We start from the raw sequence: 72,089 nt of genomic DNA, 5'->3' as shown, positions 1-72,089 counted from the left end.
ACAGTAAAACAACTAGAATAACACAATAAGAAATAAAACTAGCGTGAAAAGTTAAAACTAATATTCCTATTCAGACAATACAATATAAAAACAGGCTATATAGATCACCAACAACTGAAGGTAGATCACCATACTAGGGGCCATGGGGACTTACAGTACTTCTGCTACCTGCATGGTCCCTAGCTGGATTTACATCATCCCCTCAGCTGCTGGTGATTGTATGCAAGATTAGCCACAAATTAAAATGACACATATTCTACGGCTAAGACAAAATGGAAGACCAAATTTGACTTCAAATGTTTTGGGACTTACGTACCCTCTCAGGAGGACAAAAATTTTACAGTGCGTTTAACCCCCCTCGAGGATACAGCCACTAACACTCTAAGTTACTAATTCAAACTTCCAAGCATAAAATATTTATATATTTACAATTCATTTAGCAAATCTAATTCTTTTAAAAATGCAATAATTAAATGAGAGCTAACAGAATTAAAAAGATCCTTCAAAGTTCGTGAATTAAAATATTTATCCCTTGTGATGGAATATTCAACACAGTCAAGCAGGACATGCTTGACTGTGATTCTTTCAGCACAAGGGATACAAAACGGAGGATCTTCACCTTTTAATAGATACTCGTGAGTATACCTCGTATGGCCAATGCGACATCGTCGCATAATGACCTCCTCAAATCTGGACTGACAACCCAAGTAAGTATAACCGATATAAGGTTTTATCTCATGTAATTTATTGATACCTACTTGAGTGTCCAACTTCTTCTGCATCAGATCACGGATATACGTTCTAATGCAAGCTTTGTAATCTGAATATGGAAGAAGAAGTGGTGTCACAGATTTGGTGAGTGCTGCCTTCGCAGCAAGATCGGCCATCACATTCCCAGAAATACCTACGTGACTGGGTAACCAACAAAAGACGATGTCGTATTGGCCAGTAGCAAGAGTATTATACAGTTCCATAATTTCAATTAAAAGTGGATGTTTACAGGAAATATTTTTAATAGCCTGAAGGCAAGAAAGAGAGTCGGAATATATTATATACTGTTTACGTTTCGGGTGTCTGTGAATATATTTAAGAGCTGTTAATATGGCGTTAGCTTCTGCTGTAAAAATAGAACTATTATCGGGTAATCTAGAAGATATTGTTCTGGATCCAATGACAGTGACACAAGCAACTGCACCACCGTCCTTGGACCCATCTGTAAATAAGGATTTGTAATTGTTATATGTATGTTTCAACTGATTATATTCTTGTTTATACTGTAATTCATTGGTTTCTGATTTTTTAAATGTAGTTAATGTTTGGTCAACCTGTGGCCTAACCAATTGCCAAGGGGGTATATTGTTCAGCTCAATACCAGCAGCAGCAATAAACGGCTTTATTCTGAGCCCAAGAGGTGGAACAAGAGAAGACTTTTTGCTGTACAAATCCTCATAAAGAGGATTGAAGACACAGTTATATGCAGGGTTAGATTCGTTAGAGTATAGTTTTGTGATATATTGTAAAGATAATTTGATACGGCGTTGTGCAAGGGATGGTTCATCGGCCTCAACGTAAAGACTGTCAATAGGTGAAGTTCTGAAGGACCCAAGACAAAGTCTTAGACCTTGGTGATGGACAGGATCAAGAAGTTTAAGATTGCTTTTGCAGGCTCCACCATAGACGATGGAGCCATAATCAAGTTTAGAACGAACGAGTGATCGATACAGATGGAGAAGAGTAGCTTGATCCCCTCCCCATTGTGAATTTGAAACCACTTTCAACAGGTCAAGAGCTTTCAGGCATTTAGTTTTAAGTGATTTAATATGTGGTGAAAACGTTAAATGTGAATCAAAGATTAGACCCAACTTTAATCGGCATCAGATCTAGAGACAGTTCAGGATCTTTATGGGGTTTGTATTTACGACAAAAATGTATGCAGTTAGTTTTCAATTTAGAAAATTTAAAGCCGTTTTCAAGACACCATTTATTAATCTTGTTTAAACACAACTGCAACTGCCGTTCAATGGTATGCATATTTTTACCACGACAAGAAATATTAAAATCATCCACAAATAACGATCCATCAATTGAATCATTTAAAACTTTAGATAAACTGTTGATCTTGATGCTAAAAAGAGTGACAGACAAAATACTGCCTTGTGGAACACCCTGATCCTGACTGTAATGATCAGAAAGGGTAGAACCCACACGGACCTGGAATTGTCTGTTATTTAAAAACTTGGCAATAAATTCAGGCAAACGACCTCGCAAGCCGAAGTCATGTAAATCTCTTAAAATTCCATATTTCCAGGTTGTGTCATATGCTTTTTCAAGATCAAAACAGATAGACACAGCGTGTTGTGTATTAATTAGTGCGTTTTTAACAAATGATTCCAAACGCACTAAGTGATCAACGGTACTCCTGTTTTTACGGAAACCACACTGAATATCTGTAATGAGGTCATTGGTTTCCAAGTACCAAACGAGTCGATTATTAATCATGCGCTCCATGGTTTTACAAACACAGCTTGTTAGCGATATAGGCCGATAGTTCGAAGGATCCGTATGATCACGTCCAGGTTTAGGGATAGGGATAACTATAGCATCATGCCATGAAGAAGGAAACTTTCCAGATGTCCAGATATCATCAAATATATGTAAAAGGGTCTCTAAACATGATTCCGGTAAATGGAATGGATGTTATCAGCTCCTGTAGCAGTACCATGGGCCTGGTCAAGAGCTGTATGGAGCTCATGAATCGAAAATACCTCGTTGTAATCTTCCCCGTTATCTGAAGTAAAATTAATAGCTTTCTTTTCTTGCTGTTTTTGATACTTTTGGAATTGAGGTGCATAATTCGAGGAAGAAGAATGTTGTGCCAGTGTTTCTCCAAGTTTATTGGCTATATCTGCTTTATTAGTTAATAACTGGTTTCCATCTTTGAGATGGTGAACACAAGATCTAGATCCCTTACCTTTGATTTTCTGGATCATATTCCATACCTTAGATATAGGTGTGCGCGAATTGATATTAGATACATAGTTTTGCCAAGATTTACGTTTACTTTGCTTGAAAGTACGCCGAGCTTTAGCATTTTGGATTTTAAATTTGTTCAAATTATGAACCATAGGATGATGACGGAAATAATTTTCGGCCTTTTTCCGTGCCTTCCTAGCTTGTTTGCAATCAGAGTTATACCATGGTTTCCTTATGTGTGAAATTGTAGAGGACTGTGGGATACACTCATCAGCAATGGTGTTTAGTATGTCAGAGAAATCTTTTATAGCATCGGGAACATTAAGAAAACAGTCAGGTCTAAGTTTGTCAGCACACAGGGTTTCATATAAAGCCCAGTTGGCCTTTTTAAAATTCCATCGTAATGATGGCGGAATATCAGATGGGTTGACAGGTTTTAATATTGTTGGGAAGTGGTCACTTCCACACAGGTCATCATACACTGACCACTCAAATTCACTAAATAGGGTGGAATCAGTCACTGATAAATCGAGAGCTGAATATGTTCCCGTGCCAGGATGTAAATATGTCTTTGAACCATCATTATAAATGCATAGATCATTATTTGAGATGAAATCCTCCAGTAATTTACCTTTGGTGTTTGTATTAGTACCACCCCAGAGTGGGTTGTGGCCGTTTAAATCACCCATGATCAAACAGGGTTTAGGTAGTTGACCATAAAGAGCTTGCAAATCACTTAACTGAACAGCAGAAGATGGTGGAAGATACAATGAACAGACAGTAAATGCAACATGTAATGTAAGTCGCACCGCCACGGCTTGGAGATTTGTTTTGAGCGTGACTTGACTATGAATAACATTATTCCTCACCAGGATAGATGATCCACCAGTAGCCCTGTCGCCCGGGGGAGAAAAATAATGGTATGCATTAAAATGACGTAGATCAAAATTATCCGTCTGCTTTAGATAGGTTTCTTGAATGCAAAATATTGACGGATTAAGATCTTGGACCAACAGTTGTAAGTCATTAAAATTAGTTCTGAGTCCTCTACAATTCCACTGAATTATAGACGAAGACATTATTTCTTCCGAGGAGGATGTACAGGAGATCTACCCCTCGCCTTCGGTGATGGTGACAAGCTATGTGTCCTACCAGTGCTATGGTCGGACACATCCATGTCCTCGAGGGATCCAAACTTGTTGTATAGCTGAATCTCATCATTTGAACCCTTAGCGAATCTATCGCATTGGTTAAGTCTAGTTAGTTTTGGGTTTCCTTTCACAATTTGTTTAACATGAGGTTCTTGTACAGGTTTTGATGAACATGAATCTGGTCTAGATTTGGGACTGGAGGATCTTCTTTTGTCTGGTTGTGTCTTTGGATATGTTGGACCTTTTGGGGAAGAAGGCATATGTTGAGAGGACGTCACTGTAGCTGGTAAAACGTCAGCCGTCTGCGTAGCAGATTCTCCTCGTATTAACAGTTCTGGATTTGAGACAAGTACAGGAGCAGTAGACTTTGTCCATGTCAGTTCTGTCTGACATTCGATAGATCCTGTGGTTGTAGAATGTTTTCTGGTAACAGAAGCATAAGATTCACCTGGGAGGACAGATGGCACAAGTTTCTTAGCTTCAGCATAACTGATATTTTGAGTATTCTTTATTTTGTTTAATTCCATTTCCCTTTTCCAAACCGGGCAATCTTTGGACGATGAAGAATGCATGCCTGAGCAGTTGACACATTTTCTAAAGTTGTTTGTACGATCTTCTGTTACGTGTGATTGTTCCCCACAATGTGCACAAGTTATTGAGTTTGAACATGAACTCATCCCATGACCAAATTTTTGGCATTTAAAACACCTCAACGGATTGGGAATATACATTTCAACCTGAAGGCTACAATATCCAGCTTTTATTGATCTCGGTGGCGATGGTGATACAAATGAAAACAGATACGTGTTAGTTGGAACCACTTCTGAATTCTGACGTCTCGTAAATCGCTTCACGAACGTGACACCTTGATCTTTAAGTTCTAGCATGATGTCAAGTTCGGTCATGTCCGCTAAAAGATGATCCCTATCTCTGACTATACCTTTACTAGAATTGAGGGTCCGATGAACTGACACTGAAACAGGTATTCCAGCCAATGTATCAATTGACATCAGGTTAGATGCTTGTTGTCGTTTGCTACATTCTATGAGTAAAGACCCAGATCTCATTCTCTTGATATTTTTTACGTCCCCTGCTATACCGTACACTGCTTTAGAAACCACAAACGGGTTGAGTTTAAGTGGTTTTTTATCCGGTGTTTCTATCACTAAAAATCTTGGCCAGTAGTCTACTTGCTTAGATGGTCTACAACTATCAGGTGTACTTTGATCAGTTTCAAGTTGACGTTGCTTTTTCAAGGGGGTTTCAGGATCCATGGTAATATATTTAGATTCGTCATTCCAGCTCCCCACCCACCACGGAGTATCACAAGGACAATGCTATAAGCAAGTGGACCTCCTACTTGCAGCACCAAGGATACTGGAAAGATATACTCAAGCAGAATAATAGAAAGTAATTATTCTACCAGATTGGCCCATGAGCCACCGCCTTCTGGGCATATCACTCTAGGCAAAATACAAAATTGAAGATGTTTTCTCTTTTCGTTTTAAACATATACGCAGAAACCAATGCATCTGACAAGACGTGTAAATAGTTTGTTTTCTTGCAGACGTGCATCAAAAATATACATGCCACAGGGCTCGGCATGACCAGCCGATTGGTCGAACCGGGCCCATTCGACCACCCGTCCAGGCGAAGTCAGGGCCAAAGTGGTGTGTTGAGCAACAGGAACACGATTGCAGGCCCCTATTGCCCTCAACCACCAGGATCCCCTCCTCCGCAGACACAGGGCCGCAACCCACTGCAAACGGGTTGGTGAACCAAATATCCCCCGGGTCCACAACGGGGGTGTCGGCGAGCTCTTCGCGTTACCCAGCACCCACCACGAGGAGGTGGCTCGCCACGGGTGCCATTTGGAAATGACAAAGCTGGCAAATTGGCAAAAGCTGCATTAGACATCGATGGATCAGAACAGGATGAGTCGATATTGCCCTCTCCTGCAGAAAGTGGCACTGTTGTTACGAGCTCTTACTTGCATGGGAGCCGCATACTAAAACAACACGTGCTCCGCTGTGGGAATGTATGAAAACACCACCACACGCATGGAAACTTGCTAAAGCGTCATTGATCAATTAACGTATTTAACATGAACATAAAATAATATAATAATAGTCTATGGTAATCTAAACGTAACTTAATCTTTATGACAATTACAAACCTGATCACTTTCTTCTCTGTCATACCGACACCATGTAGCAAAGTGTTCGCAGTTCTTGAAAAATAAGTTATATCCAACTTCTCCAACTTTGGATAATGTCCTGTTTAGTATCTCAGATGAATTCAGCGGCCTGTAAACAGCAAAAACAACATTATAAATGACCACTTTGAATTTAATTTGTTGGCAATAATGGAGAAGATGAATAAGGCAACAAGGTTAATCCCGTAACAGTTTTTAACACCCACTCTGCAGGTGTGCTTGTGCCCTTGTGTGGTTTTTGGTGTTTCAGAATAAAATATTTTTGGCGTTTTGATGGCATACAGCTTGATTTTGACTGGAATTGGTGGTAGTGCTGTTTCCTGGAGCAGAACTTAAAACCGTTCACTATCTCTTCACCAACCATAGCACATTGGTAGATCTGGTGGTGTATTGGTGCCTTTGGATGCTTTGGGAATAAAATATTTTGGCATTTCCATGGCAGCACGTTTGACTTAGACTGAAATTGGTAGCTGTGCTTTCTTCAGGAACAGAACTTCTAAAACCTTCCACATACAGACGAAAACACCTGGCATAAGAACAACACATTCATGAAGGATAAATTGCCTTTGAGGGGAATGGTGATGACTTTGTTTTCTTGTGACTTTAAAGATCTATAGCCTGTTTTGGGGTTTTTTAAAATATTTTTGTCCTTTCCACGCTAGTTTTAATGACAGTTGCAGTATTCGAGTTGTCTTACTGCCCTTCGTTGACAGGTTTTTATAGTTGACATATATTTCGATTCAGTGTTAAATGTTCTCGTCATGATATGGCTGAAATATTGCCGATGTGACGTTAAATATTAACTCATTCACTCACTCTTGTTGCTTTACAACTGTAAACTTGGAAGTTTGAATAAATAACTTACAGTGTCAGTGGCTGTGTCCTCGAGGGGGGTTAAAGCACTGTAAAATTATTGTCCTCCTGAGAGGGTACGCAAGTCCCAAAACATTTGAAATCAAATTTAATCTTCCTTTTTTAGGAGTAGTATTTCTGTCATTTTATTTGTGGCTAATCTTGCATACAATCACCAGCAGCTGAGGGGATGGTGTAAATCCAACTAGGGACCATGCAGGTAGCAGAAGCACTATAAGTCCCCATGGCCCCTAGTATGGTGATCTACCTGTAGTTGTTGGGGATATATATAGCCTGTTTTTATATTGCATTGTCTGAATAGGGATATTAGTTCTAACTTTCCACGCTAGTTTTATTACTTATTGTGATATTCTAGTTGTTTTACTGTCCTTCGTCGACAGGTGTTTATCATATACATAGATTCCTTGTTTAAGAATGGTCTCGTCACGATATCGCTGCAATACTGCCGATGTGACGTTAAATATTAACTCACTCACTAACTACAACTGTAAAACTTAACATGGACTTTCAATGATGTCTGATGTAACGTTTTTTAATTTGTTTTGGAGACAAATGTTGCTAAACTTGTGTCCCTGCTGCGTTGGTCTGACGATCAAACGTTCTGAGTGGAAATGAATGTTTGAGCATGAATCGAAGTTACTTTGTGTTTCATCAGCATGACCACAGTCAATACAACTCACATCATCATACAATGGTTTAGAAATACTACTATTATCAACAACACTTACTGTAAATAAGAGTCTTTCACATTTATCATGACTCCAGCAACGTGCCAAACATTATCTCTGCGAACGATTCCTTTATTACAGACTACTCCACTCAATGTGGATACGTGACACGGGCCACTTTCCATTGAACCATTGACTCCAGACAAGTGCACCAATTCACCGGCACCTATATATATATAACATTGACAGTGTTTACCACAAGCTAATAAAAGTCTTCTGTGCGTAGCATACAACTTTCTTATCAGATCATGTGAGTATAATATATAGCATTTATTTATAACAACAGAATGCCAAATTCATAGCTTTGTTCTTAACATGAACTTAGATGATTTTCTTGGTCACATAAAGTCAAGCATATGTATTTTCCCTTTGCATAACAAATACGAAATTGGTCGATGCTAATCGATAACTGGATATCCTTAGTGGTACGTGATTAATGTAAATTGCTAATGTCCTTCGAACACTTATGAGAACAGCACAAAACGATAGCAAGCATGCAAACTCAAAACGTTCTTCCAATAATTTGTTACAATAAACTTACCGACATATATGCCAAAGTGAGAGTACAGTCCTCGACAAAAACGCAACATGTCGCCTAGTTTGAAACTGTGGTTACTGGACGATGGTGCGGATGCGGTATTCAGTTGGCTTTCAATGGTAGCATCGTCTCCGGATAACTGACTGAGTGTACTGTTCCCTGGAAGATATATGACGAGTATTATCATTAGAAACATGTACAGTCCTGTTAAAACAACGGAATACCAGATATCAATCAGCCGTGCTATGATATGAAGCTGAAGTAATGGTAAATATTTCTCCATCTACCAGTACTTGTATCTACGTGGAAGTGTAGGATGTAAAAACTTGATGGCGGCCTTCAACGTTTCAGAATTGTTTCAGTGTTTCACAGACATAGGCCGTTTATGACTCGTAGATATATTGTATATTAGTTACACTGCTCTCAGCAACGTTCTAGCTATGTCACTGTTTGTAAACAATCGTGTCTGGGACTGACAACCTAGCGTTTGGCAATAATGGATCCTACGATGTGGCTCGTAGGCACTGACACCCGTCCACTAGGTCAGTTGACCATTGGACGATGTTATTCGCATATTTTGACAATTGTAGATTGCTCACGTGAAATTATGTCCTGGATATGACATATGAGATTATAAATAGCATTCACTTCAATAACGGAATGCCGTATTCACAAGTTAATTATGTAACACCACCCCAAAATACAAGTATTGTACGAATCACACGCCTTCGGGCATGAGTTAAAGCATGTGAACCGTAATATTTACCATGAATACTCAACATGCTGCCTGGTAACTGAGGCATAACTTCATTATGAAACGTCTTGTTGTGGTGCAGAAGGACACAGGGACTGTAGGACACAGCTGAAATCGAGTGATTCAGGTCACTTTCCATTGAACCATTGACCAGATACAAGTACACGAATTCATCTGCACCAGTATAAACACTGACAATTTTTACACATGCCAGAGATGTTAACAATAACTATAACTAAATACTTCTGCAGTCTTTTACAAAATAGCAGAATGCCCAGTATACATTCTCTTCATTTACTTCATTATTTGATGTGACGAGTTCAATTTTTTCGATCTCCCAGGAAATATATTTTTCAAACTATTTGACGCCCAAGTACAACCCATTTTATTACATGGCTAGGAGGTATGGGGATTTCAACCTTACGATTACTTGGAGAGATTACATCTTGCAAAAAGGCTTGCGAAAAGTTTTTATGTGTCTGACCCGCTACTCCAAATTGTATGCTTTACGGTGAATGCGGGAGACACCCCATGTATATTAATTCACAAATACGATGCATTAAATACTGGTTTAATATTCTGATAATGCCTGAAAGTTGTCTACCAAAAATATTGTATGTTCCTCCAGATAATATTGGTAAAACATCTGGATATAAGATATCTTTTGTTTTCTCATGGGTATGGATTAAACAGGGTGGTGGGGATGTCTTTATATTTTTAAAACAATTTCGTGATTCGAGCGGTAAATATCTTTTAACAGGCATGGCATTTCACTCAGGAAAGTAGCTATCGTTATGAAATATGTGGAACATTTAAAACTGTAATACAACCTGCATTGCATGTATCTGAACTAACTTTTAACTGTAATAGAAACATATTTGCCAAATACAGGACAGGCATGTTGGACTTAATGGTAAATAGAGGCAGAATCCTAAAGTGTACATCCCAAAATCTGAAAGAATTTGTCCGTTATGCAATTCCCCTGTTGAAGATGAAGTACATCTTACCCTTGACTGTCCGTTTTATGAAGACTTACGCTACAAGTATATCTCAGAATATTATCTATCGAAACTATCATTGATATCTCTTACTACTATATTTAGAATTAATAATGAATCCACCCTTCGTAACCAAGCTCTCTATGTTAAGTATGCATTTATTCGTCATAACGAGCTCTTACAATTAGTCATGTCCTAACGTATATCCCTACAACATATTCACACCGTTGTATGTAACTCTCTTGTATAAGGACTGGTGGCCTAAAATACAATAAAAGATTGTCTTGTCTTGTAGTGAATCCTCATAATTTTACCTTGCCAATTTAACATATAAACCTCAAATTTAGTTCAGTCTCGCTCAGTGGACATATGGATTGTCTGTTGGAATACTATATTCACAAGTTAATTATGTAACCTCACCCCAAAATACAAACATTGTAGGAATCACACGCCTTCAGGCATGAGATCCTGAGAACCGTAATATTTACCTTGAATACTCAACATGTTGTTTGGTAACTGGGTTTCAGAACATGACGTCTTGTTGTGGTGCAAAGGAACACGGGGACTGTAGGACACAGCTGAAATCGAGTAATTCAGGTCACTTTCCATTGAACCATTGACCACAGACAAGTGCACGAATTCATCTGCACCAGTATAAACACTGACAATTTTTACACATGCCAGAGATGTTAACAATAACTATAACTAAATACTTCTGCAGTCTTTTACAAAATAGCAGAATGCCCAGTATACATTCTCTTCATTTACTTCATTATTTGATGTGACGAGTTCAATTTTTTCGATCTCCCAGGAAATATATTTTTCAAACTATTTGACGCCCAAGTACAACCCATTTTATTACATGGCTAGGAGGTATGGGGATTTCAACCTTACGATTACTTGGAGAGATTACATCTTGCAAAAAGGCTTGCGAAAAGTTTTTATGTGTCTGACCCGCTACTCCAAATTGTATGCTTTACGGTGAATGCGGGAGACACCCCATGTATATTAATTCACAAATACGATGCATTAAATACTGGTTTAATATTCTGATAATGCCTGAAAGTTGTCTACCAAAAATATTGTATGTTCCTCCAGATAATATTGGTAAAACATCTGGATATAAGATATCTTTTGTTTTCTCATGGGTATGGATTAAACAGGGTGGTGGGGATGTCTTTATATTTTTAAAACAATTTCGTGATTCGAGCGGTAAATATCTTTTAACAGGCATGGCATTTCACTCAGGAAAGTAGCTATCGTTATGAAATATGTGGAACATTTAAAACTGTAATACAACCTGCATTGCATGTATCTGAACTAACTTTTAACTGTAATAGAAACATATTTGCCAAATACAGGACAGGCATGTTGGACTTAATGGTAAATAGAGGCAGAATCCTAAAGTGTACATCCCAAAATCTGAAAGAATTTGTCCGTTATGCAATTCCCCTGTTGAAGATGAAGTACATCTTACCCTTGACTGTCCGTTTTATGAAGACTTACGCTACAAGTATATCTCAGAATATTATCTATCGAAACTATCATTGATATCTCTTACTACTATATTTAGAATTAATAATGAATCCACCCTTCGTAACCAAGCTCTCTATGTTAAGTATGCATTTATTCGTCATAACGAGCTCTTACAATTAGTCATGTCCTAACGTATATCCCTACAACATATTCACACCGTTGTATGTAACTCTCTTGTATAAGGACTGGTGGCCTAAAATACAATAAAAGATTGTCTTGTCTTGTAGTGAATCCTCATAATTTTACCTTGCCAATTTAACATATAAATCTCAAATTTAGTTCAGTCTCGCTCAGTGGACATATGGATTGTCTGTTGGAATACTATATTCACAAGTTAATTATGTAACCTCACCCCAAAATACAAACATTGTAGGAATCACACGCCTTCAGGCATGAGATCCTGTGAACCGTAATATTTACCTTGAATACTCAACATGTTGTTTGGTAACTGGGTTTCAGAACATGACGTCTTGTTGTGGTGCAAAGGAACACTGGGACTGTAGGACACAGCTGAAATCGAGTAATTCAGGTCACTTTCCATTGAACCATTGACCACAGACAAGTGCACGAATTCATCTGCACCAGTATAAACACTGACAATTTTTACACATGCCAGAGATGTTAACAATAACTATAACTAAATACTTCTGCAGTCTTTTACAAAATAGCAGAATGCCCAGTATACATTCTCTTCATTTACTTCATTATTTGATGTGACGAGTTCAATTTTTTCGATCTCCCAGGAAATATATTTTTCAAACTATTTGACGCCCAAGTACAACCCATTTTATTACATGGCTAGGAGGTATGGGGATTTCAACCTTACGATTACTTGGAGAGATTACATCTTGCAAAAAGGCTTGCGAAAAGTTTTTATGTGTCTGACCCGCTACTCCAAATTGTATGCTTTACGGTGAATGCGGGAGACACCCCATGTATATTAATTCACAAATACGATGCATTAAATACTGGTTTAATATTCTGATAATGCCTGAAAGTTGTCTACCAAAAATATTGTATGTTCCTCCAGATAATATTGGTAAAACATCTGGATATAAGATATCTTTTGTTTTCTCATGGGTATGGATTAAACAGGGTGGTGGGGATGTCTTTATATTTTTAAAACAATTTCGTGATTCGAGCGGTAAATATCTTTTAACAGGCATGGCATTTCACTCAGGAAAGTAGCTATCGTTATGAAATATGTGGAACATTTAAAACTGTAATACAACCTGCATTGCATGTATCTGAACTAACTTTTAACTGTAATAGAAACATATTTGCCAAATACAGGACAGGCATGTTGGACTTAATGGTAAATAGAGGCAGAATCCTAAAGTGTACATCCCAAAATCTGAAAGAATTTGTCCGTTATGCAATTCCCCTGTTGAAGATGAAGTACATCTTACCCTTGACTGTCCGTTTTATGAAGACTTACGCTACAAGTATATCTCAGAATATTATCTATCGAAACTATCATTGATATCTCTTACTACTATATTTAGAATTAATAATGAATCCACCCTTCGTAACCAAGCTCTCTATGTTAAGTATGCATTTATTCGTCATAACGAGCTCTTACAATTAGTCATGTCCTAACGTATATCCCTACAACATATTCACACCGTTGTATGTAACTCTCTTGTATAAGGACTGGTGGCCTAAAATACAATAAAAGATTGTCTTGTCTTGTAGTGAATCCTCATAATTTTACCTTGCCAATTTAACATATAAATCTCAAATTTAGTTCAGTCTCGCTCAGTGGACATATGGATTGTCTGTTGGAATACTATATTCACAAGTTAATTATGTAACCTCACCCCAAAATACAAACATTGTAGGAATCACACGCCTTCAGGCATGAGATCCTGTGAACCGTAATATTTACCTTGAATACTCAACATGTTGTTTGGTAACTGGGTTTCAGAACATGACGTCTTGTTGTGGTGCAAAGGAACACGGGGACTGTAGGACACAGCTGAAATCGAGTAATTCAGGTCACTTTCCATTGAACCATTGACCACAGACAAGTGCACGAATTCATCTGCACCAGTATAAACACTGACAATTTTTACACATGCCAGAGATGTTAACAATAACTATAACTAAATACTTCTGCAGTCTTTTACAAAATAGCAGAATGCCCAGTATACATTCTCTTCATTTACTTCATTATTTGATGTGACGAGTTCAATTTTTTCGATCTCCCAGGAAATATATTTTTCAAACTATTTGACGCCCAAGTACAACCCATTTTATTACATGGCTAGGAGGTATGGGGATTTCAACCTTACGATTACTTGGAGAGATTACATCTTGCAAAAAGGCTTGCGAAAAGTTTTTATGTGTCTGACCCGCTACTCCAAATTGTATGCTTTACGGTGAATGCGGGAGACACCCCATGTATATTAATTCACAAATACGATGCATTAAATACTGGTTTAATATTCTGATAATGCCTGAAAGTTGTCTACCAAAAATATTGTATGTTCCTCCAGATAATATTGGTAAAACATCTGGATATAAGATATCTTTTGTTTTCTCATGGGTATGGATTAAACAGGGTGGTGGGGATGTCTTTATATTTTTAAAACAATTTCGTGATTCGAGCGGTAAATATCTTTTAACAGGCATGGCATTTCACTCAGGAAAGTAGCTATCGTTATGAAATATGTGGAACATTTAAAACTGTAATACAACCTGCATTGCATGTATCTGAACTAACTTTTAACTGTAATAGAAACATATTTGCCAAATACAGGACAGGCATGTTGGACTTAATGGTAAATAGAGGCAGAATCCTAAAGTGTACATCCCAAAATCTGAAAGAATTTGTCCGTTATGCAATTCCCCTGTTGAAGATGAAGTACATCTTACCCTTGACTGTCCGTTTTATGAAGACTTACGCTACAAGTATATCTCAGAATATTATCTATCGAAACTATCATTGATATCTCTTACTACTATATTTAGAATTAATAATGAATCCACCCTTCGTAACCAAGCTCTCTATGTTAAGTATGCATTTATTCGTCATAACGAGCTCTTACAATTAGTCATGTCCTAACGTATATCCCTACAACATATTCACACCGTTGTATGTAACTCTCTTGTATAAGGACTGGTGGCCTAAAATACAATAAAAGATTGTCTTGTCTTGTAGTGAATCCTCATAATTTTACCTTGCCAATTTAACATATAAATCTCAAATTTAGTTCAGTCTCGCTCAGTGGACATATGGATTGTCTGTTGGAATACTATATTCACAAGTTAATTATGTAACCTCACCCCAAAATACAAACATTGTAGGAATCACACGCCTTCAGGCATGAGATCCTGTGAACCGTAATATTTACCTTGAATACTCAACATGTTGTTTGGTAACTGGGTTTCAGAACATGACGTCTTGTTGTGGTGCAAAGGAACACGGGGACTGTAGGACACAGCTGAAATCGAGTAATTCAGGTCACTTTCCATTGAACCATTGACCACAGACAAGTGCACGAATTCATCTGCACCAGTATAAACACTGACAATTTGTACACATGCCAGAGATGTTAACAATAACTATAACTAAATACTTCTGCAGTCTTTTACAAAATAGCAGAATGCCCAGTATACATTCTCTTCATTTACTTCATTATTTGATGTGACGAGTTCAATTTTTTCGATCTCCCAGGAAATATATTTTTCAAACTATTTGACGCCCAAGTACAACCCATTTTATTACATGGCTAGGAGGTATGGGGATTTCAACCTTACGATTACTTGGAGAGATTACATCTTGCAAAAAGGCTTGCGAAAAGTTTTTATGTGTCTGACCCGCTACTCCAAATTGTATGCTTTACGGTGAATGCGGGAGACACCCCATGTATATTAATTCACAAATACGATGCATTAAATACTGGTTTAATATTCTGATAATGCCTGAAAGTTGTCTACCAAAAATATTGTATGTTCCTCCAGATAATATTGGTAAAACATCTGGATATAAGATATCTTTTGTTTTCTCATGGGTATGGATTAAACAGGGTGGTGGGGATGTCTTTATATTTTTAAAACAATTTCGTGATTCGAGCGGTAAATATCTTTTAACAGGCATGGCATTTCACTCAGGAAAGTAGCTATCGTTATGAAATATGTGGAACATTTAAAACTGTAATACAACCTGCATTGCATGTATCTGAACTAACTTTTAACTGTAATAGAAACATATTTGCCAAATACAGGACAGGCATGTTGGACTTAATGGTAAATAGAGGCAGAATCCTAAAGTGTACATCCCAAAATCTGAAAGAATTTGTCCGTTATGCAATTCCCCTGTTGAAGATGAAGTACATCTTACCCTTGACTGTCCGTTTGATGAAGACTTACGCTACAAGTATATCTCAGAATATTATCTATCGAAACTATCATTGATATCTCTTACTACTATATTTAGAATTAATAATGAATCCACCCTTCGTAACCAAGCTCTCTATGTTAAGTATGCATTTATTCGTCATAACGAGCTCTTACAATTAGTCATGTCCTAACGTATATCCCTACAACATATTCACACCGTTGTATGTAACTCTCTTGTATAAGGACTGGTGGCCTAAAATACAATAAAAGATTGTCTTGTCTTGTAGTGAATCCTCATAATTTTACCTTGCCAATTTAACATATAAATCTCAAATTTAGTTCAGTCTCGCTCAGTGGACATATGGATTGTCTGTTGGAATACTATATTCACAAGTTAATTATGTAACCTCACCCCAAAATACAAACATTGTAGGAATCACACGCCTTCAGGCATGAGATCCTGTGAACCGTAATATTTACCTTGAATACTCAACATGTTGTTTGGTAACTGGGTTTCAGAACATGACGTCTTGTTGTGGTGCAAAGGAACACGGGGACTGTAGGACACAGCTGAAATCGAGTAATTCAGGTCACTTTCCATTGAACCATTGACCACAGACAAGTGCACGAATTCATCTGCACCAGTATAAACACTGACAATTTTTACACATGCCAGAGATGTTAACAATAACTATAACTAAATACTTCTGCAGTCTTTTACAAAATAGCAGAATGCCCAGTATACATTCTCTTCATTTACTTCATTATTTGATGTGACGAGTTCAATTTTTTCGATCTCCCAGGAAATATATTTTTCAAACTATTTGAGGCCCAAGTACAACCCATTTTATTACATGGCTAGGAGGTATGGGGATTTCAACCTTACGATTACTTGGAGAGATTACATCTTGCAAAAAGGCTTGCGAAAAGTTTTTATGTGTCTGACCCGCTACTCCAAATTGTATGCTTTACGGTGAATGCGGGAGACACCCCATGTATATTAATTCACAAATACGATGTATTAAATACTGGTTTAATATTCTGATAATGCCTGAAAGTTGTCTACCAAAAATATTGTATGTTCCTCCAGATAATATTGGTAAAACATCTGGATATAAGATATCTTTTGTTTTCTCATGGGTATGGATTAAACAGGGTGGTGGGGATGTCTTTATATTTTTAAAACAATTTCGTGATTCGAGCGGTAAATATCTTTTAACAGGCATGGCATTTCACTCAGGAAAGTAGCTATCGTTATGAAATATGTGGAACATTTAAAACTGTAATACAACCTGCATTGCATGTATCTGAACCAACTTTTAACTGTAATAGAAACATATTTGCCAAATACAGGACAGGCATGTTGGACTTAATGGTAAATAGAGGCAGAATCCTAAAGTGTACATCCCAAAATCTGAAAGAATTTGTCCGTTATGCAATTCCCCTGTTGAAGATGAAGTACATCTTACCCTTGACTGTCCGTTTTATGAAGACTTACGCTACAAGTATATCTCAGAATATTATCTATCGAAACTATCATTGATATCTCTTACTACTATATTTAGAATTAATAATGAATCCACCCTTCGTAACCAAGCTCTCTATGTTAAGTATGCATTTATTCGTCATAACGAGCTCTTACAATTAGTCATGTCCTAACGTATATCCCTACAACATATTCACACCGTTGTATGTAACTCTCTTGTATAAGGACTGGTGGCCTAAAATACAATAAAAGATTGTCTTGTCTTGTAGTGAATCCTCATAATTTTACCTTGCCAATTTAACATATAAATCTCAAATTTAGTTCAGTCTCGCTCAGTGGACATATGGATTGTCTGTTGGAATACTATATTCACAAGTTAATTATGTAACCTCACCCCAAAATACAAACATTGTAGGAATCACACGCCTTCAGGCATGAGATCCTGTGAACCGTAATATTTACCTTGAATACTCAACATGTTGTTTGGTAACTGGGTTTCAGAACATGACGTCTTGTTGTGGTGCAAAGGAACACGGGGACTGTAGGACACAGCTGAAATCGAGTAATTCAGGTCACTTTCCATTGAACCATTGACCACAGACAAGTGCACGAATTCATCTGCACCAGTATAAACACTGACAATTTGTACACATGCCAGAGATGTTAACAATAACTATAACTAAATACTTCTGCAGTCTTTTACAAAATAGCAGAATGCCCAGTATACATTCTCTTCATTTACTTCATTATTTGATGTGACGAGTTCAATTTTTTCGATCTCCCAGGAAATATATTTTTCAAACTATTTGACGCCCAAGTACAACCCATTTTATTACATGGCTAGGAGGTATGGGGATTTCAACCTTACGATTACTTGGAGAGATTACATCTTGCAAAAAGGCTTGCGAAAAGTTTTTATGTGTCTGACCCGCTACTCCAAATTGTATGCTTTACGGTGAATGCGGGAGACACCCCATGTATATTAATTCACAAATACGATGCATTAAATACTGGTTTAATATTCTGATAATGCCTGAAAGTTGTCTACCAAAAATATTGTATGTTCCTCCAGATAATATTGGTAAAACATCTGGATATAAGATATCTTTTGTTTTCTCATGGGTATGGATTAAACAGGGTGGTGGGGATGTCTTTATATTTTTAAAACAATTTCGTGATTCGAGCGGTAAATATCTTTTAACAGGCATGGCATTTCACTCAGGAAAGTAGCTATCGTTATGAAATATGTGGAACATTTAAAACTGTAATACAACCTGCATTGCATGTATCTGAACTAACTTTTAACTGTAATAGAAACATATTTGCCAAATACAGGACAGGCATGTTGGACTTAATGGTAAATAGAGGCAGAATCCTAAAGTGTACATCCCAAAATCTGAAAGAATTTGTCCGTTATGCAATTCCCCTGTTGAAGATGAAGTACATCTTACCCTTGACTGTCCGTTTGATGAAGACTTACGCTACAAGTATATCTCAGAATATTATCTATCGAAACTATCATTGATATCTCTTACTACTATATTTAGAATTAATAATGAATCCACCCTTCGTAACCAAGCTCTCTATGTTAAGTATGCATTTATTCGTCATAACGAGCTCTTACAATTAGTCATGTCCTAACGTATATCCCTACAACATATTCACACCGTTGTATGTAACTCTCTTGTATAAGGACTGGTGGCCTAAAATACAATAAAAGATTGTCTTGTCTTGTAGTGAATCCTCATAATTTTACCTTGCCAATTTAACATATAAATCTCAAATTTAGTTCAGTCTCGCTCAGTGGACATATGGATTGTCTGTTGGAATACTATATTCACAAGTTAATTATGTAACCTCACCCCAAAATACAAACATTGTAGGAATCACACGCCTTCAGGCATGAGATCCTGTGAACCGTAATATTTACCTTGAATACTCAACATGTTGTTTGGTAACTGGGTTTCAGAACATGACGTCTTGTTGTGGTGCAAAGGAACACGGGGACTGTAGGACACAGCTGAAATCGAGTAATTCAGGTCACTTTCCATTGAACCATTGACCACAGACAAGTGCACGAATTCATCTGCACCAGTATAAACACTGACAATTTTTACACATGCCAGAGATGTTAACAATAACTATAACTAAATACTTCTGCAGTCTTTTACAAAATAGCAGAATGCCCAGTATACATTCTCTTCATTTACTTCATTATTTGATGTGACGAGTTCAATTTTTTCGATCTCCCAGGAAATATATTTTTCAAACTATTTGAGGCCCAAGTACAACCCATTTTATTACATGGCTAGGAGGTATGGGGATTTCAACCTTACGATTACTTGGAGAGATTACATCTTGCAAAAAGGCTTGCGAAAAGTTTTTATGTGTCTGACCCGCTACTCCAAATTGTATGCTTTACGGTGAATGCGGGAGACACCCCATGTATATTAATTCACAAATACGATGTATTAAATACTGGTTTAATATTCTGATAATGCCTGAAAGTTGTCTACCAAAAATATTGTATGTTCCTCCAGATAATATTGGTAAAACATCTGGATATAAGATATCTTTTGTTTTCTCATGGGTATGGATTAAACAGGGTGGTGGGGATGTCTTTATATTTTTAAAACAATTTCGTGATTCGAGCGGTAAATATCTTTTAACAGGCATGGCATTTCACTCAGGAAAGTAGCTATCGTTATGAAATATGTGGAACATTTAAAACTGTAATACAACCTGCATTGCATGTATCTGAACCAACTTTTAACTGTAATAGAAACATATTTGCCAAATACAGGACAGGCATGTTGGACTTAATGGTAAATAGAGGCAGAATCCTAAAGTGTACATCCCAAAATCTGAAAGAATTTGTCCGTTATGCAATTCCCCTGTTGAAGATGAAGTACATCTTACCCTTGACTGTCCGTTTTATGAAGACTTACGCTACAAGTATATCTCAGAATATTATCTATCGAAACTATCATTGATATCTCTTACTACTATATTTAGAATTAATAATGAATCCACCCTTCGTAACCAAGCTCTCTATGTTAAGTATGCATTTATTCGTCATAACGAGCTCTTACAATTAGTCATGTCCTAACGTATATCCCTACAACATATTCACACCGTTGTATGTAACTCTCTTGTATAAGGACTGGTGGCCTAAAATACAATAAAAGATTGTCTTGTCTTGTAGTGAATCCTCATAATTTTACCTTGCCAATTTAACATATAAATCTCAAATTTAGTTCAGTCTCGCTCAGTGGACATATGGATTGTCTGTTGGAATACTATATTCACAAGTTAATTATGTAACCTCACCCCAAAATACAAACATTGTAGGAATCACACGCCTTCAGGCATGAGATCCTGTGAACCGTAATATTTACCTTGAATACTCAACATGTTGTTTGGTAACTGGGTTTCAGAACATGACGTCTTGTTGTGGTGCAAAGGAACACGGGGACTGTAGGACACAGCTGAAATCGAGTAATTCAGGTCACTTTCCATTGAACCATTGACCACAGACAAGTGCACGAATTCATCTGCACCAGTATAAACACTGACAATTTTTACACATGCCAGAGATGTTAACAATAACTATAACTAAATACTTCTGCAGTCTTTTACAAAATAGCAGAATGCCCAGTATACATTCTCTTCATTTACTTCATTATTTGATGTGACGAGTTCAATTTTTTCGATCTCCCAGGAAATATATTTTTCAAACTATTTGAGGCCCAAGTACAACCCATTTTATTACATGGCTAGGAGGTATGGGGATTTCAACCTTACGATTACTTGGAGAGATTACATCTTGCAAAAAGGCTTGCGAAAAGTTTTTATGTGTCTGACCCGCTACTCCAAATTGTATGCTTTACGGTGAATGCGGGAGACACCCCATGTATATTAATTCACAAATACGATGTATTAAATACTGGTTTAATATTCTGATAATGCCTGAAAGTTGTCTACCAAAAATATTGTATGTTCCTCCAGATAATATTGGTAAAACATCTGGATATAAGATATCTTTTGTTTTCTCATGGGTATGGATTAAACAGGGTGGTGGGGATGTCTTTATATTTTTAAAACAATTTCGTGATTCGAGCGGTAAATATCTTTTAACAGGCATGGCATTTCACTCAGGAAAGTAGCTATCGTTATGAAATATGTGGAACATTTAAAACTGTAATACAACCTGCATTGCATGTATCTGAACCAACTTTTAACTGTAATAGAAACATATTTGCCAAATACAGGACAGGCATGTTGGACTTAATGGTAAATAGAGGCAGAATCCTAAAGTGTACATCCCAAAATCTGAAAGAATTTGTCCGTTATGCAATTCCCCTGTTGAAGATGAAGTACATCTTACCCTTGACTGTCCGTTTTATGAAGACTTACGCTACAAGTATATCTCAGAATATTATCTATCGAAACTATCATTGATATCTCTTACTACTATATTTAGAATTAATAATGAATCCACCCTTCGTAACCAAGCTCTCTATGTTAAGTATGCATTTATTCGTCATAACGAGCTCTTACAATTAGTCATGTCCTAACGTATATCCCTACAACATATTCACACCGTTGTATGTAACTCTCTTGTATAAGGACTGGTGGCCTAAAATACAATAAAAGATTGTCTTGTCTTGTAGTGAATCCTCATAATTTTACCTTGCCAATTTAACATATAAATCTCAAATTTAGTTCAGTCTCGCTCAGTGGACATATGGATTGTCTGTTGGAATACTATATTCACAAGTTAATTATGTAACCTCACCCCAAAATACAAACATTGTAGGAATCACACGCCTTCAGGCATGAGATCCTGTGAACCGTAATATTTACCTTGAATACTCAACATGTTGTTTGGTAACTGGGTTTCAGAACATGACGTCTTGTTGTGGTGCAAAGGAACACGGGGACTGTAGGACACAGCTGAAATCGAGTAATTCAGGTCACTTTCCATTGAACCATTGACCACAGACAAGTGCACGAATTCATCTGCACCAGTATAAACACTGACAATTTGTACACATGCCAGAGATGTTAACAATAACTATAACTAAATACTTCTGCAGTCTTTTACAAAATAGCAGAATGCCCAGTATACATTCTCTTCATTTACTTCATTATTTGATGTGACGAGTTCAATTTTTTCGATCTCCCAGGAAATATATTTTTCAAACTATTTGACGCCCAAGTACAACCCATTTTATTACATGGCTAGGAGGTATGGGGATTTCAACCTTACGATTACTTGGAGAGATTACATCTTGCAAAAAGGCTTGCGAAAAGTTTTTATGTGTCTGACCCGCTACTCCAAATTGTATGCTTTACGGTGAATGCGGGAGACACCCCATGTATATTAATTCACAAATACGATGCATTAAATACTGGTTTAATATTCTGATAATGCCTGAAAGTTGTCTACCAAAAATATTGTATGTTCCTCCAGATAATATTGGTAAAACATCTGGATATACGATATCTTTTGTTTTCTCATGGGTATGGATTAAACAGGGTGGTGGGGATGTCTTTATATTTTTAAAACAATTTCGTGATTCGAGCGGTAAATATCTTTTAACAGGCATGGCATTTCACTCAGGAAAGTAGCTATCGTTATGAAATATGTGGAACATTTAAAACTGTAATACAACCTGCATTGCATGTATCTGAACTAACTTTTAACTGTAATAGAAACATATTTGCCAAATACAGGACAGGCATGTTGGACTTAATGGTAAATAGAGGCAGAATCCTAAAGTGTACATCCCAAAATCTGAAAGAATTTGTCCGTTATGCAATTCCCCTGTTGAAGATGAAGTACATCTTACCCTTGACTGTCCGTTTTATGAAGACTTACGCTACAAGTATATCTCAGAATATTATCTATCGAAACTATCATTGATATCTCTTACTACTATATTTAGAATTAATAATGAATCCACCCTTCGTAACCAAGCTCTCTATGTTAAGTATGCATTTATTCGTCATAACGAGCTCTTACAATTAGTCATGTCCTAACGTATATCCCTACAACATATTCACACCGTTGTATGTAACTCTCTTGTATGAGGACTGGTGGCCTAAAATACAATAAAAGATTGTCTTGTCTTGTAGTGAATCCTCATAATTTTACCTTGCCAATTTAACATATAAATCTCAAATTTAGTTCAGTCTCGCTCAGTGGACATATGGATTGTCTGTTGGAATACTATATTCACAAGTTAATTATGTAACCTCACCCCAAAATACAAACATTGTAGGAATCACACGCCTTCAGGCATGAGATCCTGTGAACCGTAATATTTACCTTGAATACTCAACATGTTGTTTGGTAACTGGGTTTCAGAACATGACGTCTTGTTGTGGTGCAAAGGAACACGGGGACTGTAGGACACAGCTGAAATCGAGTAATTCAGGTCACTTTCCATTGAACCATTGACCACAGACAAGTGCACGAATTCATCTGCACCAGTATAAACACTGACAGTTTTTACCACGTTTTCCAAACAGATCAGCAAGTTTGCTTACCCAATCTTGTCAGTCAGTTGATAGGTTGCTATAATTAAATTCTATCCCAGGTCTTGACTGATGGGACGTGTACAGACGGCATGAACTTTAATAAGGGAATACTAGACTTACAACTTCATAATCAACCTCGGCAGAGATGATAAGCATTGTGGGCATGACACCACACCAATCGTGGGTTTCTATGCTCCTCTACCTTTCGTTTCAGTACTAACACCCAAACATTACTTGGGTCGATGCTAATGATTTCAGTCACCGGATTATCACATTAAGATGTGATTATTTATAGACCACTAACATCCCTTATAGTTGTGTACTGTCGTTCATCAAGCAACAATCGCAAGGTTTGCTCCAATATTTGTTACATTACACCAACCTACGTGTATTTCACAGTAATTGTGCATTTTTTTACCAAAGGCCATTACCTTACCTGGTTCCAGGCATTGACTGAGGAGCCATTTGTCAGTGGCCGATATGTTCAATGGTTGAATCATGCTACTTCCATCCGCACCACCAAATGTAGAATAGTAACCAATATCTAAATAACACATGACACAGGTATTAACTAACTATAACTAAATATTAACTAAATATAACTAAATATTTCGGCAGTCTTTTTACAAAAATAGCAGAATGCCCAGTATACATTCTCTTCATTTACTTCATTATCTGATGTGACGATAAGGCATTAGTATTCGTTGATTTATCTCTTAGTAAAGATATTTACAGGTAAATAGTGAATCTACATCTTTGAATACAACGTTCAGCATTGCGGTATGTCAGAATTTTTATTCATTCAGAGATGGATTATTCCGACTCCTTAAAATGTACGGTCCGCACAGTCAGTATTTTCCAGTTATCAAGTGTATGTCTGTAACAGTAACTCCAAATTGTATGCTTTACGGTGAATGCGGGAGACACCCCATGTATATTAATTCACAAATACGATGCATTAAATACTGGTTTAATATTCTGATAATGCCTGAAAGTTGTCTACCAAAAATATTGTATGTTCCTCCAGATAATATTGGTAAAACATCTGGATATAAGATATCTTTTGTTTTCTCATGGGTATGGATTAAACAGGGTGGTGGGGATGTCTTTATATTTTTAAAACAATTTCGTGATTCGAGCGGTAAATATCTTTTAACAGGCATGGCATTTCACTCAGGAAAGTAGCTATCGTTATGAAATATGTGGAACATTTAAAACTGTAATACAACCTGCATTGCATGTATCTGAACTAACTTTTAACTGTAATAGAAACATATTTGCCAAATACAGGACAGGCATGTTGGACTTAATGGTAAATAGAGGCAGAATCCTAAAGTGTACATCCCAAAATCTGAAAGAATTTGTCCGTTATGCAATTCCCCTGTTGAAGATGAAGTACATCTTACCCTTGACTGTCCGTTTTATGAAGACTTACGCTACAAGTATATCTCAGAATATTATCTATCGAAACTATCATTGATATCTCTTACTACTATATTTAGAATTAATAATGAATCCACCCTTCGTAACCAAGCTCTCTATGTTAAGTATGCATTTATTCGTCATAACGAGCTCTTACAATTAGTCATGTCCTAACGTATATCCCTACAACATATTCACACCGTTGTATGTAACTCTCTTGTATAAGGACTGGTGGCCTAAAATACAATAAAAGATTGTCTTGTCTTGTAGTGAATCCTCATAATTTTACCTTGCCAATTTAACATATAAATCTCAAATTTAGTTCAGTCTCGCTCAGTGGACATATGGATTGTCTGTTGGAATACTATATTCACAAGTTAATTATGTAACCTCACCCCAAAATACAAACATTGTAGGAATCACACGCCTTCAGGCATGAGATCCTGTGAACCGTAATATTTACCTTGAATACTCAACATGTTGTTTGGTAACTGGGTTTCAGAACATGACGTCTTGTTGTGGTGCAAAGGAACACGGGGACTGTAGGACACAGCTGAATTCGAGTAATTCAGGTCACTTTCCATTGAACCATTGACCACAGACAAGTGCACGAATTCATCTGCACCAGTATAAACACTGACAGTTTTTACCACGTTTTCCAAACAGATCAGCAAGTTTGCTTACCCAATCTCGTCAGTCAGTTGATAGGTTGCTATAATTAAATTCTATCCCAGGTCTTGACTGATGGGACGTGTACAGACGGCATGAACTTTAATAAGGGAATACTAGACTTACAACTTCATAATCAACCTCGGCAGAGATGATAAGCATTGTGGGCATGACACCACACCAATCGTGGGTTTCTATGCTCCTCTACCTTTCGTTTCAGTACTAACACCCAAACATTACTTGGGTCGATGCTAATGATTTCAGTCACCGGATTATCACATTAAGATGTGATTATTTATAGACCACTAACATCCCTTATAGTTGTGTACTGTCGTTCATCAAGCAACAATCGCAAGGTTTGCTCCAATATTTGTTACATTACACCAACCTACGTGTATTTCACAGTAATTGTGCATTTTTTTACCAAAGGCCATTACCTTACCTGGTTCCAGGCATTGACTGAGGAGCCATTTGTCAGTGGCCGATATGTTCAATGGTTGAATCATGCTACTTCCATCCGCACCACCAAATGTAGAATAGTAACCAATATCTAAATAACACATGACACAGGTATTAACTAACTATAACTAAATATTAACTAAATATAACTAAATATTTCGGCAGTCTTTTTACAAAAATAGCAGAATGCCCAGTATACATTCTCTTCATTTACTTCATTATCTGATGTGACGATAAGGCATTAGTATTCGTTGATTTATCTCTTAGTAAAGATATTTACAGGTAAATAGTGAATCTACATCTTTGAATACAACGTTCAGCATTGCGGTATGTCAGAATTTTTATTCATTCAGAGATGGATTATTCCGACTCCTTAAAATGTACGGTCCGCACAGTCAGTATTTTCCAGCTATCAAGTGTATGTCTGTAACAGTAATTGCCATCATGAGGATCAGTCTCGGATTTAATTCGGATACACTGATTTATACCAACAAGGTGATCTAGACCGACCTCCCGATACCATTAGTCGCACCCTCCGACATTGATAAGTTGAAAAATAAAAATTCCATTTCGGATCTTCACATGTACGAATATCGCCAAAAATACAACGATCATTATAATACCTGCATACTAGGCTCACAACTTCATTTTCAACTTCAACCAAGACGATACGCTTTGTTCAGAACACATAATTTCAGACATGAGTTACCGTGAATTTTACCTAGAATACCCAAACAACACAAATACAATAGTTGCGGCTAGGTGTGACTAATCATGTCGGATGCCTCGAATGAAACATGAAATATCAAAACAAGGAAGCAAAAACGATACTTTGCATAAATATTCTGTGCACTGTACTTACCTTCCCCTACTTTGAATGATGGCAAACTGTCCAATTCCGTCTTGTTGGAAAGCTCTCGGTAGTACGGAAAGGACATGACTTAGCCTTTCTTTAAACACACCCCTGGCGAATTGTGTGGTAGCTCTCCTATTATTTTTCTCTGAAATGACAAAGACAAAATGGAGAAAAAATATTGTTTTCTTCAAACTCAAATTAAATGATAATTGAAAATCCTAAAAATCAACCACGAGTATTTGAGACAGATGTTTCAGATAAATGAACCACGATGCAGAGTAAAATGCCAAAAAACACAAACGTCTTATACAATCATTCACTGGAAGTAGCCATGACAAGCAGACTATTTTGGTACATATACTTTCGACGCATTTTCCTTTGTTCGAAGTATAACAACTATCAATCAATCACACCATCACTGTGCAGAATTTCGCATTGTACTGTCGTGTCACCTACATGGACTGTCGCTGTGAAATCATAGTAGTATACTTTCGTGTACTGAACGAGAGCTCGTTACAACAGGTCAAAACCAAATGCACTCATCAGGTATTATAATGACCAAAATTTACCAAAATATTCTCGCATGTACAAATTACGTTCAGAGACAAAATATACCAACACTTACCTTCTCCGCTTTGAGATCCCTGTTAAAATCTCCCACTACAGATCTCACAATTCACCTCTGTACACAGTGTTAGGTCGTCTTGATATTAAATTTCTGAGGAGTCGACTGGGGTTGGAGCGACCTGTGCCTAAATTGGGAACACGAACAAAGCGGACTAAATACTGGATCGGTTTACGGTGTTAACTCTGAATTCAGCCCTTGACTGTCTCTTTTGGATTACACTTGTAATACTGTGTTACAAAAGTGCATTTATTTGACACTTGCTGGCACTTGTTTGGAAGATGTTTGCTCAAAAAATGTAGACATCCCATTTCTCGCTCTATCATTCGTAAATTTGGATGATGCTGTAATATATTAATATTATTAATATAGCGCCAAATGATATAAAACACAAGTAAAAAGGTTTGTAAGTAACATTAGAACTGAGAGAATCATCATGTATGTGTTAACAAACGTTACACGTCGTGACATACAGACAGAAGGTTCAAAGAGCACTAGCAAACATCAGTTGTATAGACCAACCCACCAAAGTGAAAAAGAAAAACATGGACCTCGGTCATTTAATATAATGTGTACCATCCTCCTGCATCCGAGACACAAGTGCACTTCTTTTTGGGTTCTTTATCAAGTTGGCACCCGTGGCGAGCCACCTCCTCGTGGTGGGTCTTGGGTAAAGCCAAGAGCTCGCCAACACCCCCATAGTGGACCCGGGGGCATATTTGGTCCACCAACCTGTTGGCCGTGGGTTGCGGCCCTATGTCGCTGGAGGAGGGGATCCTGGTGGTTGAGGGCAATAGGAACCTGCAACCGTGTTCCTGTTGCTCAACACACCACTCTAACTTGGCCCTCACTTCACCTGGACGGGAGGTAGAATTGGCCCGATTCTATCCATCGGCTGGTCATGCCACGGCCTGTGCATGGGCAACTTTTATTTGGAATCATCACAGCATGGAAATGTTGATTAAAGATTGTGACAACTTGATTAAATAGAACTTATATTTTGCCTAGAGTCTTGTGCTAGAAGGCGGTGGCTCATGGGCCAATCTTGTGATATACACCTCTGAATTCTAAGTTTCTTAGGAAGAATATCATGGGCCGGGTCAGCCGGCCGATATTTCTTCTTTTTGATTTCTTAGCTATGTATGTCTGTATTTCTGGAGCATAGCATCTCTGTAGCTCTGATCTTGCAGTTTGGTTTCTACTGCAGGATCGTCCTTATTGACACTCGATGGCGGGTGGAGATCAGGATTGCTGAACATCATTATAATATCATAGCTAAACACATTCCCCCTGGTTCAAAATTCCAACATCTTCTGATGATAAAGTCTCTTCAACAGTAGTGGATTCATGGCCAAGATTCTTGGTCATTGAAACAGCAGATGGAGGTCCACTGAAATTAAATCCCTTTGCTATATCTATGAGTATCAAAGGTATATGCGGAGAGGTAGCCAACGTTACACGCCTTCGTTCTGGCTCACTTCTTGTTGAATGTGCCCAGAGGCAGCAATCTGTAAACTTGCTAGGATTACAAAATTATGTTGATACACGGGTTGTTGTCTCTGTGCACAGGACATTGAACTCTTGCAGAGGTATTGTTCGTGACCGATCTCGTTGTCTGGCGTACATGACAGAAGAAGAAATTGTTGATGCATTAAAACACCAAGGAGTAACTGCTGTTAAACGGTTTACCAGGAAGCAGGATGCAGATATCATTAAAACTAATACTTACATGTTTACGTTTGGACTGTCTTCTCTACCAAAAGCCATTAAAGCTGGCTACTTTAACATCCCAGTTCATGTATACATCCCAAATCCGCTGCGATGTTTTAAGTGCCAAAAATTTGGACACGGTGCCAAGTCATGCACTCGAAAAACAGTATGCTCCCGTTGCAGTGGGTCTTATGACAACACTGACTGCACAAGAGATATCAGATGTGCTCGTTGTAACGGTGACCACATGGCATCGTCAAAATCATGTCCTATTTTTGAAATCGAATCAAGGATTCTTAAAGTCAAAATCACTAACAACCTCTCCTACCAAGACGCCAAAAAGCTGATACCCGCAGAGTCTCAAATTACTACACTTCGAACATATTCAGTCACTGTTTCTTCCCCCGTTCATCCTCCTGTAACCAAAGTTTCAACTTCATGCCAGACAGACATATCTTGGGTAAACGACAAACAAATTACAGTCAATGAATTCACTCAGTCCTCTCAAAATGATCAAAGGTCGTCGACATCTGCCTCACACACCGAACAAGCACAAGAGACACAATCTAATTGAGGAAAGGTTAGTCAGTTGTCAAATAAAGAAAAGAAACAGCTGCGAAGGGCAAAGGCTCTTCAGCATTTAGAAGTACCATCAACATCAACAACATCAGTGACGGTTCATAATCCGTTTGGACCTCTTGATATGGAGGTCACTCCTTCACAGCCAGAACGAGGGAGCAGACGTTCCTCGCGTTCAAGATCCCCGGTTGAACCGCCATGAACATAATTTATTACTCGTACAATGGAATTGCAGAGGCCTTCGGAATAATTTTCATGATCTACCATTATTAGCTCAAGATTTTAATCCATCGGTTTTTAGTTTACAAGAGACACGCTTGAAAAGTACTGTTGACTTTGAATTGCGTCGGTACAATTCATTCCATTCCTTCTCAGCTCCAGGTGATAGAGCCACCGGTGGCGCTTCTATTATCGTGGGGCAGAATGTTATCCACAGCCCAGGTCCTCTCAAAAGCAATCTGCAGGCTATTGCTGTCCGTCTCACTTTACAGATCACCTTTACGCTTTGCTCTTTGTATATTTCTCCTTCTACAGCTCTTCGACAGTCCGATCTTCAGGATCTCTTTGACCAACTTCCTCGACCATGTATAATCATGGGTTATCTTAATGGACATAATCTTTGTGGGGAAGTACCGACACCAACAATAAAGGGAAACTCCTAGAGGATTTCATTTCAAACACTAACTTATGCATCTTTAATGATGGATCTGTCACATATTTGCATCCTGGTTCGGGAACTTTTTCTGCACTCGATCTGTCCGTCGCAGACCCAACTGTTTATAACGAATTTGAATGGTCAGTTCACGATGACCTGTGTGGAAGTGACCATATTTCAACAATACTTTCCGCTATAAATCAGAGTGATGACCAATCTGCCACAAGGTGGAATTTTAATAAGGCTAACTGTTCGTTATTTCAGACAACGTGTGCTGACAACTTGAACTCTGCCGTTTTTGTTAATGTTCCAGATCCGATTCAGTTGTTCTCGGACAAACTGAAACGTATTGCCGATGAAACTATTTCTAAGGCCTCTGCTAAACCACATGGTCGTAGACCATGGTTTACTGACAGTTGTAGACAAGCTAGGAAGTGTAGAAAAAGGAAGAAAAATATTTTCGCCACCACCCTACAGTTCATAATTAAATTCTTTTAAAATAAACAATGCCAAGGCTCGACGTACTTTAAAACAAAGTAAACGCCAGTCTTGGAAGACCTTTGTATCAAAGATTAATTCACGTACACCAATGACAAAGGTGCGGAACATGGTACAGGGAATAAAGGGTAAAGGTGGAAATTCTAGTGTTCATCATCTAAAAGATGGACCCGAGGTTTTAACTGATAAAATTTGACATTGCAAACAAGTTGGGTGAAACTTTAGCAAGACATTCTTCTTCCTCAAACTATAATACAAAGTTTCAGAAATATAAAGATCAACAAGAAAAGCGTAATATTAACTTTCATTCTGATAATGGTGAAGATTATAATGAACTCTTTTCACTACATGAGCTGAATACTGCCTTAGCGCAAGCTCATGATACGGCAACGGGTGCTGATAATATCCACTATCAGCTCCTGAAACATTTACCCAATACATGTCTTGAAACTCTTCTGAACATTGTTTATCATATTTGGAGTCCAACAGGCTAATTTCCTCCGCCGTGGCGTCAAGCCATTGTTGTACCAATACCTAAGCCTGGTCGGGGTCATACAGATCCATCAAACTACAGACCTATTTCACTACCTAGCTCCGTTTGCAAGACCATGGAACGCATGGTCAGTAATAGATTAGTATGGTTTTTAGAATCCATTAATCGTCTTACTAACATCCAATGTGGTTTTCGCAAAAATAGGAGCGCTATTGACCATTTGGTTCGACTAGAATCATTTGTTAAACATTCCTTTGTCCATAACCATCATGCTGTATCAATCGTTTTCGACCTTCAAAAAGCTTATGATACAACATGGAAGTATGGTATCTTAAGAGATTTACATGATTTTGGTTTGAGAGGTCGTTTGCCACATTTTATATCACAATTTTTAGCAGGCAGACAATTTCAAGTTCGTGTCGGATCATCCCTGTCTGACCATTATAATCAGGATCAGGGGGTTCCACAAGGGAGTATTTTGTCTGTCACTTTGTTTAACATAAAAATCAATAGTCTCTCGAAAGTATTACATGATTCAATAGATGGGTCATTGTTTGTGGATGATTTTAATGTTTCATGTCGTGGTAAAAAATGCATACCATTGAAAGACAATTACAGATGTGTTTAAATAAAATTCATAAATGGTCACTTGAGAATGTATTTATGTTTTCACAGATAAAAACCAAATGTATACATTTCTGTCGGAAATATAAGCCTCATAAAGATCCTGAACTGCTTTAGATGGCTCTCCAATTACTGTTGTAAAGAAAGTCAAGTTTCTGGGACTGATTTTCGACAAACAGTTTACCTTTTTACCACATATTAAGTATTTGAAGACCAAATACCTGAAAGCATTAGATCTCCTAAAAGTGGTGTCCAATTTAAAGTGGGGAGGGGATCAAAATACCCTCCTTCATTTGTACAGATCACTCATCCGATCAAAGCTTGATTGTGGTTCCATCGTGTATGGCGGGGCCTGTCGAAGCAACTTGAAACTGCTTGATTCTATCCATCACCAAGGTTTAAGACTTTGTCATGGATCTTTCCGCACTTAACAGCAGGTAAGTTGAAGCTGATGAGCCTTCTTTAACCCAAAGACGTATTAAATTATCTTTGCAGTACATTACTAAACTATATTCGAATCAGACGAACCCTGCATATAACTGTGTATTCCATGCCCTCAATGAGGATCTGTACAACAAGAAATCTTCTCTTGTTCCACCTCTAAGGATAAGTATTATACCTTTCCTTTCTGCTGCTGGCATTGACCTAGAAAATATTTCTCCTTCTCGTCTGCTGTCTTCTCCTCCTTTGCAATTGGTTAGGTCACAAGTCGACTTAACCTTGACTATATTTAAGAAGCCAGAAACTAATGAATTACAATATAAACAAGAATATAATCAATTAAAAAGTAAATATAATACATATAAATCCATATATACTGATGGTTCCAAGGATGGTGGGGCAGTGGCTTGTGCCACAGTCGTTGGCTCCAAAACAGTATCTTCTCGACTGCCAGATCATACCTCAATTTTCACAGCTGAAGCAAACGCTATTTTAACAGCCTTTTAATATATCAATAAAGATTCCAAATATAAGCAATATATAATCTTTTTAGACTCTATTAAGGGTCTTTCTACCAAACATCCACGTTTAGTAAAGATTACTGAATTGTATAATGATCTTGCTACTGGCCAATACGACATCGTCTTTTGTTGGTTACCCAGCCACGTTGGCATTTCTGGGAACACACTTGCCGATTTTGCTGGTAAAGCAGTACTCAACAAATCTATGACACCACTTCTTATTCCATACTCTGATTATAAAGATGTCATCCGATCTTACATCCGGGATCTTATGCAAAAGAAGTGGGACACCCAGGAAGGTATCAATAAATTACATGAAATTAAACCCTACATTGGTTACACCTACTTGGGTTGTTAGTCTAGATTTGAAGAGGTCATCATAAGGCGATGTCGTATTGGCCACGCTAGATATACTCATGAGTATCTATTGAAAGATGAGGATCCTCCGTTTTGTATCCCTTGTGATGAAAGAATCACAGTCAAGCATGTGTTGCTTGACTGTGTTGAATATTCCATCACAAGGGATAAGTATATTAAAACACGAACCATGAAGGATCTTTTTAGTAATGTTAATTATCATTTAATTATCACATATTTAAAAGAATTAGATTTGTTATCAGATTTGTAAATACATAAATATTTTATGAGTGGCAATTTGGATTAGTAACTGGGATTGTTAGTGGCTGTACCTTCAAGTGGGGCTGAAGTAGAGTAAAATTATTGTCCTCCTGAGAAGGTACGTAAGTCCCAGGGCATTCAGAGGTAATTTAAATTGACCGTCTATTTTAATTTAGTATCCCTGTCATTGTAATTTTGGCTAAAATTCACTTCATCGCCTGCAGCTGAAGGGATGATATAAATCCAGCTAGGGTCCATGCATGTAGCAAAAGTACGATAAGTCCCCATGGTACCTAGTATGGTGACCTACCTTTAGTTGTTGGCGACCTATAGCCTCTTTTTATTATCTGTATCGTCCTCTCTAGTTAAAATATTTTAGATTTCATGACTAGTTTTAACATCAATATATCTGTGATAATCTGGTTAGTTTTACTGTCCTTTGTCGACGAATATTTTAAATTGATTACCTTGTTTTCATCGCTATATGGCTGTAATATTGCCGATGCGATGTAAAAATTTAACTCACTCACTCACTCTTTATCAAGTTCATAAAGAGAGCTTGCGCAATCGCATTCCATTCCTCTACTAGATCTCTGTGGAGTTCTGGGAAATTCACTGATGATGGATGACGTATGCACCGAGTTCAACCGAAACATGTCAAACATTTGGGGAGGTTTGGCGAGCTAGAACATCCCGATAACGCCCTGCGGTAAGTTTACCGTCGATCTCGTGCAGTGGCGTACGTACAGTAGGAGCTATACCTGCCCAAACGATAAACGAAGAATGCAGGAGGCAACTGACGTTCACTCAAGTGGCCATATCTACACCATCTCAAAAACGCTTACCTGTGACGTGGTGTAAGTAGTAGACAGACTGAAGATTAAATACCGCGGAGGCATCCTGCTTTTAAACGTCCACACATGGACGCCCCTGGATCCCTTACATATATACTGAAGCGTTTTGTCTGAAGATCTGCTCCTTTACGGTATCAGTGTTAATCACGTGCGTATCATCTCGGACTGTTGTGACGTTCATATTCCACGGGCCCGTTGACTTGAAATCTTTTCTATAGTCTGCAGTGGCAATTTTATTCACATTTAAGTGGACAGCTCCCTGCCGTTAAGTTTTACCAGATTCCAAAATGTCTAGATTCGGATCCTTTACAGCAATTGTCAAAAGAAGTGGCGTAAAAACTAAACTCACTTACTCACCACTGCTACCACTACTACTATCTTCACAACTGCTATTATTATTGACGACTTCTACCTCCACTACCAACAACAATACTACCACTACTACTTCTACGAATAAAAGCGTGCCACCATTCCTCGTCCAAAGGTATTCCCAACAATGGCATACATGGGTCGCCACGTCTATTGGTTGCCCGTCTAAGTGGCACTACCCAAAACCATGACCAGCACGAGTGACAGTGAGTGCGCTTCACCTTTACAGGGTTTCTGCTCACGTGTAAAGGACATTTCGGCAACTCACAAAACTATCAACACACACAAAAATAGCACATGCAGTAAAATATGTTGTCATTATTACGTGTATGACAGACTGTTATCCCAGTAGAGTTTTGTCACTGAACACGTAAACAGTGAGTAATCAAAATGTACAATCAACATCTACTGTCAATAATATCTGACGTAATCTCATGAATGCCTTTATCATGACATTGTGTAAAGATGAGTTCGTGATGCATTTCAATGAGGCAAGTCACACGAGAACGTCAATGTGTTTTCCTTTGTCAAGACGAAAAGTTGTGTTTGAATTGATGGAACATGGATTGGTTGAGGAAAAATCAGTTTGTATAACCGTTAACCTTTTAGGATACAAAAGGTTGCTTATCAATCTGCCAGTTCTCAGTGATACTCGTGTCCCGTCAAATAACAGGCACCCGTGGCGAGTCACATCCTCGTCGTGGGTGCTGGGTAACGCCAAAAGCTCGCTAACCCCTGTGGATCCGGGGGCATATTTGATCCACCAACCCGTTTGACGTGGGTTGCAGCCCTGTGTCGGTGGAGGAAGGGATCCTGGGGGTTGAGGGCCTGGAACCGGGTTTCTATTGCCCAACACACCATCCTGATTTCACATAGATTTCACATCCTGATTTCACATGGGCCCGGTTCAACCAATCGGCTAGTTATGCCGAGCCCAGAGCCTATAACTGTTTGGCCAGGATTTACTGGACACAATTTTGACATGTTTGGTTTTGAGTTTACATTGTATGATGTATGAATTTTATAATTTGATAAAATTTGCATAGCTGTTGGTGCAAGGAGGCGATGGCTCATGGGCCAATATGACAGAATGATTAGTTCTTTATCCTTCCCAGTATGCTTGGTGCTGCAAGTAGGAGATCCACTTAAGTATGTAGCATTGTATTTATGATACTCCGTGGTTGGAGGGGAGCTGGGGTGATGAATCTTAAATACTTCAACATGGCTCTTAAAAACCGTTGAAAAAAGCGTCAACTTGACACTAATCATGGTGCTAATGAGGATTGTATACATCTTACACAAAGTGAGTACTGGCCGCTATTTCTGGGTCTACGACCCCCGGACAAGCAACCTATCAAACTCAATCCATTTCTGATTTCAAAAGGAGTATAAGGTATAGAGGGCGAATATAAAGAATATATATCAAACGTATGATTTCTGGATCACTTCTAATTGAATGTGCCAAAAGAAAGCGAGCTACCAACTTACTATCTGTTGATACCTTGGCTGGACTCCCTGTTTCCGTTTCTGTCCACAGGTCACTAAATTCTAGCATTGTAAAGGACCGTGATAACCTCCAAGATGATATGTCTGAGCTTTGTGAATTAAAAGACAAAGGTGTATCACATGTGACACGCTTTACTCGGCGTCAAAACTCAGAAGTAATTCCAACAAATACTTACTTGTTTTCCTTCCTTTCTCCGTCACCAACCAAAAACTATCAAAGCAGAATTTTGCAGCCTTGCAGTTGAACAATATATCCCAAACCCACTGAGGTGTTAGAAATGCCAAAGGTTTGGTCATGGGGTAAATTCATGCAGAAATACCATTACTTGTGCTCACTGTGTTGAGAAAACACGTTACCGAAGACTGCGATAGCAACTTTAAGAAATGTGTCAACTGTTCTCGTCAACATTCATCCTCGTCAGAAGAAACTCGTACTTTCCTGTGATCCAAATGGTTCATATACTTCTGTAACTAGAAGACCGGCTGTGGTAAACATCTTCTATTGGATGTCAAACATACACGGATACATTCCATCAATCCTGAACTCTCCTGCATGTCGGATTCCTGCACACGAACCACTACTGAGCCTTCTTCATCTAAAGAAATTCCTGCACTGTCATCGACTGTTTCCGAAATTCCAGTTAAACGGACAGGGGCACAGAATGATTAAGTTCACAACCCGAGAACAGAAAATGCGTTATCCAGATATGACACTGCCTCTTCTCGAAACAGTGAAACGGGTGGAGTATCAAACGTTTCTAATGATCCCATCATACTTTTTGGATCACTTGAAGCGATGCATGTTTCAGAGAGCACCCCTCAGTGAACAAAAACTTTGTCACCTAAACGTAATAGGCGAGCAAGATCTCCATTTAACCCGCCGAACAGATGAATAGTTCTCAGCCTTTATTCAGTTTAATTACAGAGGACTGATGAATAACACCAACGAAATACTGTTACTCATACAAGATCTTAAACCGTCGGCACTGTGTTTTCAAGAGACATATCTTACGATTACAGATAACTTTATATTGAGACAGTATAGTGATTATCACTCTTTTACTCCTGTGGGAGATAAAGCTACTGGAGACGATTCTATTTTGGTTCATTACTGCTGCTTCAAATATGCAATTGCGAACTGTTGTTATTCGTCTTACTCTGTGCATGGCGCTGACATTGCGCAGTTTATATATACCTCCATCTTGAAATATTCAACGATCACCTTCCAAAGCCATGTCATGTGTGATCTTAACGGACACTATCTACCTGAGGGAAGTGTCAGCGCAAATGCTAAATGCTAGAGCCTGTAACAGCAACCAAGAACTATTAGATTCTGTCCATCATCAAGGTCTGAGACTTTGTCTTGGGTCTTTCAGAACTTCACCTGTTAACAGCCTCTACGTCGAGACAGATGAGCCTTCTCTTACCCAGCGCCGTATAAAATTATCATTACAATGTATTACTATACGATATTCTAACGAGTCAAACCCGCCATTTAACTGTGTTGTTAATCCACTGTAAGAGGATTTGTACACCCAAATGTCTTCTTTTGTTCCACCTCTTGGGTTAAGAATGAAACTATTCTTTTCTGCTGCCGGCTTTGAGCAGGAACATATAGCTCCTTCGCGTTTGCATTATTCTCCTTGGCAGTTGGTTAGGCCACAAGTTCACCCGACTCTAACGCACTTTAAAAAGTCAGAAATGAATTAATTACAATATAAACAAGAATATCGTCAATTGAAAAGTAAATATAGCAATGACAAATCCTTATTCATAGGTTGGTCCAAGGACGGTTGCGCAGTGGCATTGGATCCAGAACAGTATCTTCTCGATTACCGGGTAACAGCTCTATTTTCACAGCTGAAGCTAAGGCCATACTAAATAAATATATTCAAAGTACACTCTAAACATAAACAATATAATGTATTCAGACTCTCTTTCTTGCCTTTAGGCTATTAAAAGTATTTCTTGTAAACAACCACTTTGATTTGAAATTATTGAATTATATTATGATCTTGCTACAGTCCAATACGACATCGTCCTTTGTTGGTTTCCAAGCCATGTAGGCATTTTTGCCAATACGATGGCCGATCTTGCTGCCATGGCATCACTAAATAAATCTGTGACACCACTTCTTATTTGATACACTGATTACAAAGCTAGCATTTGAACGTACATTCGTGATCTGATGTAAAAGAAGTGGGGCACCCAAATGCATGTACATAAGTTACATGTAATGAAACCTTATATTGGTTATACTGTGTCTCGCTTGACTGTGTTGACTATTCCATCACAAGGGATAAGTATTTTAAATCAAGAACTATGAAGGATCTTTTTAGCAGTACAATGTATAAGTTCTCATTTAATTATTGCTTTTTTTAAAGAATTAGATTTGTTGACTTATTTGTAAGTAAATTCATATTTTATGATTGGAAGTTCGAATTAATCACTTAGATTTTAAGTGGCGATGTCCTCAAGGGAGGTTGAAGTACGGCAAAATTATTGTCCTTTTAAGAGGGTACATAAGCCCAAAACATTTTAAGTCAGATTAAGTCTTCCACTTTTTTACCTTTAGTATTTTTGTCATTTTAATTGTGGCTTATCTTGCATGCAATCGCTAGCAGCTGAAGGGATGCTGTAGGTAGGGATGGGACCATGCAGGCCCCATGACCCATAGTATGCTGATCTACTTTCAATTGGTGATGACCAATAGCCCATGTTTACATGATATTGTCTAAGTTTTTTTTCTTTTCAAATGTATTTTCAACTCTTTTCGTGATACTCTAGTTATTTTACAGTCCGTCGATGACTTGTTCTCAACTACTTATATTTATTGTGTGTCTACAACATGTGTCGTCACTATATGTCTGCAATATTGCAGATGTGACGTTTAATTTTAACTCACTCACTCACTTATTCGCTGTGCCACTCAGATTTGGGGGTACGTCGTGACAAACTGACAAGTCCGAAACTCTAAAAAGTATATGCAAGAGGTCCTTCTACCCCTTTCAGAGTATCTCTGCATTATTTGTGTTGCCAAGTTTAATCGGTTAGGTAATTTAAGAAGCGAAAGATTGTGCTTGGTACGCTGAGCTTCCCAGTGTAAACACCTGACTGGATAAAAAGCCAACCAAGGGAGGTAATAAAATCGTCGAGCCGAACGTATATTCTAAATTTCCACGTTTTTAATCGTAGAATAAGTGTCTTTTTATTGTTTGGCTAGATTTCCCAAATTGTTGAGGGGATGATGTAAATCCAGCTAGGGTCCATGCAGGTAGCAAAAGTACTGTAAGTTCCCATGGTCCCTAGTATGGTGATCTACCTTCAGTTGTTAGCAATCTGTGGTCCATTTTTATATTGTATTGTCCTCTATAGATAAATTGTTTTAGGTGTAGTTGCTAGTTTTACATTCTTGTCTGTGCTATTCTAGTTGTTTTACTGTTTTTATAATGTATATATTATATCTTTTTCATTGTTGAATGTTCTCGTCACGATATGGTTGAGATATTGGCGATGTGACGTTAAATATTAACTCACTCACTCACTTCTCACATACATAAACCCTGGTTTAACTATGACTGTAAGCAAACTAGGAAGGCACGGGAACACTATTTCGGAAATCATTTAGTCCGCTTGGTGTCTTTTATTTTGTTAAAAATTCACTTACTTACAACCAACGTGCAGTGTCTATCATTTTAGAAAAGCATATGACACTACGTGGAAATATGGTATTTTGAAGGATTCAGATGATTTTTGATTAAGGGGCCATTTGCCTCTCTTCATGTCCAACTTTTTAACTGACAGGCAATGGGTTCGCGTGGGTTCAGCACTGTCTGACCATTATTATCAGAATCAGGGTGTGCCACATGGCAGTATTTTGTCTGTCATTTTATTTAACATTAAAATTAACAGTTTAGCTAAAGTTTTAAATAATTCAATTGATGGTTCACTTTTTGTCTAAAAGACGGGCCATTAAGACATCTTAGAGAGAGACTATGTAAGTACTGATGTTGCGTTTTTCCTTGAATGTATGTGTGTCAGTACATGTATGTGATGTGCTTAGATGGGAGTCGTGGTTGCCCGACCCCTCAATCCTTAACTTATCATCCTTGTATGAACCAAGCGAGGGGAGATCCTGAGCTAGCATCTCCCCTGACAACGTGGAACGGCCATATTTAGTAGGTGACTGCTGTGGGCCCTACTGAAGCACTATTGCCATTTACAGCAGTGTTGAAATGCTTAGTGAAAGTTAATGTTCAAAACATGTCGATGTTCTGAGATTAATGGTTATGAACATAGACACGTGTTCATGTCAGTCGTTTGTAATACTGATTGCTTATTTGACATCTTCACATATGGAATTGAATTGAACTGTTTATTGAAAGTACAATCTAGCTAGCAAACCTCAAACGTCCTGAACAGAGACACTGACATACACACACACACACACACACAGAGAGAGAGAGAGAGAGAGAGAGAGAGATCCACCAATGCATTCAAAAGTTTTGGTGTAACGGTGGAAAACGCAACCGTATGTGCTGACTACAAAGTCAGACATTTATGGCATTGACCAATCAAAACCCGTGTTACATACACCAAGTTGATTTACAATCATTGGTCACAAGAAGATGCACCTGACTGCATTTCAATATTTCAGCAAACGCCCAAGACTGGACATGGTGGTTGCATTTTGGAGCAATGTCCTCGGTTAGGGTTTACACACACTGAAGCCTGACACCTAGAAATTCAGTCGCAGCTTGTGATAAACATGTGTTCGACACTTAACCCAAAGGCCTTACCCATGTGAGGAATCGAACCCGGATCTTCGGCGCCATCGATGAGAACTTGGCGACCCTATCGCCTCAAATAGAGATCAAATGACTCTTTGTAAAATTTCATCATAGCAAAACATTAGTAGTTCTTCGTAAAGTTAAGTGGGTGTGTTGTAACACCCAGAATGTGTAATTGCCCTGCTGTATTGTTTTGTCGTAGTGTTGTAGTGTCGTGTCACACTGCCGCCCCGGAGATAGTTAAATACAGTTCAGTACCAAATGTTATTTACCAGGTATCAAAAGCGTAAGAACAAAAACTGATAACAACAAATAATATGAACGGTTAACAATCAGCAACATTCCGGATATTACAGTGTCATTGTTTCAAAACACAATTGTATTCAAAGCATACCACAGACATTTGCTAATTACACATGGTCCTATACACCCATCATTTAAGCTTTAAATCAACACGACGTAAATCGTAAGGTTACAAATACAAACAGATTCTCTGAATTCTGCTTTTGTACCTTCTAAATAATTACTGCGTGCCAAATCACAAAGTACACCACCATTTTCGTTCTTATCACTGAAGCCTTCACACAAATCTCCTGCCCGCTACTGCTCGTCACAGCTCGCCTTCCTCTTACACAGTGCTATGTCAACCTGACATCGAAATTGCGATAAATCGTTGGCGCGAACTATCGGATAGCAAACGTCTCTGCTAGTAGTTAGGCAACGGGACAATAGAATCTCCATGCCGTAAACTTATCTGTCTGTCAACATGACGCAAGTAGCGTGACTGCTATTGCTAGCTTGCATACACTGCCATAAAACGATCAGCTGTAGCGCGAAAACATAATCCTAAAAGCAGGAAGTTCCGTGATCGTTTGAATGCTAAGCTTGTGACAGGGGAATAACCTGTTATGTTAAAGAAATAGATTCAAAGTAATATGATATGATTGGAAAATAAATATGTATTCCGAATTACCTAAGGTGGTCACAAAACAGCCCCTAGTAAAAAAAAGAGAAAAAAACGCTTCCTACATTCATTAGAAATCTCTGCTAGATGCATCGTCGGTTGTAACTATATATCATTTTGATATCACTTCTCCTGATTACTGACATGGATCGAACCTTAAATTATCCAAGTATGTGGCTTTTCCCCATGTATGGCTAAACGCTCGGGTCGGGACAAACAGGTCGAAACGAACACAAAAATGCTACATTTGTTCGTGCTACGGTTTATTCAGTGGAGAGTAGACTAGTGGTTAATGTGTTCACTCGTCACGCTGAAGACTCGGGTTCGATTCCCCACATGGATAAAATGTCAAACCCATGTCGGTTGTCCCCTGCCGTGATATTCCTGGAATATTGCTGGAAAAGTGGCATAAAACCATACTCACTCACGCACCATTCCGGGGAACGTGGGAGAAGTTTATGTCAGTTCAAGCCTACAGACACGGAAAAGATTACGAAAGAATTGATAGTTAACAAAGGCCGTTAAATGTTTCTGAAGGTGGCAAAAAAATGCTGCTCCACATATCGCACTAACATTCCAATCTTTCAGACACTCCTTTACGTAGTAACATTATTTTTTAACATACTCTACTACACTCACTATATTTCACATTTCGTAAAATACGATATCGAAATAAAGATATCAGTAGCATCCCTGGTTTCAGGGTACATTAACACAGTCAACACAAACAAGATGTTTACATATTTATTTCACACATACAATGTATAGAGAATTGTTAGGAAGAACGATTTTCTTACAATCAAAACACTGAAAACAATGAAAAATAATTACTGAATCGCATGACAAACTAACCAAACTGATTCTGTCAAAGTGTGTACAAAACAGGTATAATAATGGTCATGAATATATTTTTTAAAATAGCATCTGCTGTGGCCATATCGAACTATATCAGGCACCCGTGGCGAGCCACCTCCTCGTGGTGGGTGCTGGGTAACGCCAAGAGCTCGCCATCACCCCCGTAGTGGACCCGGGGGAATATTTGGTCCACCAACCCGTTTGCCGTGGGTTGCGGCCCTGTGTCGGCGGAGAAAGGGATCCTGGTGGTTGAGGGCAATAGGGGCCTGTAACTGTGTTCCTGTTGCTCAATACACCACTTTGGCCCTGACTTCGCCTAGACGGGTGGTTGAATGGGCCCGGTTCAACCAATCGGCTGGTCATGCCAAGCCCATGTGCATTGTATTTGATATTGCACAGTTTTGATTTAAATAAATGATCCTGATAAAGGTATTGATCAAATACTTCACTAAATTTCTATTGATTTAAAGCTTTAACAAATACATATTTTGCCTAGAGTCTTAATGCCCAGAAGGCGGTGGCTCATGGGCCAATCTGGTAGATCAATTATTTATAATTCTTCTGCTGGAGTATATCATCTGAGTATCCTTGGTGCTGCAAGTCGGAGGCCCACTTGTTTTTAGCATTGTCCTTGTGATACTCCGTGGTGGGTGGGGAGCTCAGATGATGAACCATATTAAACTAACTATGGCTTACACAACCCCCATTAAAAGAAACAAGCGTCAACTTGACAATGATGATGATGAACTACGACCGTCCAATCCGACCGTGGAATACTGGCCACGATTCCTAGTGATCGAGACACTTGACAAGTCACCTATCAAATTAAACCCGTTTGCGGTATCAAAAGGTATACAGGGTATCGCAGGCGAGGTACGAAATATCAGACGACTGCGTTCAGGTTCCCTACTTGTAGAATGTAGCAGGAGACAGCAATCAACCAACCTGTTGTCAACTGAGCTGTTTGTTGGAGTTCAGGTCGCAGTTACTCCACACAGGACTCTGAATACGAGCAAAGGGATTGTCAGAGACCGAGATCAATTGTTCGCTGATATGACTGAATTTGATATCGTATCAGAAATGAAAGATCAAGGGGTTACTTTCGTTAAAAGATTTACAACCCGGATAAACTCAGAAACAAAACCAACTAACACATATCTCTTCCACTTCGCTTCTCCAAGTATACCAAAATCAGTAAGAGCAGGATATTGTAATATCAGTGTTGATACTTACATTCCCAATCCACTGCGATGCTTCAAATGCCAAAGGTACGGGCACGGTGTCACTAACTGTACTAACTCAGTAACATGCGCTCATTGTAGTGAGAAAACTCATGTTACTGAGGACTGCAATAACACTCTTAAAAAATGCGTCAACTGCTCTGGGACACATTCTGCTTTTTCTAAACAATGTCCAATTTGGAAGCAACAAATGGAGATGAACAAAATTAAATTTACACAGAATATCAGTTTTGCTGAAGCTAAGAAACTTGTTTCGACACCAGACGCTGTTGCATCTTATGCCTCAATTACGAGAGCACCCTCCACTATCAGCCACATAACAGCCGTGTCCACTTCATCAACACTGTGTCAAACTGATCTGACATGGGTGGATACAGGAAAACCTGAAGTATATTCACCAAATCAGTCCACTCAGACTGCTGAGTCCATTCACATTACTGAATCCCTTCCAAAAACACTAGTTCAAGTTCAGTCACGGTCGTCTCAGGAACCGTCATCGTCATCATCATCACGATCCATAGCGAAACATGAATCTCAAAATAGTGGGAAACATCTTACTAAAACTAAAATCAAAACCAGAAATGACTTACAAAAATGTCAAAGTAGCAGAGCCTCAAAGGGTTCGAATGACAAAGTCCAACTTTATAATAAGTTCGGATCTTTAGAGGACATGGATGTGTCTGAAAACATCCAAATTAGGGCACATAGCTTGTCGCCCTCAAGGAAAACAAGGGGCAGATCCCCAATAAACCCTCCGAAGAAATAATTTCTTCACATATAATTCAATGGAACTGCAGAGGACTGAAGACAAATCTGAATGAACTACACCTGTTAGTCCAAGACTTTAAACCTGCAGCATTCTGCTTGCAAGAAACATATTTAAAACAGATGGATAATTTTAATCTTCGTCACTATAATGCGGCTCATTCTTTTTCTCCACCAGGCGATAAAGCCACAGGAGGATCGTCAATCCTTGTAAGGCATGATGTTATCCATAGCCCTGTGACTCTCAAAACTAATCTTCAAGCAGTTGCAGTGCGAATTACTTTGCACGTTACTCTTACTTTGTGTTCATTGTACATTCCACCTTCATCGACTCTTCTCCAGGCTGATCTACAAACTCTCTATGATCAATTACCCAAACCATGTATACTCACGGGTGATTTAAATGGGCACAATCCTCTTTGGGGTGGTGTGACCACAAACACAAAAGGTCAGGTTCTGGAAGATTTCATCTCGAATAATAATTTATGTATATACAATGATGGTACAAATACATATTTACATCCTGGCACAGGAACATATACAGCTCTTGATTTGTCACTAACTGACTCCAACTTACTAAACGAATTTGAATGGTCAGTCCACAATGACCTGTGTGGAAGTGACCATTTTCCTACTATACTAAAATCTACAACACCATCTGATGTGCCCCCATCAACAAGATGGAATTTTAAAAAGGCTGATTGGCCTTTATATGAAACGCTGTGTGCTGCGAAGCTTCAACCTGAATATTTTATTACTGTTCCTGACGCTATCAAATGCTTTTCTGATGAACTGAAATCTATAGCTGATGAATGTATACCAAAGTCCTCTGCAGTTCCACATATTCGAAAACCATGGTTCAGCGATGAATGCAAACAAGCTAGGAAGGCAAGGAAAAAAGCAGAACATTATTTCCGTCGCCATCCTATGGTGCATAATTTAAATAAATTTAAGATTTTAAATGCTAAAGCACGGCGTACTTTTAAACAGAACAAACGCCAATCTTGGCAAAATTATGTATCTAAAATAAATTCTCGGACACCTATGTCCAAGGTATGGAACATGATCCAGAAAATTAAAGGTAAAGGTACTAAATCTACTGTCCATCATCTTAAACATGGAGATCAGTTACTTACTGATAAAAAAGATATCGCAAATAAACTGGGCGAAACTCTCGCTAAACATTCTTCCTCTTCTAATTATCTACCTAAATTTCAGCAATATCAAAAACAACAAGAAAAGAAAACTATTAATTTCAATTCTGATAATGGGGAAGATTATAATGAAACGTTTTCTATTCATGAACTCCATACTGCTCTTGATCAAGCTCATGACACTGCTACAGGAGCTGATAACATTCATTATCAACTCCTGAAGCACTTACCAGAATCCTGCCTAGAAACTCTCCTAAATATTTTTGATGATATTTGGACATCGGGTAACTTTCCTCCTTCATGGCGTGACGCCATAGTAGTACCAATACCTAAACCTGGACGTGATCATACGGATCCGTCCAATTATCGTCCGATTTCATTAACAAGCTGTGTTTGCAAGACCATGGAACGCATGATAAATAATCGACTTGTTTGGTATTTGGAAACTAATAACCTTATCACAAATATACAATGTGGTTTCCGGAAAAACAGAAGTACTGTCGATCACTTAGTGCGTTTAGAATCATTTGTGAAAAACGCACTGATTAACAAACAACACGCTGTGTCTATCTTTTTTGATCTTGAAAAAGCATATGACACTACTTGGAAATATGGCATTTTACGAGATTTACATGACTTCGGGTTGCGAGGTCGTTTGCCTGAATTTATTGCCAACTTTTTAAATGACAGACAATTCCAGGTCCGTGTGGGCTCTACCCTGTCTGATCATTACAATCAGGATCAGGGAGTTCCACAGGGCAGTATTTTGTCAGTCACACTTTTTAGTATAAAGATAAACAGTTTATCAAAAGTTTTAAACGATTCAATTGATGGATCGTTATTTGTGGATGATTTTAATATTTCTTGTCGTGGTAAAAATATGAATACCATTGAACGACAACTACAGTTGTGTTTAAACAAGATTAATAAATGGTGTCTAGAAAACGGCTTTAAATTTTCTAAATCCAAAACTAATTGTATACATTTTTGTCGTAAATATAAACCTCATAAAGACCCTGAACTATCTCTAGATGGCACACCAATTAAAGTTGTGAAGGAAGCTAAGTTCTTGGGTCTCATTTTTGACTCACACTTAACGTTTTTACCGCATATTAAATCACTTAAAACTAAATGCCTGAAAGCACTTGACTTGTTGAAAGTGGTTTCAAATTCAAAATGGGGAGGGGATCAAACTACCCTTCTCCATCTATATCGATCTCTCGTGCGTTCGAAACTCGATTATGGCTCCATTGTTTATGGTGGAGCCTGCAAAAGCAACTTAAAACTATTAGATTCAGTCCATCATCAAGGTCTAAGACTTTGTCTTGGCTCCTTTAGAACTTCACCTGTTGACAGCCTGTATGTCGAGGCTGACGAACCATCTCTTGAGCAGCGACGTATAAAATTAGCTTTACAGTATGTAGCAAAACTATATTCAAATGAGTCTAACCCTGCATATAACTGTGTTTTCAATCCCCTGTATGAGGATTTATACAAAAAGAAATCTTCTCTTGTTCCGCCTCTTGGTTTAAGAATAAAACCACTTATTTCTGCTGCCAGTATTGAGCTGGAAAACATAGCTCCTTCCCGTCTTCTTTCTTCTCCTCATTGGCAGTTGGTTAGGCCACAAGTTGACTTAACATTAACGACTTTTAAAAAATCAGAAACGAATGAATTACAGTATAAACAAGAATATAATCAAATGAAACATAAATATAGCAATTATAAATCCTTATTTACAGATGGGTCCAAGGATGGTGGCGCAGTGGCTTGTGCCACTGTCATTGGATCCAGAACAATATCTTCTCGATTACCAGATAACAGTTCTATTTTTACAGCTGAAGCTAACGCCATATTAACAGCTCTTAAATATATTCAAAGACACCCTAAACGTAAACAATATATAATATATTCCGACTCTCTTTCTTGCCTTCAGGCTATTAAAAATATATATATCTTGTAAACATCCACTTTTAATAGAAATTATTGAATTGTATAATAATCTTGCCACTGGCCAATACGACATCGTCTTATGTTGGTTACCCAGCCACGTAGGTATTTCCGGTAACGCAATGGCCGATCTTGCTGCCAAGGCAGCACTCAACAAATCTGTGACACCACTTCTTATTCCATACTCAGATTATAAAGCCAGCATTAGAACTTACATCCGTGATCTGATGCAGAAGAAGTGGGACACCCAAGTGGGCATAAATAAATTACATGCAATAAAACCTTATATTGGTTACACCTACTTGGGTTGTCAGTCCAGATGTGAAGAGGTCATCATGCGGCGATGTCGTATTGGCCACACCAGATATACACATGAATACCTTTTGAAAGGTGAAGATCCTCCGTTCTGCATCCCTTGTGATGAAAGAATCACAGTCAAGCATATCTTGCTTGACTGTGTTGAGTATTCCATCACAAGGGATCAGTATTTTAATTCACATACTGTGAAGGATCTTTTTAACAGTGTTAGTCCTCATTTAATTATTGCATTTTTAAGGGAATTAAATTTGTTAACCGAACTGTAAATAGATAAATATTTTAAAATTGGAAGATTAAATTAGTAACTCAAATCGTTAGAGGCTGTACCCTCAAAGGGGGTTGAAGTACCGTAAAATAATTGTCCTCCTGAGAGGGTACATAAGTCCAAAAACATTTGACGTAAATTTCAGTTTTCCAGCTTTTAATCGTAGAATAAGTGTGTTTTTAATTTATGGCTAGATTTGTCTAAATTGCTAACAGCTGAAGGGATGATGTAAATCCAACTAGGGTCCATGCAGGAAGCAAATGTACTGTAAGTCCCCATGGTCCCTAGTATGGTGATCTACCTTCAGTTGTTGGCAACCTATAGCTAATTTTTATATTGTACTGTCCTCTATAGATAGATTGTTTTAGGTCTATTCACTAGTTTTATATTCTATTCTGTGATATTCTAGTCAGTTTTACTGTCCTTCGTTGACAGGGTTTTACAATGTCCGTGCTAGTAATTCATTTGTATTTTTATAATTAATCGTTCTCGTCACGATATGGCTGCAATACTGCCGATGTGACGTTAAATACTAACTCACTCACTCGAACTATATCACCATTATCATGGCATTGTATCATTTTAACACATTAAACAAATTTGAGTAGAACAATTGCTGCTAAGAAGCATGTGAATTTTCAGTTTCACTGGTCCAGAGAATTTGGAGGATAGAATGTACATTTGTTTCGTATTTAAATCTGCAATTTCCCATTACCACGTTACACATACGAGATCGCTTGATCGATACGCATTACGTATCATGTATAATTGAAGTTCAACATTTGTATTTCAGTGCAGAATTATAACAGAAGTCATGTACATACTGCATAAAATAAAATGGTAATGTTGAATTCCCATGATACAATTACAAGATCGAAAGTTCGAGAATTGTTTATGCCATTTACAATTTAAGTTCAACATTTACACTTCATTGTAGGATCATTACAGATGTATACACGCTGCATAAAATACAAAGGTGATGTAGAATCTCCATATTACATGTACGTTTCGATAAGTTCAACTATTGTTGTGACAGGCATACGTGTTAGGCTAAAATGTACATGATGCAAAACAAACAAGCGGGAAATATAGTTGATAATGCTGACTGAGACGATACGTATCTTAAACTCATAAATGTACATTCAATGTTCTATGAAACTCTTATTGGAAACTATTACCAATATCGTTGTTCCTTGAAAAACAAAAATAGAGAATAGAAGTAATTTACTGTTTGTCTGTTGTACACAATTGGTAACTTGGAGTCTCTTTCTCAAGACTACAACCCTTCCAAGTTTCTTCTTTCCTCAATCCAATTGGCGATCATTTCTGCCACTATCTCCGTCCATTCTTTCACCTTCAAAGACACAAATGTACATTTACCATGACCTCTCCCTTCCAAACCAAAAGCAATACATACAGGCATGCATGCATGCATACATACATACATACATACATACATACATACATACATACATACATACATACATACATACATATGTATCCTTAAATGTTCGAAGTCCTGACATGAATGGGTGAAGCATGTAAGCTTAGCATGTGTTCTTTACGTGTGTTTTTTATAACATGGATAAGAAAATGTGAATTGTGAGTCGATGATCCCGACTGCTTCCATTGTCACTTGATCTACTTGCAGATATGTTGTAAATGAAACGTAATGCTTTCGGGAAGTAAAGAAATGATTCCCACCTGGTCACTTATTTCAAAGTCGTAGCAGCACCACGACACGAAGTGTTCACAGTTCCTGGCAATCAGATTATATCCCTTTCTGCCAAGCTGGCTCTTTGCTCTCTCAACGATCTCAGATTTGCTGAAGGGTCTGTAATGAGTTGAAAACGTATTTTTTCCGTTTATTTTAATGTGTGTTGTTACTTATAGTACTAAGGTTATCAACAAAGAGTAATAATATTCATATTTGAGAGATGCCTCAATAAAGCAGGCAGTCCCGGCCAGAATCAGCAGGCAGTCCCAGCCAACACCTACCCTTGGCAGAAACGGTAACCTATGTTTTGCCCAATATATATCGCTTTGTTCCCTTCTTCTTCGTGATAACTCAGCTCTGACTGGAGTGACATAATTTCATGTGGGGTCTAGTTTCTTCCACTAGATAAGTACTTTAGGCGTTCACTTGTGTCTTACCTTAGCCCGTATTTCTCGCCCTTGCCGTTGTTTTTAGTCATCTTTCTGTTGTTTGCAGCATCCCCGATTTTGTCTTGACGAATAATGGCTTTGTCAGTCTTACTAGAGCTCTGACCATCAGCACTGGTCAGGTGAATCACGAAGCCATCACCTGAGGAACATAAACTTATAACATGTTTGTCTCATTCAACACTGGACGCAATTCATATAATGTAACTTAGTTATTACAGTTTATAGCAGATGGGAAGTATTGATTCTGATCAGTAGGTTGTACTGTCAGCTAGTAGTGTGAAGAAGATGGGAAAGAATGGATTCGCATCAGTGAATATTACTGAGTGACTATAGGGTACAACAGATGGGAAGAACTGATTCTGGTCAATAGATGTTACTGTGAGACTGGAATGTGTGGAAGTTGGGGGCGACTAGATTTTGTATTTTCAGTGTTACTGAAATACTGTACAGTTTGTATACGAAAGATGGGCCTATATCATTCAAGGGGGAGAGGGGGTGGGGGTGGGGTGTGTGTTAGTAACTGAAACGCGAACTTTCAATGCATTCTTCCTCAATGTGTCAAAGAAAGTCAGTGCATATCTACCTACCAATGTACACGGCCCAGTGATTAAAGTGCGGCCCCTTAAACTCCACCTGGTCACCGGGCTCCAGGCTTGACAACACGGCTTCGTTGTGATCTTCTATCGTTGCCATGGTAGTGATCGGTTGCCACAATCCAGTTTAGACTAAAACGCAAAATGACCGATTTTGTGTTAGAAAATCAGTGACCTTACATGGCACAACACAGACAATCAGTGAATATCTATCATCTCTGTTTGGCCAAACAAACGATGCGTGGTAACATATTTGAGAAAGTACAGTCAGCTACAGAGATTACTCATTTTAGTTCGCAATAACCGGACCCGTGAAGGTCCGGGGTAGAATAGGCATTCAGCAACCCACGCTTGTCGTAAGAGGCGACTAACGAGATCGGGTGGTCAGGCTCGCTGACTTGGTTGACACATGTCATCGGTTCCCAATTACGCAGATCGATGCTCACGCTGTTCATCACTGGATTGTCTGGTCCAGACTCGATTATTTACAGACCGCCGCCATATAGCTGGAATATTGTTGAGAGCGGTGTAAACCTAAACTCCCTCCCTCCCTCCCTCACGCGTAATAACCGTTTGATCATAGGATTTTCAAGAAACACACGTGGTCGGGGAAACATAGTTATATACGTAGTTTCCTACTAACACCAAAGCTAACGATTTTGAACCATCAGATCATCGAGAACAAGTCTTTTCAGATACACATTATCCAGCTGACAGTATACTAATGATTTGTTAAAAAGTTACTTTTTGTTCTATTCTCTGTTGTTAACCCTCAGTCTAGGTCTATCGCTTGTAGTTTTGATAAAATAATGTGTCTGTGTAATTCAGGGTGTGTTTGTGTGGCGAATTCTGATCGTTAGGTGAGGTAAATAAAATAGGTGTATGTGTTGAGAAATAAGCTTGGACCACACATTTGCGAATACTGAATCATAAACTTTCCGCTTTGAAATAACATAATTCCACATGCTAAACCCCAAAGTAATAAGAATGAGTCGCAAACTTGCATATCTCGAATCACAAAATTACAAATAATCATGAACTAAAAAACAATCAGTTACAAAGATTGCTATTCAGTGACAACTCAACGTGGACAAACGAGCAATACAAACGCTTACAACACTTACCTCAAAGTACTTCTGAAGTTCCACGTCTTGACATACCTCTGCGCAAGGTATTTTGTCATCTTGCCATTGTTCTTCCCAGACGTATTCCCAGAGAATCTTAACTGTGCGTGCCACAATTGTGGCATTTCAGACGTGCCGATAGTGATCCATTGCTTACAACATGTCCATATTTATATGTGTTCAATGATGACCTGACCCATATAAGAAACGTTTTCTTTTTGCACTTCATACACTTTGTACGCTGTCGTCTCCGTTCGCGGTTAAGATTACATAAAACCAAACAAGACACCAATATATTTAATCACTCTATTATATTACAAACTTGCATTTGGGCACAAAACGCAGGGTCTTGTCAACAACAACTAATGGGCGACTCAAAAACAACAGATTCCAACGTGAAAACTCACAAACAATCCATGGCTTACACACAATCTCTCAAGCACTTACCTTCCTCGCCTTCAGATCCCCAACAGACACTCCTAGCAACTATATTTGTTGATTATTGATCTTTTGCATTACGTCATCTCCATGTCGGCCATGGAATCAAGGGCCTTTGGCGTTCTGGTGTTAGTCGCTTGACAACACTGTATAGTTACGTAATAACAACCGACCTGTTTTTCTTGTTCAACGGGTTTAACAAAAGCTGCTTTTAAGGGAATCTATTGATGTGTTCCACATCCCCGGTTCAGCCAACGCACAGTCAAGCAAACCATAGAAAAACATGTATTTGGACAAATAAGCCAGAATTTCAACGGGATCTTAATAATAGCATAATAAGCAACTAAATGTGACTAACGAATCTCATGTCACGCTGCATCCTGGTACAATCGATTTCAAAAGGTCTTTTATGACATACAAAGTGGCGATGTCATGACTCTACGTCAAGTTTGGTAACAACAGTTATGGATTAATTTTATTGTTGCGCAAAAAATGTTGCATCTGTAATATCTGAGATCATTGATCACTGATCTAGCAAAGCATTTCGTTGTGCAAATTTACAATACTTCCCTGTCACCCGGGTTTTCGATGCTTCCAGACAAACTACTGACAGACGAGGATAAGTTGGACCCGTTTAGAAGAAGTAGGCGGAGAAGGGCAGTGAGCAAGCCCCTTTGTTTTGTGAAACAGATGGAGGCTAGTGCAACAGATGGAGGCTGGTAGAACAGATGGAGGCTAGTGCACATGCAATACACAGCGATGAAAGTGATTCAGCGTGTAGCAGCACACGCCTCGATTCTTCCGGTTTGATGTGAACCATAAATATAATCTACACATACGAAATGGAGACACATTTGCTGCATGCATACACGCGGCACAAAATTCTGAAAAAAAGATAAACATCCACACTTAAAACACTAAAACGAATAGGTTTGTATATTTTACCACTTATAATTAAAGGGTGTCATAAATATTTCGTTACATCTGCACTTGGCGGCAACTGACGGGCGTAAACTCCACAAAGAAAAATCAGTATCCTTCATTCGAAATCACTATCTTGGGTTTGAGGCATGGCTTTAGAGACCACTGGACCTGGTAATTAAAACTGCAATACAGCGAAACCCCATTAGTACAAAACACTTACCAAACTTTGTATACATGAGTATGAAAAAATGTCCATACCTCTATGGGAAGATTTGGTTATACACACACGGGAGTATTTTCTATTCACACACTATTCAAAACCAACACATAATATTTCGGCATCAATACGAAATGTATAAACAATTCCACTACACTGAAAGCAATTGGACTATTTAGGCAAATGTTTGATATGATACAAACACGGGCGTTTCAAAGCAGTATTATATAAATTATAAGAACAATCTTAAAACAATTTGTGTCAAGATCACAAGTTATTCGTGATCCACTGGTGTTATTTCTAGGCAGACCATTCGTGATCCAACTCGTAACTCCCTAGAAGGACTTCATACTGACAAATGAACATCAGAACTACTTCCAACAAAGATGACAACCCTACCTCCAACAGCAATCCTTCACCCTTCATAGCCCCAGCCGTATCAGAATATTGGAATTAAGCACCATAATGCTACTGGCAATGTTCTTTGTAATATCAGAATATTTTACAGTTTTCAGTAACACAATGTCACAAGCGTTTTACATAACTGCTGAGGATTGTTTTTTATCGAAGCACCCCAATCCTTACGAGTAATATTTTGACTGGTTTGTAGCAATTTCACACATAAATCGTTTGCCGGTATGTAACGAGTTTCTTGGAGGTGAGGAATATCTCGGAATGCAAACGGCATTTTAATATCAATTAGGTTGGACTATATAGAGAACCTCATTGTGTCACGTGTAAGACACTGGCAGAGTTGTCGTTCTTGTTTCTCAGAATTCACATGTTCACACTCTCTGATGGAATCTTTTCTTGTCTTCAACATACTTGTCCTGGAAGTACAAGTCTGGAATAATTCGAACAGCTGAATTAATAGGATTATGAATATTGTCATTAGACTTTCACCAATTGGTAAGGGATGTAATAGAGGCCATGAAAACACGTTGTATTGAAATACGGTGCATCCGTCAGATCAGTCCACAGTTACCACGATCGATGTATTCTGTGTCAATCGCAACCGTCAATAGTCCAACTGTTGGTTTCTTCTATCTTCTAAGCGACAAGAGCACCAAGGCACTGGCTGCAGCAACACATACCATAAACAGTCCAGTAACCTGAAGAAAAGAAAACGGACCAATAGTTGATTGCTTTCTTCCGTTCCCGTGGTAGCAGCGATGCCTGAGAGGATAGATCACAAGTATTCTGAACTTAGTGATAAACATTATACTCGTAATTGTGAAGATGTTGCCTTCAGTAACCTATGAAACACTTGAGTGTTGAACGTTATTTTCAAAGATTTACCAGTAGATACCATTACTAACAGACATTTTAATGAATACTTGTGGAGGAACATCGTATCATATCACTGTGTAGATAAGTTGGCTGTATGACATTCTGACAAGACAACATATGTTCCAAACGGCAAACGTTCTGCACTTTTCCGTGACATTTTTAGCCGTAGGTTACATTAAATGAAATCATGATAATGATAGCATCATTGTTGCTAGCTAGATTATACATTCAAGAAACATCTCAATTCAGTTCAATTCCATAATCCGATCCAACTTGTCAATAAGTTTGTATCTGTTCAAAGAATGGACGTGGCTGGAAACACTCAGCCACGTGCTAATAGCGTGTCGCCCTCTAAAAAGGTACGGGGTAAATTCCCAATCATACCTCTTAAAAGACAGCTTCCCATAACAATGTTATACAATTGAATTGTCGAAGAATGAAGACCAACTTTAACAATATATTACTAATGGTCCAGGACATTAGTCCATCAGTATTCTGCATCAGCATTTCAGTTTGCGTCAGAAGTTCTTTTTCTTCTCCGGGTGATAGGGCCACGGGAGGCATAATGTACTCCAAAACCCTGTTGTGTTTAAACTAATCTTCAAGCCGTTGCAGTACCCCTTACTTTGCATGTTACTTTTACTCTCTGCTCGCTATGTATTCCACCATCTTTAGCTCTTCAGCATTCTGATATTCAAACCCTTTACAATCAGCTCCAGAAACCCTATATTATTATGGGTGACTTTGATGGCCACAACCCACGCTAAAGTGGTACAACTATAAACGTTAAAGTGAAAGTGCTGGAACAGTTTATTGCAAACAATGATGTATGCATTTATAATGATTGTTCAAATACACATTTATACTCCGGCACAGGAACCTATTCAGCTCTTGATTTGTCAATTACTGATTCTGGCCTTTTGAGTGATATTAAATGGTCAGTCCACAACGACCTTTGTGAAAGTGACCATTTCACAACAATCGTATAACCCGTGAACCCATCTGATCTTACCCCATCATCTACATGGAAATTTGAAAAGGCCAACTAGAATTCATATGAAACTCTCTGCACTGACAAACTTAAAGCTGAAATTTTCATTAATGTTCTTGATGGTATAACATGTTTTGTTTGTTTTGCTTTTTGTTTTTTTTAATCTACTACTTTCACTTCAGATGACGGGGAAGATTATAACGAGGTATTTTCGACTCATGAGCTCCATACAGCTCTTGACCAGGCCCATGATGCTGCTACAGGAGCTGATAACATACATTATCAACTCACTCATGAAGCACTTACCAGAATCCTGTTTAGAAAGAAACCCTTTAAATATTTGATGACATTTGGACGTCGGGGAAATTACCGTCATCATGGTGAGATGCTATAGCAGTCCCAATACCTAAACCTGTGTTGATGTATCAGTTTTTGTGGATACTTTTAATATACTACCGACAAGAAATAAGGGAACTAATGAAATAATAGCGAATTTGAAACTGCTTTAAATATCCACTAAATCCATTTCAGGCGTCAAGTTCAATATCTGGTGTGTTCACCATGTTGGGCATCACATTCACGGCACCTTGATGTCATGTTGTTAATCAATTTCAGGATGGTTACCCGTGGTATTGCCCGCCATTCCTCTTGGAGAACTGCACCAAGCTGGGCCAGGTTGCCGGGTCCTGGGTCCCTGGCGTACACCCTTTGACCAAGAACGTCCCAGAGATGTTCAATTGGGGACAGGTCTGGGTACTTAGAGGGCCAGTCCAATGTCTGGATATCTTCTTGTCGGAGATAAGCGGAGACAATTCGGGTCCGATGTGGTCTGGCATTATCATCTTGGAATGCAAAATTAGGGCCGATAACTCTAGTCAATGGAGCCATAACAGGACGCAATATTTGGTCAAAGTCAAAGTCATCTACATTCAATTTCTTGGTTCCCTTATTTTCTGTCGGTAGTATATTTCTTGTCGTGACATAAATATGGATACTACTGAGAGGCAACTGCAGTTGTGTTTATGTTTAATTAAAAAGTGGTGCCTTAAAAACGAAACGGCTTCACATTCTCTAAAGCGAAAGCTAATTGTATACATTTTTGTAGACGTTAAAAATTACTACATAAAGACCCTGAACTGTTTCTAAATCAAAGTTGTAAAGAAAGCCAAGTTCTTGGGTTCGAGTTTTGACTCACATTTAACAACATATCAAATCCCGTAAAACTAAATAACTGAAGGCACTTGACTTTTTGAAAGTCATTTCGAATTGTAAAGGCGAGGGGATTAAGCCACCCTCCTACAAATTTAACGATCATTGGCCCGTTCAATACTTGATTACGACTCCATCATATATGCTGGAGCATGCAAAAGCAACCTCATACTTTCAGCTTCTGTTCATCTCCTAGGTCTACGACTTTGTCTTGACTCCTTTCGAACCTCACCTCTCGGCAGCCTGTGCGTCGAGGTTGATTAGCCATCTCTTAAACAACGCTGCATACCATTAGCTTTATTGTATATGACAAAACTATATTCCAACGAGTCATATCTTGCATATAAGCGCATCTTTAATCCCTGTCTGAGGATCTGTATAACAAGAGGCCTTCTCTTGTTCCGCCTCTTGGGCATATAATTAAAACATTTCTTTTTGCTCCCGGCATTGAGCTGGAAAATATCCCTCTCTCTCTTTTCTCCGCCGCCTTGGCAATTGGTTCGGCCACAAATCGACCTTACATTAACCACATTTAAAAAGTCAGAAACAAATAACACAACTGAATATAATGCCTTCACTAGTCATACATGATGCCAAGGGTTCAAACTAAACACTGAATGAAGTGCCAGCTCCGAATATATTGTAATCAGTGCCATCTTGAATATCTGGACACCATGTTTTTGAAAGATTGAAAAATAGTCTGTCTGAATCTAAATAAAGCAATCTAAACCTCTGGCCGTTTAGTATGGAGGGAGTGCATCCAATGATGTTGTGAACATATTTAATGTGATATTACCTGAGGACATGTCGTTTGTATTTTTTTTTAATACGCTATCCCGATATGTTGGGATGACCTATATCTCGTGAACCACATTCCCCACATCTATGAAACTTTGGATATGGCTTTGCTTATGATCCCTTCAAAATAAAATGGAATTTTTACATACATTGGACATTGTGAATATAGTTAGACTCACTACTTTTTGATATCTCCTCATAAGGAGACACGTTGAGATTGTTTCTAAAATCGAGAGACTAAAATGTATTTGTAATAGAAACCTTTTGGTCTGTTTTCTATCTCAGCTGTCCAGTTTCCCTGCATTATTCATTAGGATGAGCTTACATGGAAATAGCTAAGACGGAGTTCAAGGATCGTTTTCATAATGTATAACCCATTAAGTGTTTCTCCAGATTGCATCGGTAAAGTTGGATTATTTATTGCAGTGTTTGTTTGCAATATTAAAAATCTCTTACAAAAAACATCTGAGATGATAATCTATGAAACTGTAATACATCTATATGTCTCAGCCATCTTTCCATCAATTCATTCAGAAATCTGAACAAGTGTTTTATTTAGCAAGATTATCTATGTCATCTTATGTCAATGCAGCCAGTGAGCCATAACTCAGACATCAACACAAACTCAACCATTCTCAACACTGCATTTAAATAATTCTTTTCAATCAGTTTCCATGCTTTGTATTCATGTATTGTTTATGTGCAGGTATCCATTAATGTATCTCGTTACAGCATTTAGGGACATAGTGAAATCAAGGTCATATTGTAAACAAAACCTTTGAAATCAACAACCACCTAAACAAACGTAAAACTATTTGCTCACTGTTCGGACGAAACACGCAAGCTGTGGTTAGATGTGGCACACACACTCACAAGTGGCACACACACGTGGCACACACACACACACACATCCACACACGTGGCATACACACACAAGTGGCACACAAATACACACATATATACACACACAAACACACATACATACATGTATTTCGAAGTAACATTACTGGTCTGTTCCCGAGTCAATTATATTCACATTGTATTACATTACCTCACAATTGGCCAAGGAATGAGCGTCGCTCTGAAATGCATCTTTGAAAAACGGGTCGTATCCACTTGCGCCATCGACTCCACTGTTACCTATATAACACAAAGGCAATACAGTAAACAAGAGCAATACGTGGACCAGTGGTGCAGTTTGCTTTGGTACTATATAATTTTGTCATGTCCGAGATACGATCATACATGCACGCACGCACGCACGCGTGCACACACACACACACGCACACACACACACATGAACGCATGCATGCATCCATCCATCCATCCATCCTTCCATCCATCCATGCATGCATCCATCCATCCATCCTTCCATCCATGCATGCATACGTACATACGTACATACGTACGTACATACATACATACATACATACATACATACATACATACATACATACATACATACATACATACATACATACATACATACATACATACATACATACATACATACATACATACATACATACATACATACTCGGGGCGCTTCCCTTTGGAATATCGCCTCCAGTCGACTGTCCAACTTCACTCTCCCCTGAACTCGGGGCTCTTCCATTTGGAGTATCGCCTCCACACGACTGTCCGACTTCACTCTCCCCTGACCTCGGGGCTCTTCCCTTTGAAGTATCGCCTCCAAACGACTGTCCGACTGCACAGTCCCCTGAACGCGGGTCACTTTCCTTTAGAGCATCGACTTCAGGCGACTCTTCGACTTCACAGTCCCCTGAATCCGAGTCCCTTTCCTCTGAAGTATCGCCTACAGACGACTGTCCAACTTCACTCTCCCCTGACGTCGGGGCTCTTCCCTTCGGAGTATCGCCTCCAGGCGACTGTCCGACTTCACTCTCCCCTGAACCCGGGTCACTTTCCTTTAGAGCATCGACTTCAGGCGACTCTTCGACTTCACAGTCCCTTTCCTCCAGTCAGAGTCCCTTTCCTCTGCAGTATCGCCTACAGACGACTGTCCGACTTCACTCTCCCCTGAACCCGGGGCTCTTCCTTTTGGAGTATCGCCTCCAGGCGACTGTCCGACTTCACTCTCCCCTGAACCCGGCGAGCCACCTCCTCGTGGTGGGTGCTGGGTAACGCTAAGAGCTCGCCGACACCCCCGTAGTGGACCCGGGGGGATATTTGGTCCACCAACCCGTTTGCCGTGGGTTGCGTCCCGTGTCGGTGGAGGACGGGATCCTGGTGGTTGAGGGCACTGGGGCTTTTAACTGCGTTCCATTGCCCAACACACCACTTTGGCCCTTACTTCACCTAGACGGGTGGTCGAATGGGCCCGGTTCGACCAATCGGCTGGTCATGCCAAGCCCTGTGCATGGAGTATATATGTCATTGCACAAATTTTATTTGGTTTTTTACTTTCGGTCTTGGCCTATTTGTTCATTGAGCTTTTCGAATTTTAAAATGCATTTTTGAAGTTCTAAATTTTTGCCTAGAGTCTTATGCCCAGAAGGCGGTGGCTCGTGGGCCAATCTGGTAGACTAATTATTTCTAATTCTTCTGCTGGAGTATATCATCCGGGTATCCTTGGTGCTGTAAGCTGGAGGCCCGCTTACTTTAGCATTGTCCTTGTGATACTCCGTGGTGGGTGGGGAGCTCGGATGATGAACCGTATTACACTAACCATGGCTTATGAAACTCCAACCAAAAAAACAAAACGTCCACTTGATATTGACCCTGTTGATATTGACCATAGACCAGTCTCCATCGATTGAGTATTGGCCACGTTTCATTGTGATTGAGACTCCTGATAAGACACCTTTGAAGTTGAACCCCTTTGCTGTATCCAAAGGTATTCAAGGCATTGCTGGGGATGTGAAGAACATCAGACGCTTACGTTCGGGTGCCCTGCTAGTCGAGTGCGGGAAAAAGCAGCAAGCAACAAATCTGATGAATATTAAATCTTTCGTGGGCATTCCCGTCTCGGTTTCTGCACACAAAACCTTGAATACAAGTAAAGGTATCGTGAGAGATAGAGATCGATTGTTTGATGACATGTCGGAACTTGATATAGGATCTGAAATGAAGGATCAAGGTGTACTATATGTCAAGCGCTTTTCAACTCGCAGAAACAACGAAACCGTCAAAACAAATACGTATCTGTTTACTTTCTCATGTCCAAATGCTCCAAAATCAGTGAAGGCAGGCTACTGCAACATACAAGTTGATACCTACATCCCCAACCCGCTCAGGTGTTTTAAATGCCAGAAATATGGACACGGTGTATCTACCTGCACATTGTCTGTTGTGTGTGCTCACTGTGGTAAGAAGACACACACAACAGAAGATTGTGACAGCGATTATAAAAAATGCACCAATTGCTCAGGCGACCATTCGTCCTTTTCTAAACAGTGTCCTATTTGGAAAGAGCAAATGGAGATCAATAAAATAAAATTCACTCAAAATATCTCTTTTGCGGAGGCCAAAAAACTGGTAAAGACATCTGATCTTACAGAAAGTTATGCAACAGTAGCAAAAACATCATCGGTTTCTAGCTCTAAAACAACATCAACCACAGGCTGCCAAACTACCTTGACTTGGGTAAATTGCGATTCTCCACAGCATTTGTACCCTGCTATATCATCACAGACTGAGGAATCCCTTCCTAGTACCTCAAGGTCTTCTGATCATAAATCATCATCTCAGTCACACTCAAAGTCTCAATCGACATCTGATAGTCAGCAAACGGTGAAAAGTAAACCGAAGCCAAAGCCTGATGCTTCAAAACATCAAAGTGGTAGAACTCCTAAAGGGTCACAGAACAAAATTCAATTGTTCAATAAATACGGATCTCTTGAAGACATGGACGTTTCTGAAAACGTCCATTCTAGGGCACATAGCTTGTCGCCCTCTAAAAGAGTGCGGGGTAGATCCCCAATAAATCCCCCCAAAAGATAGTTTATTCCAATAATATTGTACAGTGGAACTGCAGAGGATTGAGGACTAATTTACACGAATTACAGCTATTAGTCCAAGATTTTACACCTTCAGCGTTATGTCTCCAAGAGACATATTTAAAACAAACAGATACATTTGACCTTCGTCACTTTAATACATATCATTGTTTTTCACCTCCGGGTGATAGAGCCACTGGCGGATCATCCATTCTAGTCAGACAAAACGTTATTCAAAGCCCCGTTTCACTTAATACTAATATGCAGGCGGTTGCTGTGAGAATTACTTTACATGTAGCATTTACGCTATGCTCCCTCTATATTTCGCCATCTTCGACATTTGCCAAAACTGATCTTCAAGCTCTATATGACCAACTCCCGAAGCCCTGTATTATAATGGGAGACTTAAATGGGCACAACCCACTCTGGGGTAGTGTAAATATAAACACTAAAGGTAAACTGTTGGAGGACTTTTGTTCTGACAATGATTTGTGTATTTATAATGATGGTTCCAACACATATTTACATCCTGGTACAGGGACTTATTCTGCTCTCGACTTGTCAATTACAAATTCAGAACTATTAAATGAATTCGAATGGTCAGTCCACGATGACCTCTGTGGAAGTGACCATTTCCCTACTATATTAAAAGCTGTAACTCCATCTGATGTTCCTCCATCATCAAGACGGAATTTTAAAAAGGCTAACTGGGCATTATATGAAACACTGTGTGCTGAAAAACTTAAACCCGAACGTTTTATTGACGTTCCTGATACTATTAAATGTTTTTCTGAGGAACTGAATTCCATAGCTGATGAGTGTATACCAAAGTCCTCTGCAGTTCCACATATTCGAAAACCATGGTTCAGCGATGAATGCAAACAAGCTAGGAAGGCAAGGAAAAAAGCAGAACATTATTTCCGTCGCCATCCTATGGTGCATAATTTAAATAAATTTAAGATTTTAAATGCTAAAGCACGGCGTACTTTTAAGCAGAATAAACGCCAATCTTGGCAAAATTATGTATCCAAAATATATTCACGGACACCCATGTCCAAGGTATGGAACATGGTCCAGAAAATTAAAGGTAAGGGTACTAAATCTACAGTCCATCATCTTAAACATGGAGATCAGTTACTTACGGATAAATCAGATATTGCGAATAAACTGGGTGAAACCCTCGCTAAACACTCTTCCTCTTCTAATTATTTACCTAAATTCCAGCAGTATCAAAAACAAGAAGAAAAGAAAACTATTAATTTCAATTCAGATAATGGGGAAGATTATAATGAAACATTTTCTATTCATGAACTCCATACTGCTCTTGATCAAGCTCATGACACTGCTACAGGAGCTGATAACATACATTATCAACTCCTGAAGCATTTACCAGAATTCTGTTTAGAGACGCTCTTATCAATATTTGATGATATTTGGACATCCGGGAAATTTCCTTCTTCGTGGCGTGATGCTATAGTGGTACCAATACCTAAACCTGGACGTGATCATACGGATCCATCCAGTTATCGTCCGATTTCATTAACTACCTGTGTTTGCAAGACCATGGAACGCATGATAAATAATCGACTTCTTTCGTACTTGGAAACAAATAACCTTATCACAGATATACAATGTGGTTTCCGTAAAAACAGAAGTACCGTCGATCACTTAGTGCGTTTAGAATCATTTTTGAGAAACGCGCTGATTAATAAGCAACATGCTGTGTCTATCTTTTTTGATCTTGAGAAGGCATATGACACAACCTGGAGGTATGGCATTCTGAGAGATCTACATGATTTCGGTTTGCGTGGTCGTTTGCCTCAATTCATAGGCAAATTTTTAAATAACCGACAATTTCAAGTCCGCGTAGGTTCTACCCTGTCTGATCATTACAATCAGGATCAGGGTGTTCCACAAGGCAGTATTTTGTCAGTCACACTTTTTAGTATAAAGATCAACAGTTTATCTAAAGTTTTAAACGATTCCATTGATGGATCGTTATTTGTGGATGATTTTAATATTTCTTGTCGTGGTAAAAATATGCATACCATAGAGCGGCAGTTGCAGTTATGTTTAAACAAAATAAATAAATGGTGTCTTGAAAACGGCTTTAAATTTTCTAAATCGAAAACTAATTGCATACATTTTTGTCGTAAGTACAAACCACATAAAGACCCTGAACTATCTCTAGATGGCACTCCCATTAAAGTTGTGAAGGAAGCCAAGTTCTTGGGATTAATTTTTGACTCACACCTTACGTTTCTGCTTCATATTAAATCTCTGAAAACTAAATGCCTGAAAGCACTTGATTTGTTGAAAGTGGTATCAAATTCTAAATGGGGAGGAGATCAAGCTACCCTCCTGCATCTATATCGATCACTTGTCCGTTCGAAACTTGATTATGGCTCCATCGTATATGGTGGAGCCTGCAACAGCAACTTAAAAGTATTAGATTCTGTTCATCATCAAGGTCTAAGACTTTGTCTTGGGTCCTTTAGAACCTCTCCTGTTGACAGTCTATATGTTGAAGCCGATGAACCATCTCTTACACAACGTCGTATAAAATTATATTTACAATATATCACGAAGCTATACTCTAACGAATCTAACCCTGCATATAACTGTGTTTTCAATCCTCTCTACGAGGACTTGTACAACAAAAAGTCTTCTCTTGTTCCACCTCTCGGGCACAGAATTAAACCCTTTCTTTCTTCGGCCGGCATTGAGCTGGAAAACATAGCTCCTTCCCGTCTTCTTTCTTCTCCTCCTTGGCAGTTGGTTAGGCCACAAGTTGACCTAACATTAACGACTTTTAAAAAATCAGAAACGAATGAATTACAGTATAAACAAGAATATAATCAACTGAAACATCAATATAGCAATTACAAACCCTTATTTACAGATGGATCCAAGGACGGTGGCGCAGTGGCTTGTGCCACTGTCATTGGATCCAGAACAATATCTTCTAGATTACCAGATAATAGTTCTATTTTTACAGCAGAAGCTAACGCCATATTAAGAGCTCTTAAATATATTCAAAGACACCCGAAACGTAAACAGTATATAATCTATTCAGACTCTCTTTCTTGCCTTCAGGCTATTAAAAATCTTTCTTGTAAACATCCACTTTTAATTGAAATTATTGAACTGTATAATAATCTTGCTACTGGCCAATACGACATCGTCTTCTGTTGGTTACCCAGCCATGTAGGCATTTCTGGTAACGCAATGGCCGATCTTGCTGCCAAGGCAGCACTCAACAAATCTGTGACACCACTTCTTCTTCCCTACACTGATTATAAAGCTACCATTAGATCTTATATCCATGATCTGATGCAGAAGAAGTGGGACACCCAAGTTGGTATAAATAAATTACATGAGATAAAACCTTACATTGGTTATACCCACTTGGGTTGTCAGTCCAGATTTGAAGAGGTCATACTACGACGATGTCGTATTGGCCACACTAGATATACTCATGCATACCTGTTAAAAGGTGAGGATCCTCCATTTTGTATCCCTTGTGATGAGAGAGTCACGGTCAAGCATATTCTGCTTGACTGTGTCGAATTCTCCATCACAAGGGATATGTATTTTACAGTTAAAACGATGAAGGATCTTTTTACCAGCGTTAGTTTTCATTTAATTATTGGTTTTTTAAAAGAAATTGATTTTTTGATTGAATCGTGAGCAATATGTTTCTGTAAAAAGATAAATTTAATAATTGGTAGTTTGGATTCGTAACTAGAATTGTTGGTGGCTGTACCCTCAAAGGGGGTTGAAGTATTGTAAAAATATTGTCCTCCTGAGAGGGTACGTAAGTCCAAAAACATTCATAGTAAATTTAATTCTACCAGGCTTTTAATCGTAGTATTCCTGTTGTTTTAATTGTGGCTAGCATATTGTACACTCGCCAGCGGCTGAAGGGATGGTGTAAATCCAACTAGGGTCCATGCAGGTAGCAAAGGTACTGTAAGTCCCCATGGTCCCTAGTATGGTGACCTACCTTCTGTTGCTGGCGATCTATAGTCTGTTTTTATATTGTATTGTCTGAATATTGATATTAGTTTTAACTTTCCAAGCTAGTTTTAACTCAAATTGTGATACTGTAGTTGTTTTACTGTCCTTTGTCGACAGGTTTTATAACACACACATATTCGTTTTCAGTGGTCTGTTCCCGTCACGATATGGCTGAAATATTGCCGATGTGACGTTAAATATTAACTCACTCACTCACTCACTTTAGAGCATCGACTTCAGGCGACTCTTCGACTTCACAGTCCCCTGAATCCGAGTCCCTTTCCTCTGAAGTATCGCCTACAGACGACTGTCCGACTTCACTCTCCCCTGAACTCGGGGCTCTTCCCTTTGGAGTATCACCTCGATACGACTGTCCGACTTCACTCTCCCCTGAACTCGGGGCTCTTCCCTTTGGAGTATCGCCTCCAAACGACTGTCCGACTTCACAGTCCCCTGAACCCGGGTCACTTTCCTTTAGAGCATCGACTTCAGACGACTCTTCGACTTTACTCATCCCTGAATTCAGGTCACAATGAGAAGTGATATATGCTTAGATCAAAGGGCAACCATTGTAGTCAAACATTTTCAAAGGAAAGGTTTACACCGCCGAATCTGTCAGTGTCATTTGTTACAGCATGCAGGAGCATGGTCAAATTAAGGTAATAATGTAAACATATTTTCTGAATTCAACAACCAACTAAAGAAACGTAAAACTGTTGTGTCACAATTTGGATGACTGGAACATCTTAAACGATTTTTGGCATAGATATTCACATTTGCGTGTATGTGTGTGAGAGTGTGCGCGCATGTTCCAAACAAAAGGATGTTCAAAGCGCACAGTCTCGTTATATATAACAATTTACAGTCAGGGATGGCTTGGACTGTCAGTTACTGAGGACCGCATTTTTACCTTCAACATCAAGTAAGCGAATACGATCCGATGCCCTCTGCTGGTCACTTGCCATTCGTTTGAGTTCTTCCAAATCCTGTTCTGTAATTTTCACTGAAAAAGACCCTGTACCTTATGAAGCCCGTAAAGATTCAGATTCAATGGTCGAGAGGATTCTAATGATAACGTTCAACAACTATGGACGTGCCATCTACAACTAACGGGATGATGAGAAATATGCTTTTGTTTTGTTTTTGTTGTCTATTGACATGTACCGTCAAAAACAAAATGTGAGAAAGTGGGATAAAATACAGTTCGCTGTATGTGTCGAACATGTTGGTGTGTCGAATCTTCAAGCAAATATGTATACATCAATACAAAAGTGAGACTGGTCAGTAACTACATGGAGATGTTTACACGAGCAAGTGTGTCATGCGACATATACATAAAGAGTGTGAAAGACGTGATTTTGTACGTGTTTCGTAACACAAAACACCAATAATAGCAGTTGAAATTTAAATTCTTGGCACTGACAGCGACAGCGTACGGAAAACGTAAATCGTGTCATTTCACACTGGATTTGGGATACAACCAGAACTGGGATAACCAGTCCACAACTTCGTAAAACCCTTTTTACTGCAGTGCTGTTCCCGTTTAACCCTAAAACTATGCGCGAGATATGTTAAAAGTTTAGTTTTTCTGTTTGTGGGAAAACACTGAAAATGTTCAGTTACATATTTTCATATTCGTATTTTATTCTCCAGTTGGGAGCACCTTACGGGCCTCTAATTAATTTTGTACTTATCGGTTATTCGGTCGTTTATAATTTCCACTCAAGCAAACCTTACATGATATTCGACCTTTCATTTTCATTAACTGTCTTGTTTTATAATGCAAACATGATGGAATGATGCAACAAACATCACACATAAACATCAACATATAAGCGGCCACTTTAATGCAAATAAAACACTATTTGGTGTTCTGAAATAATTCTGATTTATGTCGTATGTAACTTTGTAGCTGTGAACAATCTTCTGTATTCGTGACCGACTTTGCTGTGTTAGCGCATGACCTTTCTACTTGGTTGCCTAGTTCTAGTAATGAGTACGACCTAATACTGAAGCAAAACAAATTACATTAGGGTCCGTTCATGGTACACGGCTAGAGGTGTGTGCATGTCCGTGTGTGTGATTGCGTGGGTGATTTTATAGGAGTCACCCATTTTGCTCTGGGTAGATAGAAGGATAACAACTTTGTACACATATACTAAAGATAGAGGTGTGGATGAGCAATTTTGTGCGTGACAAAATTTAGGAACGATGCTTAAAAATTATGGGAAGAGTAAGGGTGGGGTGGGTGGTCATTGATTTTTGTACATTACATGCTGCATGGGAGTGTTACTTACTTTGAACATACATTTTAACGATCACCATTAATCACATGCATTTGACCACAAGTGGAACAATGTCTTTCAAACCGACAGTTTAGGGAATTTCAAGATTTCCTCATGATTGACGATAGGAAGTAGCATTTCAAAAGTCCAAGCACACCATGAATGCTTGGCGTCAAATGTTGTAATTTTCTGGGATTATTATTAACCACATGCAATTGACCACAAGTGGGATAATGCCTTTCAAACAGATTGTTTAGGGAATTCTAAGATTTCCTCTTGATTGATGATAGTATTTCAAACTTCCAGTCAAATTGTTAATGTATTGCATCAATAGTTATTATAGTGCATACATACGTACATACATCCATCCATCCTTACATCCATCCATCCATCCATCAATACATACATACATACATACATACATACATACATACATACATACATACATACATACATACATACATACATACATACATACATACATACATACATACATACATACAAACATACATACATACATACATACATGATGACGTGCTTTGATCTGGTGTGCATCTTTATAAGGTTCGAGAAGTGAAAGTTATGAGAGGATTGCGATTGCTTGGTTAATCTGAAAACTGACTCGTAATGAATGTCGAAAATGGATTTTCCTCTATGACGTCGAACGACGACAGAGAGGTCATGTGCATGTACAGGTAAGGGGGCATAACTACGCTGTGCTTAACAGTAGGTCATTGTAACTCATATCACGTGGAGATATGGTGCTGTAGATACTGACGATGCATTTTAATGATGTTTTGTCGACGGTGAAACAAACTATTCTAGTACAAAGACTGTAACTGTATACGTTTGGTACTTTCACAATTTATAAGAAACGATGACACCTTTTTACATGAGAAAACATGTAATAGCGATTTGGTTGGCTCCACCCAATATGTAAATTAGTTCTTACAATACCATATTTTCCCGTTTTAGTAGATGTAGTTTTACTAATAGCCATATCTTTAAATGTGATGGAATAAATGTGATAGATAAATTACAACATTTTAGTTGATGTCATGGCGTGTTTGGTGGATATTGCGACGTTATATTTTCTTACATTAGTGTAACGGTTTAAAATATGGTGTACTACACTAAATGTGTCAAAATGTTATGTAAATATTATCCAAACAAAGTTAAACGCATACCCTGCGTGAACGTATGATATGATATTGAACAAAGCCAGATGTACAAAATGAATTTAGTGACATGAAAACATATCTGAACAACACATACAATATACATTATGAAACTGCGAATGTAATCAAAAGATTGGGGTGATTATGTTTACTCTAATGCCGCTGACCTTCACCTCAAGGAAATTGCCAAGTACTTACAGCTTTAGTGACTTCCGATGATCGAATTCTTACAAAATGGGGGTTTTGCTGACAATGGGTAGGTAGGATTTTGCGAGGACCCTTCCCTTGATTCTGAGATCGTTTGTACATAATTGTGTGATGTAACGTATCAAAGTGGATCTGACTATTTGTGTATTGTTATATTTTTTTATCTTCATTTATAAGTAAGAGACGAAACCAGAAATGCTGATAATTACCGTTGTCGTTGTGTGTGATTTTGCGCCAGTCATGGCTTCTCGCTCCTCGGAAATTTGATAATTTCGGATTAATTTATCAAATCATTGTATTGTATCGACTTCTAATTTCCCATTTTCTGATACGACACTCTTTCCACGCATGTCCTGAAGTTACTGAGCCAATGCAACCAACATGTAGAGGAATAGATGTAATGTCGAGAAAATGGTATAACATCGGACGTTTTCTTTATGTACATTTCAAATTAGTGCTTTCTTTCACACCCAATATCTTTGGTATCTTCAATAACACTTGGTATTGGTGACAAAGGCCATCCAGAGGTGCCTCCCCTTACAATTTTCCCGTAATTATTACAATTTTTACCTTCTAATCACGGCATTACACTAGTATATAGCAATACTACGATTTTCTGAGTGTCAAAAATTCAAAATTACTTTTACAAATACGTACACGTCAACCTTTTAATCTAAAGCAATTTGAAACGATCCACTAAGCTTTCTCCAGTTACTGCATTTCCTGTAATCAGGCGCAACAATTATTTCCGGAGTGCATCATGAGGTAATCATGTTCGCAAAGATCGCGTAATTCCGATATGTGGTCCATTTGGCCCAAACATATTTGAGATACAGGGAGCACAAGGATGCCTTTGTTGTCTCTGTTCAAAGGTCAGCACATGGGGTATCCAACAAGCACCAATCTTCCTTCAGATGGTCAAGAAGGATTGAGTTGATGGGTCCAAGTGGTATGTTCAATGATGAACTAATTAAAGATGTTAAATGTGCACGGGTTACATTTCATGAATACATATGGTGTTGCCATTACCTCTTGAAAAGCCCTTGTAATTCATACGTATGGTGAAAGTATGAAAGCAGTACTGCATGTTGTAATTTCCTTGAATTAGTAACGCTACCACAAATTCCCTGGTCCAAATCTGCCATAAATTGCTTTCGTTTGTTTGTTGTTTGTTGCTGCTGCACTGCACGCGATTCATGCTACATGATGCCTACAAATTTGTACCAGACTATCATTTGGATCTGTTCCAAGACAAGCCCTTAGTCAGTGAGCCTGACCACCATATCCAGGACACTGGGGGAAAACTACACGCAAAAAAGTAATTATGAAGGTATCATTTGCCTTGAC

The 72,089-nt window shown here is 38.6% G+C and overlaps 2 protein-coding genes across 2 annotated transcripts; both read right to left on the bottom strand.

The window, feature by feature from the left end:
• Positions 1-50,619: 50,619 nt before the first annotated feature.
• On the bottom strand, positions 50,620-52,202 carry LOC137271731 (phospholipase A and acyltransferase 3-like). Its single transcript, XM_067804140.1, has 4 exons — positions 52,097-52,202; positions 51,498-51,648; positions 51,048-51,177; positions 50,620-50,697 (listed from the first exon to the last, which is right to left on the bottom strand). The coding sequence occupies exons 1-4, from the start codon at positions 52,200-52,202 to the stop codon at positions 50,620-50,622; spliced, it is 465 nt and encodes a 154-aa protein (XP_067660241.1).
• Positions 52,203-55,590: 3,388 nt separating this feature from the next.
• On the bottom strand, positions 55,591-68,037 carry LOC137271729 (uncharacterized). Its single transcript, XM_067804139.1, has 5 exons — positions 67,983-68,037; positions 67,294-67,588; positions 60,631-61,064; positions 60,150-60,233; positions 55,591-55,649 (listed from the first exon to the last, which is right to left on the bottom strand). Exons 1-5 carry the CDS (start codon positions 68,035-68,037, stop codon positions 55,591-55,593), a joined length of 927 nt encoding a protein of 308 aa, XP_067660240.1.
• Positions 68,038-72,089: the final 4,052 nt, after the last annotated feature.

The sequence above is a fragment of the Haliotis asinina genome, chromosome 2, assembly GCF_037392515.1.
Source record: "Haliotis asinina isolate JCU_RB_2024 chromosome 2, JCU_Hal_asi_v2, whole genome shotgun sequence".
In the NCBI taxonomy this organism is placed as follows: Eukaryota; Metazoa; Mollusca; class Gastropoda; order Lepetellida; family Haliotidae; genus Haliotis; species Haliotis asinina.
Note: the sequence above shows the minus strand (reverse complement) of the source record. Positions and strands in the feature narration are given on the sequence as shown.

Bases quoted from the DNA above. Each gene is read 5' to 3' on its own strand.
- LOC137271731 (XM_067804140.1), bottom strand. From the start codon at position 52,202: ATGGCAACGATAGAAGATCACAACGAAGCCGTGTTGTCAAGCCTGGAG. The intron at 51,649-52,096 runs GTAGGTAGATAT...TATGTTCCTCAG, and splicing joins TCACTGGGCCGTGTACATTG to GTGATGGCTTCGTGATTCAC. The intron at 50,698-51,047 runs GTGGGAATCATT...GTGTCTTTGAAG, and splicing joins ACTTTGAAATAAGTGACCAG to GTGAAAGAATGGACGGAGAT.
- LOC137271729 (XM_067804139.1), bottom strand. From the start codon at position 68,037: ATGGCAAGTGACCAGCAGAGGGCATCGGATCGTATTCGCTTACTTGAT. The intron at 67,589-67,982 runs GTAAAAATGCGG...ACCTGAATTCAG, and splicing joins TCGCTTACTTGATGTTGAAG to GGATGAGTAAAGTCGAAGAG. The intron at 60,234-60,630 runs GTATGTATGTAT...TGTGTTATATAG, and splicing joins TCCAAAGGGAAGCGCCCCGA to GTAACAGTGGAGTCGATGGC.